Source organism: Zalophus californianus, chromosome 9 (genome assembly GCF_009762305.2).
Source record: "Zalophus californianus isolate mZalCal1 chromosome 9, mZalCal1.pri.v2, whole genome shotgun sequence".
NCBI classification, from domain to species: Eukaryota; Metazoa; Chordata; class Mammalia; order Carnivora; family Otariidae; genus Zalophus; species Zalophus californianus.
Genome location: NC_045603.1, coordinates 29,251,453 through 29,323,541, shown reverse-complemented (window position 1 = coordinate 29,323,541; position 72,089 = coordinate 29,251,453). Strand labels below are relative to the sequence as shown.

At 38.6% G+C, this 72,089-nt stretch overlaps 1 protein-coding gene across 2 annotated transcripts; it reads right to left on the bottom strand.

The window, feature by feature from the left end:
• Nucleotides 1-28,958: 28,958 nt before the first annotated feature.
• CCER1 (coiled-coil glutamate rich protein 1) lies at nucleotides 28,959-67,305 on the bottom strand. Of its 2 annotated transcripts, XR_003520186.2 has the most exons (3): nucleotides 65,507-67,305; nucleotides 64,855-64,995; nucleotides 28,959-29,060 (listed from the first exon to the last, which is right to left on the bottom strand). XR_003520186.2 is itself a non-coding variant. In XM_027595753.2 (1 exon), the coding sequence occupies exon 1, from the start codon at nucleotides 66,862-66,864 to the stop codon at nucleotides 65,596-65,598; it is 1,269 nt and encodes a 422-aa protein (XP_027451554.2). In that variant the 5' UTR covers nucleotides 66,865-67,305; the 3' UTR covers nucleotides 65,440-65,595. The 2 variants fall into 2 exon arrangements, 1 of the variants encoding a protein (XP_027451554.2); XM_027595753.2 differs by lacking the exons at nucleotides 28,959-29,060; nucleotides 64,855-64,995 and having other exon boundaries at nucleotides 65,440-67,305.
• Nucleotides 67,306-72,089: the final 4,784 nt, after the last annotated feature.

Here is a 72,089-nt window from a genome sequence, read left to right as displayed (position 1 = left end):
TCAACATAGTTTATACAGGTCTCAATTCCATTAAAGAAAGCTTCTCATATACTTCTCATATACTTATACTTCTCACCATAGTCTAAAATCTATCTTAATTCATAGACCATTAACAGGATTGATTTTTTAGTTTTATTGTGACATCAACCCTACATTAAAAATATTATGACCAACATAAGAGGAGACTGTGGACTTTCTGTGAACAAGACTTAAAGGTATTCTAAATCTTATCATTTTAACCTTATATTAAATGGTCAAAACTATTTGGCATTATTTCCTTAACTTCTCGAGTTTTTTTTTTTTTTTTCCATTTAATTCTCATAGCCTTATGAGGAAGAGAGAATACACTCAACTATCCCTGGCTGATGATGCAGCCAAGGCAGAGGGAGAAACCTAATGTGTCCTGCCCTTCTAACCAAGTCTGATAATTTCATTTGAGAGAAAGAAAGAATTCTTATACATTGCCATAAAACAGAGTGACAAAGTAATAACTGGTTAGAATCTAAGTGAAAAATTAGTATGAAAAGCTGGTCCAGAAGGCATTTATGGAATCACACCAAAAATGAGAAGTTGCAATCAGTGATAAACTGTGTCTTTCTGGATTTAGTAACCAATATAGTGCAGAAGTTAGGAACACAACAGTCTTCTGTATCAGATTGCTCCTGGGTTTTAATCCCAATATGATTATTTTCAATAGCCACATTTTGTCATATTTTTCTGCCCCACTTTCCCAGAGAATTGAATGGAAAAAATGCTAGTGACCACATGTGGTTATGGTAAAAACGTTCCCAGCTCAATGCAAGTTCTCACGCGGTGGTAGAAGCAGCAAATGTTGGAAGTCATCACTGAACAAGAAGAGTTTTATTAATGGAAAAGGGAAGCGGTTGTCAGTAGGAAGTCTAATTGTGACAGGTGCTTTATATTCAGTCTGTCCCTAACTCTAGACAAGGACATACACCCACCTCAGGTTTACAGTTAGAGAATGGGCATTTTGCCCCATTTTAGCAAGGTATTAAATGAGATAAGGCATGGGTAAAGGGGCTTCCAAGAGCTCCTGACACACAGTACCTATTCAGTAAGTGTTAGCTCCTATTAACATCACTATTACTACGTAGTGAAGAAAAATTAGAACATGTTCTGTGGGACACGAGAGCTCATTATACATCATAAGGTCACTGCAAATTAGCCGTGTTTTTGGATTTAGGTTATAAACCATGTGCTAAGAATAGCAAATACCTATACAGAAGTGGGAGCTCCTGAGTAAAATGTAAGGCCCTTTAAGTTTTCTTTAGTAATCAGGGTGAAGAACAGCAGCAGGAAAGACATGTCTGCCACTCAGCAGAAGCAGCTCTGCTTTGCCATTCCTGGGGCTGGTACAGCCAGTAGGTGATGGATAAATGGTCTGCTCTCCACCTGAGAGGGGACATTTCTAGGTGACTTAAAAACAGGCGTCCTTCCAGAACACGGGGAGGATAAATAGACTATAGCATTAGTCTCAAGTTTACCATCACTGAAAGAAGTCTAATTAATTTTACCTAGTTAGAGGCCATACCATAGGTGGATACAGAGATTCAGAGATTAACAATATACTGTCTGCTCCCTTTAGAAGCTCATGAGACTATAGGAGAAACTAGCAGATGAACAAATAACCTTCTCCAATGTGGCAGTTACACTGAAATAAGATAAAGGATCATGGGGTAATGTTTAACTAATTCTTGCAGAAATCAAAGAAGAAAACTGCAAGGAAAAAAATATATATAGCAGTAGGTATTTCTTTACTCATTTCATTTATTCACTTTAAGCATGCTCACAGGTCAGGCTACTATTACTTTAGTTGACTCAGGTAGTCAGGTGAAAATCAAACCAAGTAGAATTTGATACAACCCAGACAGTAATCTGGGTCTTTTATGTCAGAGTCATGTCTGACATATTAGATATGCTCAAGAAAAAGGAATAATATTTACCAATATTAAAATACTGAGTTTAGGTACAAAGTTTACATTAGAGAATTATTTATCATTCATCTCATCTCTATATAGTATTATTAATAACTATTGGTCCACAAAAGCAGAAATGCCATGCTTATGTTTTTCAAAGTGAGCTCTATTAGAACTAGTATAGTGATAAATGTATGAAGACACTTACTACTGATCACTTTAAGCAGACATTTTACTTGCGATCTGTTTATATTTGTCTGTATAAAGTTTAAATTATTTTCATGTCAAGAGAACTTTGCAGCATTCTCAACTATAAGGTTATGCCATGGAAATTATTGCATCCCTTACATGGAAAAGAATGTGATGCCTTTTCTAAGCACTGTGACATTGAGCAGGTTTTTATATATTTCCTGTTCAACTTCACACATCAAATGTCATTATAACAACTATGTTGTAAAATAATTTAAATAACTATATGGGAAAATTATGGGGCTTGGGATGGAATAGTCTTCCAATGTAATAATTTTATCTCTGATAGAAAAGATTCTAATTTAGACCTGACTCAGTGCTTGAAAAAAAAAATGAACATGATGTTTTGTGGAATTCCAAAACAATAAATAAAATGACAAGGCAAAGAAGTCAAAATATAATTTTAAATAATAAACCCATCCACACTATTGAAAGATAAAGATGCAAAGTAAATTCAAATGCTTGTTCACTGCTCCCCTACCCCCCCCGCATCCCCCCCCACCCCCGCGCACCTCCCCTTCCCCCCCCATTTACCAAATTAAGGTGAGTTCCAATGGCCCTCTAGTGGTGATATATTAGGGTTAGAGATTTTAACACTCAAAGGGTAAAAAAGCTATCTCCTTTCAGAACTACTGAAGTGAAACATGTTCCTGTAAATGCCAAATTCTAGGAATATATTTTTAAATCTCCGTGTGGGATGCGAGTAGAAAATTTTTCCTCAGCCAATGTGGGGTTTCTTCTTGTACCCCTCAATAAAAGATATGTCAAGTGAAGATGACAAATCGGGATACCACATGGTACATCATAATAACGCAGTACTTTTGCCACATTAAATTTTGCAAAAGGTTGCAGATGAGTCACAGTACAAAGTTCTGCAAGAGCCACCACGTATCTCTTTACTGCACCTTAATTTTTTTCAGCGAGCCTCCTCTTACTGGAGCCCTGGCATTTTCTTCAAAAGGACTGTCAATTGTCTTAATGTTCCTAGGACATGCACAAATGACTCTGAGGTTTCAGACTGGAAGGCAAGGGGAGTCACCTCCTGCCCAGCCTTCTTCCTAGTGAAGCTTCCTGACTTTTTCTGGACAAGATCGCTCCTAAGAAAGCCCTCCCAACATTAAATGTCTTATAAAGAATACATTGTATTCCATCCACGGGACACTATTTGGTTCTTGGCCATAACAAACAGCGGTCCTTAAGGGGGAGGATGCCACAGCTCCCTTGCGATAAGGAGCAGCTTGATGAGCTCATTTTTATAAGTTAATGCCCAAATGTCCCAAAATGAATCATCAGCATTTAGAAGCTTTGCCCCCATTTGTCTTAAAGGCCAAACCAAACCAAACCAAACCAACAACTTTGCTATAGCAGAAATAATCTATGGTCTTGTAATAACTGAAAGCAGTATTTAATCAAGTCAGCTTCCAACGAAAAGACCCCGGAGCTCAGGAAGCAGTGTTGTCAAGGACGGGTAGGAAGCTCAACAATTCGCGTGTCCTTGCTTCTTCACTCCACAACGCCCAGCTCCCCAAACGGTGGCAGTTACTGTGGACAGTGTTGGTTCACAACGAATAACTTAGTATTACTGAAAGGCATGAAGGAAGGAAGAGAGGAAGAGAGAGAGGAAGGAGTCAATTTTTCCTGTTTACATGAATGAAAACCCTTTTGAGCACAATAGTCTTTGAAGCAAAGAAAATACAAATCACTTTTCAGTGATTTATTATGAAGTGCTAAGATTTTTACTTTTTTTTCTTTTCTTTTTTAAGGAGAATATCCAGACTGACAATCAGGGTTAAAATACCATGAAATTGTAAAAGCCAAATATAAAACCAGAGGATTCTTTTGCAACCAAAATTTCCTTATTGTGTACACTTAAAAGAGTTTTGATAATTATTCTGCTTCACTATAAATGCAAAAAAAGTATCATCTGACATCTGCAGATAGAGACAAGTTATGTTCACTTTAAATTAATGATGACAACATCTTTCTTTTAATTTCATTTTTTAGAATTTATTTCCTCTATTTTAATGCCTAGGACTGTGGTAAAGAGTATTGACTTTCTAATTTTTTTCTTATGTAATAAGAATTCTTTTCTTTTGTAATATTTCATGCTATTTTGATTAAAAATATTTCTTGGGTGCCTGGGTGGCTCAGTTGGTTAAGCGACTGCCTTCAGCTCAGGTCATGATCCGGGAGTCCTGGGATCGAGTACCGCTTTGGGCTCCCTGCTTGGCAGGGAGTCTGCTTTTCCCTCTCACCCTACCCCCTCTTGTGCTCTCTCTCTCTGTTTCAAATAAATAAAATAAAATCTAAAAAAAATATTTCTCAAAGGAAATATGATACATATGTACATCTGCAATAGATAGTTTCATGAATGTATGTGTACATTATAGGCATGCAATATATGTGTGTGTATACATATGCATACACACACACACACACACACACACACACGTGAATCTTGGCCACATCTGAGATATATGATTTTTTTTCTCAGTATAAATTTTATTATATATTTTGGAAATGTGATGAAATTTAACGTGAGAAGATTGAAAGAAAAAATACACTATCTCCTAAAGATAAGCCAAAGATTTTTTTTGCTATCTAATGAAATATGATTGTGCAATGAGAAATTATTTTAGTACTTAAAAATATTTAACAAAATCACCAATGACATGGATATAATTTGGGCTACAATTAACTATGCTCATAATGATGATGCATCTAAGTGCTTTGGATAGAAAAAACTATGTATTCTTTTAGGCTGTGAAGTTTTAAGTTAGATATTTGATCTAACTTATTTGGTCCTTTGAGTTCTGAGTCTTCAGGGATACCTTATAGGTTGATGGTCAACCCCATGAAAGATGAAACAGACACCCATCCAAGTTAAATCCTAGCTCTGCTATTTAGTACCTTTGTGCCTTTAATTCAGATACTTCAAATCTCTGAAAGTGTTTTCCTAATTGTAAAATACTACCTAACTCCAGTGTTATTCAAAGGATCAGACAAAACAAAACATGTCAAGTGTTTTTGCACAGAAGTTTTTATTACAGTATAAGAGCTTGGTAGATGGCAATGCATTATTATTACACAAGAAGAGTGAGTGTGGCGATGAGATAATTTGGGGCAAGGCCGGAGGCGGGTGGTGAAGGATCAGAGGGCAAGAGGGCAGGTTGATTAATGTCTGTATATTTAGGGGGATTGAATTCATCGAATAATTTCTCCACTCCCCATTTCACTATGCATTTTTGGTCACAGCCTCTGTGATTTTTGTTTTGTTCATGATCTAAGGTTTATTCTCAAAAGACTCTCTATGGTGAGGGAGGTATAAATATAGGTATAGTGACTGATTGGACAGTCAAAAATTGCTTGCAGTCTTATGCACTCAAACAAGAGAACTATGGAATTCAACTTGGAATGTGATGTACTGTATTATTAGTAAATTTAAGTGTTAAGTGTATATACGAGGAATGAATTATAATGATCACTTTTTAGAATGAAGGAAACTTTGGGTTCTAGAAGAATATTCCCCAAATTGATACACAAGATGAAATGCTGTTATCTCCTTGTTACTGCATCCCTTTAGCAATATCACCTTGCTTTTCGGTACACAAGATAAAATTGACTTCTGAAGATTTCTAAATTCCCCTACTTTATAGATCAGAGGCACCCAAAGATGAGCAGTATTGAGAGCTGATTTCATTAAACATAGGGAACCAACTAAACAGAAACTTGAAATCCTGCAACCTCAGGACTGCCCACAATTCTCCTTCCCTGTGTCTGTATTACCATGGCAGTCACCTGAAATTCAGAAATTAAATTAAGATGGAACACTCCAGTCTAAACTGAGTAATAATATATGCAATTAAAATTATGAAATGATTTCCAAGATGATAACACTTTACCCTCAAAGTGTTACATATGTATTGAAGCAAAACCTTGACTTTAGAACTATCAAGTTTGGGACAAAGAAAGAAATGCCATGGCTTGAGTCCACAATGTAAAGATCAAAGACACATGAAGTGGATGCTTGCAACACTGTTTTTCATTGAAATCATCATGCAAAGATTAACCTGATAGTGATTTTCTAAAAGTAAAATTATATTCAAATGTATTATATTAGTAATAGCGTTAATTGATGGCTCACTCAAGTATTCAGAGACTCACTGTGTCACGTGATAGAATTTTGCAAGTGACTATTATTTTTAAGGTTTTAGCAAGCTTTTTTTTTAAAGTTGAATTCCAGTGAAAACGTTCTCTTCTAAGCTATTTATTACCTTTTTTATTTTTACTTTTTAATTTTTTAAAGATTTTATTTATTTATTTATCAGAGAGAGAGAGCATGGCAGGGGGAGCAGAGGGAGAAATAGGCTCCCTGGTGAGCAACGAGCCTGATGTGGGACTCAATCCCAGGACCCTGGGATCCTGACCCAAGCCAAAGGCAGATGCTTAAGGGACTGAGCCACCCAGGTGTCCCTTATTACCTCTTTTTAAACTATAATTTACATTCCTCCAATCTTTTAGTAAATAATGATTTTTTTTTTTGCACAGGTGCCATGAAAGACAATGTCAGAACAAGATAAGCACAGACCATACCATGTATACATAGAAATTTTGTTACATTTGTTTTGTTATCTGCACATGAGCAAACAAAAATTGGGAAGATGAAAATATTTATAGAAAGTTGTGTTAAAATATTTCTCCAATTTTTTATTATAATTGTTTCAGAGTTTTCTTCCTCAAATGTTCCTGAATCCAAAAAAAAAAAAAAAAAAAAGTCAAAGAAAGATAGCATCATGGCTTACTGAGGGATTGGGGCAAAAAGAGAGAACAGGAACAGGCTCAGAAGGAACTCTCAGAGGTAGAAGAGACACAGATAAAATAGGGTAAAAGGAGACCCATGGAAGGCACAGCAAGAGTAATTATTACGTGGCAGGCACTGTTCTAAACATTTAATCATCACAGCAGCCTTGTGAAAGAGGTACAATAGTTATCAGCACCGTACAGGCCAGAGAGACTAAGGTACAGGGAGACTATCATGTCTCCCGTCTCACAGTGAATCAGTGGTGCAGTTGGGATTTGAGACAGAGTTTGTGTATCCATGCACGTAATTACCAGCCAGACAGGGGATGAGGGAGTTTGAGAAAAGGGAGTCAGTTCTTGTAGGTTACATCAAGGAGGGAAGCGCGCTGGTTTTAGCGATAAGGAAGTCATTAATAACTTTTGTCAGAACGCTTTCAGTGGGAAGCAGGCTTTGGTGTTGCCCGCTGAGATCTTCCCCAGCAATCTTTGTGATTTTGGACTCCCGCACTCCTTTTACCCAGGTAGGGTTTTTCCCCAGAATAGGACTCTGAGACCATATTTGGCATGCAAGATGTTTATCAAGGGTCCACAGTGCGAGGAAGAGAGAAGGAGCCCCACAGGGAGAAAAAAGGAAGTCAAACTTCCATGCAGCCCTGAAACAGTTCCAGCCAATCCAACAGAGAGACCTGGAGGGCTTTACTGAACATTAAAATTGTTTTACGGCGCCTGGGGGGACCAGTCCGTTAAGCCTCTGCCTTCAGCTCCGGTCATGATCCTGGAGTCCCAGGTCCGGTTCTACTTCTCCCTCTCTTTTTGTCCCTCCCCACCTCTCGTGTTCTCTCTCAAGCTCTCTCAAATAAACAAATGAAGTCTTAAAAAAAAAAAAAAAGTTGTTTCACACTGCTTTAAAATGCCTCCGCTTTATAAGCACTCTTGGCTCAGTCATCAGACGTGGCTGGTCCAGGCATGGCCTGACCACGGATGGGGGTGGGCTGAGAGGCTCACCACTGACACAATAACCCTTTGCTAACCAAGCTATCTGCAGAAGTCCTTGGAAGGGACTGTCTACCATACCTCCCAAGAGATTTTCCTTGTATTAAATCTCATATTTAGATAATTTTCAAAGTGGCTTTTTCCCACTGACTTGTACATAGACTAAGCAACTTTTGCATTATATTTTAAGTATGTCTTTGATGCTGTTGTTTTGAATAGATCAGTAACATCTTGAGGTCAAGGACCTTATCTTTTCATCTTGTTTTTTTCAAATCTAACAGAGCAGTATGACTCATTATAAAATGTGTTGACAATTGAATAGGTGGGGCATTTGAGATAAGTCTTTAAGGATGACTAAGAGTTTGCCAGTCAGAACACAGAACCAAAGGCTAAACAGCTTGTGTGCTGATTAAACTTGCAGTAATTCTGTTTTCCTTTGTGTTTTTTAAATATATAAATGAATAGTTTACATTCATCCATTGCACTGTAAAAACTTACTCAGTGCCCCAAGCAGAAGTCTTTCCAAAAACAGTTGGGGGAATAAATAAAATGTACTTATTTATTTTCAGATAATTTATTTAAATGCAAATGTTTCAGTATGTAAACCATTTTCAGGAATTTTTTTTAAGTTTAAATCGCATTTGTAAATTTCACAAGTTAAAATTCAACATAAGATGGGAGAACAAAGACAACAATTTCAAAGATGCTTTTCTGAAAATATAAGGCCATTTTCTACTTATGTTATACATTATTTTGTCTAATTTTTTTTACTCTATACTACATATGGTTTCAGTTCCTCTCTTATAAATGGATAATAATTTATAGATTTTTATGAGAATTGAATTAAATAGCATTTAAACTACTTAAGTACCCTAGGTATAACAGATCCTAAAAGGTGCCTTATTTTTTGTACCTTAATTATCTCTTTATTTAGGGAAAGGGCTGCCTCTCATCTCCTTATTTCCGGCACCTAGCACTGTGTTTGATCCAGAGTATGTGCAAGATAAGTTTTCTCAGTCAATAGAAAATTAATGAAAATGGGATCAAAATCATGATAAGAATTTTAAACAATCAGAAATCAAAGGGAAAAACTAGTTTGCAAGTAAATATAAAGCATTTAAGACCATTACACTGCTCTTTCTTCAAACACTAGTTCACAAACGATGTTTCTCTGCCACTCAAACAGATTTTCCTTTACAAATTTGGAACGATGCCTTAGGAAGGGAATTTGAGATTATCTACCTCTCCTTTTCAGATGCCAGCATCAAGGCTGCACAATGAATTTGTGGTGGTCTGAGGATTGGAAAGTCACTTTCCAAGCATATTCAGTAGACTCTCTTCATCCAAGCCCCTCACTGGACGCCAGAAACCAGGGATAGTACCAAACCCTAAATATACTACGCTTTGTCCTAAACATACATCCTTATGATAAAGTTTTATTTATAAACTAGGCACAGAGATTAACAATAATAATGAATACTAAACTAATAGTACAATAGAGCAATTATAACAATATTCTGTAATAACAGTTAAGTGAATGTGGTCTCTGTAAAAATACCTTTCTTGTGATGATGTGAAATGATAAAATGCCTGCATGAGGAGATTAAATGAGGTGAATGATGTAACCATCATTAACCTAGCATTAGGCTGTTACTGACCTTCTGATGCTACATCAGGAGGATCATCTGCTTCAGGACCCCACTGACCCAGGTAACTCAAAGAGCAGAAAGTGAAACCGTGGATAAAATGTGGGCGGGGAGGGACTACTGTAATTCACAATCATTGTTTCTCAGTCAAAAATACTGATTGAAAGGCTACTAAAGTTTCTGTCATCTACTCTTCTAGACTTGTAAAAGACCAAAGTATAAAATAGGTTTCTTTGCATGGGTAAATTATCTACATGTTTTTAATCCGGCAGATATTTATTTGTTGTTAAAGTTATTTGTGTATATAATAAACCCTTGAAAACAGTAAAACTACTTGCATAATAGAGCCATTGATGTAATACAGTATAGTTAGATCCTAAACTGTTTATTTAGTAGTTTATTCAATTAATTGCCTAAAATACTGATTCTTCTTGTCATCTGAAGCATGCCCATCCTTCACTGCCAAGGGAAAATTTTGCTTGATACAAGGTGCCTAGGGTACTGAAAATTGGGATTCCAGTTCTGGCTTCATGTCTAACCAAGCAACATTACAAGCTTGGAGTCTCTTTGTACATAAAGGATTTACATAGATCATTTCTAAGTTCCTCCCCTGCTTTAAAAGTTGTAAGGTACTACAGAGCACTTTGCCTTACTCTACCCTTTCCTTTCTGATTTCCAATGGTGCTTCCTAGCTGCTACCAAATAATATGGTGCTTGGAAAATAATGTATATAGCTTTATGTGACTTTCACTTTGTTTATAATTTGTATGTGTATTTCCTAAAAAATTGCAAATTCTTCAGGGAAAGACAGTACTAAACTCCTTTACTCTCTCTCTCTCACTTATGACTAGTATTACTAAGAACACACTTGATACTTGTTAGTTCATCTAATCAAGCCAATGTTCAAAAACTTAAGCTTGGGAAACAACTGGATGACTATCAGTGTCACTGTATAAAAGGGAGCTATTGCTCTACCAAGGAACTGATATTTGAGAGGTGTAGAGAATTGTCAAAACTTTCCATTTGGCAGACTTTACCGGAGGGACTGCCTACATATACCAATCGCACTTCTCGGCCCCTGCTCTCTTTAAGAACTACATTTACCCACACCCACCCTCAAGGAAATGAATAAATGGAGTTTGGACTACCAACGCCAACCTCTGCCAGAAGAAGAACAAAGAAAGCAGTTGCAGAAAACGGCAATTTGATGACGACGGCTGTGTGAGGGTTCTCTTTTTATGTCCCTTCTTCTTTCCCTACTAATTAATCTGAAACACATCTCCTCATTCTGAATACATCTTTCTCTTCCCTCTCTTCTCCCACTCTCACATAAGGCTCGAGAAGTGATTTTTAATGTGTAGAATGAGTGGCGCTTCAGAGTTTATGGTCTTATTTGATCTTCCTCAGAGCCATGTGAAGTACAGAATTTAGCATCTGAACGGTGCAGAGTGCAGAAACTATGAGGTCAGAATCTCTCCGAGGTGGTATACAAAACCAGAAGCCAAAAAATAGTAGTACATCCCCCTTCCCCACTTGTTGTGCCCTTTCTTTTTTAATTTTTTTTGTCCTTAAATCTCCTTCCCGTTATACTGCGGTGGTTTAAATATAAGATAATAAATGGGACATTAAACATTCTGAAGATAAAAACTGAGACATAGAGCAGTCTTTAAAATAAAATGACGTTCTCCATCTTGGTAATAAAATGAATATACCTAATATATACTGTAATGTGAACAGTACCTTAATAAAGGATATTTGTGAATTCCATTATTACAAGCATTTCTAGGATTGCTAAAATTCAGAGGGAAGGAGCTTATTTTTGAAATGTTGGGCCAATGTTCTCTCTTGCCTCCATTTTGGTAGGTTTTCATGGGGATTATTCCAGAACTGGTACAAGAGGATGGTGAACTCTCATCTCTTCCATATTCCTGGCTTTGGCTTCCCGGAGTATCAGATTTTCTTTTTAAACACTCTGCAATTAATCAAGTATAGCCAATTTAATTTTAAAGAGTATATGCCAAATATTTCCCATGACTTGCGATGTTCTCCTTATACCCAGTTGAACTGTGATCTGTGAACTGATTAACTTTGCCCTTTTCCTCTTCTTGTAAAAGCCTGCAGGTAGGTACTGATCCATTCCAATTAATATCTAATGATGATAAACTAAAGACAAAACTCCAGCTAACAGCTTCCGTCTGTGGTTATGCATAAAATATCTGCTTCTGGCAAGTGACACTTTATGCAAATTTTAAAATTTCAATGCTGCAGGAATTACATAATGAATTCATATATGCCAAAAATAGAGATTCCCCCACTTTTCATCACCTTCCCTTTCGTTAATGCTCAGGAACCCTATAAATACAGTTAGAAATACATTTTAATCTTTATATATTTTTCTTAATATGCTGGTCTTAAATTTTTCTCTTGTAATGGCTGCCAGTACCAATGAATACATTATATTTTGGTCCCCACATCTTAAAAAAATGTAAAATTCGCTCAATTTAGTATTAATCAAAGAAATTGACATTACTTTTGGTATCACTGTAACATTCTTAAGGCTAGTGCCCATGTTGAATTATTACTATGCTCCCCTAGTACCTTATATTTAGATTATACTTGTTTTCTTGAGGCCTCTGTATTTGCTGCCAACAAAACTGTCCAACCATATGATTTACTGTACTCAGGCTTAAAAATGGATGTAAGTAATATATTCCATGTGCCACTATACAGGTTTTTAACTTCTGTTATTTCAGAAAGGAAATTGTCTAATCCCATCCCCCCCCACCCTTTATCTTTCTCTCTCCCTCCCTCTCCAGGAAGCGTCTCCTTGGTTTTAAGTTGTTCCAGCTTTAGTGACCATATATTTATGTATTAGCCTAGCGTTAATTTTGAGAGAGTATCATCCTTAGAGAGCACTGTCTTTACAAGTAGTCAAATTAATAAGTTAATTGACATTAAATGGACGAGTCTTAGTGGTATCCAAGGGCTCAAAAAAATGTTAGCAACCTTTCAGAGCCAACATGTTTTTTATGAATGTATTACTGTGCACTGTGTATCTGCCATCAAGAAACCGAGCATCTGTGCTTTAACAATGCAGGTCTGTTGTCTGTTAGTAAGTATGCTGTCTTACTTGCCTGGGAACTGGATAAACTCTAGAAATTAAAGAAAGGAAAGGTGGTGAAAAGTGAAGAGATCTCTTTTTTTAGGCATATAAGAACACATTATATAACTTCTACAGCACTTGATTCTTTTTTAAGTCAAGTGGGAGATAGGAAGGTAAGTTTCCACTCTTTTGATAGTTGTTTTGTGTTTGTTTCTTTTTGTAAATCATCTTGTGGAAAAGTATATCTGTTCCTCACATTTCAGTAACTCTTAAGAGTATACTTTAACTTGTAAACCACTCAGGTTAATTCTCCTCTCAATTGAGGGATTCAATTACAAAACATTGCCTCTAGTGAGAAAAGTAATTCTAAAGGCATATTTGCATAGGTACTGTGCTGTGTCTGTGTTGACCTTTATTTTATTCTTTTTAGATGCTCACTGAGTTTAGCTGGCTTCTATGAATCTCCAAGGTATTAGAATAACGGCAATTTTATGATCAGTAAATGTTTTGGGAGTAGAAAATGTGAGCTTTGGGAAGCATGGGAAGGCGGGGGAGTTTACCCTTTGGGATAAGGCACACAATGAGGAATCACACTGGGCAATTTTTTAGTTTATGGGAACTCTGAGAGCAACAATTCTCACTCCCAGGTAGGTGTTTGGGAATAGCAATTCAGTGATTATGGAGAGGGTGACCTTGGATATGACTAATCAAGAATGAATGAATTTGTTACAGAAATTAAGTAAAAAGATATTGGTTAAAATAATATGCCAGAGAAATGGTTCAGGCAATAGATCTATTAACCTCCAGAAAGAAGAAATCAGCCAATCATTTTGATTCAGGGAGAAGTGTTATTTTATTGATGAACACAATTCCTTGTTCAATGTCTTATTAAGCTTTATAGCAGACACTTTTGGAAATACTGCCCAGTCACAGCCAACATTTCTTTACAACCTGGTTCCTTCACAGGGATCAGCCTTGGCAGCCATGTTGCTCAGTGCATGCCTTTTGCTTACAGCCTTGGTGGATTCAATCAGAGGCCACTCAGTTCCTGACTGAAAATGTGCACATGGAAGAGATTGCTGTTTTGGGGGGCTGAACCACTAAAGCCCGAGTTCAGGGAGCATAGAATAACCATCTTTTATGAGACATATGAACCAGAGAGACTAGAAAAGAACAGAGATGTGAGAACAAACATCCACATGGCACTGAAGTCCCTCATGTCAGCATTTGCCTGCTTCCTCCCTTGGGTTCCCACAGGACAGCCCTAATCTAAACCACCTCTGCCTTTTCTTCCCCTTAAGCTAGTTTATGTAGGTCACTGCTGGCTAAATCCTAAAGACTGACTCAAGTATTTCTTCTGGTAGGCAGTGAACTGCTCACTTTTTTTTTATATTTCCTAATGAATTATATTTACTTCTATTAATAAGGAGAGTCTGCTGAGGTGGCTAATATCACCTAATTACATTCAAAATGAGAAATCTACTACTTGTTATTAACAAAAAGAGATGAAATGCAGGAAAAAATTATTATTGTGATTGTTGCTATGGCTATTTACCTCCCTTTTATTACTGATTGATTTCGAAGTCAAAGTTAATATAGACTACATTTAATTTTAATGCTTAGTATTAAATATTTAAAATACAAAAAATGCAAAATTATGAGCCTTTTAAGCAATTTTTAATCTTATAAAGGAAGAAAAAACTGCATATAATTAAATTCAGAAATTATTTATTCCATGTGGCTAACAGTTTGATATGTACAAGAAGTGGCTGAGAAGCTTGTTCAGCAAATGTGTGTGGGGGGGTACACGATAACAATTCTGATATTGCTACATATGTTTATTTGAGTTGAACATTTAAATAAGTGGATGGTGGATGGTAGGAGCCAGGTTTCTCATTATTGGGGTGGAAATTTTCAGGTAAGCAAGGTGAAGAGACTAGAATGATACATGTGGTTACGGAATAGAGTTAGAGACAACAGTAAGAACTCATAATTGGCTTAATATATTTAGCTTAATAGTTTTAAATACATATGGTTGCATGTTAAAATACTTATAGATATGTGTATACACACATATGTGTATGTTAATGTAAACATATATTTTCTTGTTCTGTCAGCTGACTGTACCTAAGAGAAATGACACCCCAGAAGCAATGAGCACACCTGGCACAGAGATATTGGTGTCTGACGCTAATCTCCAATAAAAGGAAACATGGCTGCTTCTTCACCTGGGGCAAAAAAGGTGAGCCCAGAGCATCTCATAGTGCCAGAAAGTAAGAAAGTGCTAAAGAAAAGAACAAACAATAAAACCCACTGTGATGAGAATATCAAAGGGACATAGAAGACAAGTGAAAGATCTCCCAATGACCATGCTAAGATACGTTGAGCAAACATAATAAAGGAGCATTAGATTGTAACCCAAAGTATAAAATAAATGTCCACGAGTTTACACTGATATAAATAAATGATTGAATAAAGTATTAAAACAGGAGAGAACAGACAAATCTTCCATGCATAAGAATTCCAAATAACTTATGTAGATATTCTGGCCTAATGGAGATATGTGTTTGAACTGGTGTGAGCATAGTAACTTCCTTCCAATGAATACAGTATGGGAAAGGGGGAAAAGGTAATTTTATGGTGAAGAAACCTGATAAAACTACTTCAGCCAGGTGATCAAGGTCAGCATCAACAGTCATGTCATGTTGACAGTATGTATCCTTGATATGTGATGTAAATTGAAATAACTCTCTTTCATTGTCTTTTCCTAAACCCATAACCTCAGTCTACTTATTTGAACAACATCAGATAAATTTCAAGTGTGTCATTGTCACTGCATTATATATAGTACTTTATATTGTATATAGTTTATAGTACTTTACCAGTGTTCCTCAAAATTGTAAATGTTATTGAAAGAGAAAATATGAGGAACATTCATAGCCAAGAGGAGGCTAAGGAGATGTAAAAATTATGTTTAATACAGGATTCTGGAACAGATAAAAGACTTGAGGAAAAAATCAAAGGAATCTGATAAAGTACGGACTTTAAAGTTAATATAAGGTATCGGCATTGGTTCATCTGTTGTAACATACTGTTTTAATGTAAGATGTTAACAGTAGGGGAAAATATATGAGGGGCATATGATCTTCCCAATTTTTCTGTTAAAAAATAAGGTCTATTTTGAGGGAGAAAAAGAAAAGTAGATTATCGGGTCAGCCCAAAAGATTTTTATGTAAGAGGACTGAAGTGCACTACTGATTCTAATTCTTCTGGTCCATAACCACATTTGGGGGAATATTGCCTTAGTGTGTGAATTTTTTGAGGGTAGTAATTGTTTTGTTCACTGTTCACTGGAATATATTTACTAATGACAAATTACTTATCTGGCCTACCCTCCTTTCTTAACTCTACTTTCCTGGATTATCTTCACCTCCTGGATTTTTAAAAGTTGGTCTTAGCACCTTTTTTCTTTCACTTGTGGTAGATGCTGTCACTTGCTTCCCAAATCCAGCATGATAGCACCCATTCTCCAAGCTGTGAGGGAAGCATGGAGAGCCCTTACGTGTTGGAAAAGACTTCATTTAATGACTGGCCAACACAGGACTACAAAGGCCTGAAACCTTTCCTTACTTTTGGACAATTTTGAAATTATGTTCTGGTTTTAGCATCCCCGTGATGTGACCTGCGGCCTTTTATATTTCATCATAGTCCAGCTTCTCACACTGTTCATTTGGACTCTTTTTCTTTCATATTTTTTGATCCTAAGAGTTCTCTCTAATAAACTGCCTATCAGCTAATTCTCACTATAAAGCCTGTTTCCTAGGAAACTCGAAGTGCAACCTCACTGTATACTTCCTCCAGGAGTGAGTTCATTCACATCAGTGGTTTCCTTTTCCCTCTGTATTGTTATCTTTAATTTCTACCTCTATACCAAATCTCCTCCAAATGCCAGACCATATATCTCACAGATGTCTCAAAATATTCACTTGGATACCTCAATGTCAGCTAAAAATAAATACGCCAAAAATGGAAATCATAATTTCTACTCTGAAACTTTGTCCTCCTTCAGCCCTGCTTAGTGTAGCTGGATATAGTCTAAGAAAATACCTATGGTCTAGATCGTAGTATCATGTACAAGACTGTTAATATGGTCACCACAACACTGTATAGAAGGGTAAAGGCCAGTAGGTCCAATGTAAGGCATTTTCTTAAGCACTTTAAACATATTAGTTCATTTATTTCTCTTAACAACTCCATGAAATAAGTTTCATTATAGTATTTTTAAAACTTTTTATAGAAAACTACCATACAAATAAGTATATAAACTGTCCAAGGTCCTAATGTCAAAACAGGGATTTGTACATCAATAATATGTGTCCTAAAATCCATATGCTAATTATTTTCTTATCCTGCCTCATTCACACAAGTATTGGTTTGATTTTGAATGTATTTGGTTGAGACTGATGGGTAAAAGGAATAGCTGGTCATATATGTTGTGGTTGGTAAGAACCACAATAGGCAGAAACATATTATTTAACTATACCATAATTTTTATATCCTCTTGTACTTGCTGAAGGGAACGTCACCTCCTCATGACCAGAAGAGAAGATTCCTGATCCTAGGATATAGAGTTCACCTAAACAAACTTATACTATGTTCCTTTTGGCTAGCAAGTTTGGATTAATACTACCCAAATTCAAAACCTATCTACCTATGTATCACTGAGATATATATCCTCGTGTATACCAGAGTCAAAGCCCTTATCCATCCATCCATCAGATGAGCAAGCTAGAAGCCAAAACTTGAGTGTTATCATTGAAATCTCCATCTCTCACTCCTCCAATCGATTTTCAAGTCAAATTATATTATAAATGTATCTAAAAGTCACTCACTTCTCAGTATCCAAAGCATGAATCTTATCACTACCCCTATAATTTCACTCAGGACTCCCCTCACCTCCACCCTTGATGCTAGCTCATGGACCCTGCAAAGACTCCCTACCTAGTCTCCCTCTATCTACTTTTGCCTTTCCAATCAATCTTCTTTCAGTACCATAGAGTAGCGTTTTTAAAATAAAAATATGATCACATCTATTTCCTGCTTAAAACCTTTCAGTGACTTCCCCTTGCTCTTAAGAGAAAGACCAAAATGTACATTGTGCCTTACAGGGCTGCATATGCTGATTTTTCTTGCCTGTGTTTTCCTGGTCAATGCTGTTATTATTCCTCTGTCTAACTTCTTTCAGACCAATTAGCATGTACCATGCCCCTTCGCACCTCAGGACTATGTCCATGCTGCTTTTTCTCTACAGAAACTCTCAACCCCATATATGAGTTGACTCATATTTCAGATTTGCATTCAATCAACATTTTCTTGAAAGGGCTTGCAAAACTTCCAGCATTCCTTATTATAAACTCTCATAGCACTATGCCTTCTCCTCTACAGCTAAGTTGTCCAGTGGTTGACCATTAAATTCATTTTAAATTATGGCCAACTACATATAAGAACAACTCAAGAAAACATTCTTAAATATATTTTGGACATTTTGATGTATTATATTCACAAACAACCCTTTTAAAACTTTTCTTGGATTTAATGACCTCCAGTGGTTAAAACATTTTATTTCAAACACTGCATTTGGCTAGGGGCAAAGGCAAAAGCTGGGCATCTCAACCAGTTTATGGAGATACCTCTGGATCAAAACTCTCTTCCCATAAACCCAGCCTTATTAAAAGTAAATAGTAAAGCATGTGAGATAAATAGTTCAGGCTTTAAAAATCTAAGAAAAAAGAGAAAAAAACCAACTCATTTGTTGCCAAGATTCCATTTTTCACAGAATTGTAGGACCTTTGGTTTGTGAAGCATTTCATTTGAAATCAATATACCTCCTCTAACCATGAGGACGGAGAGAGTATTTGTAAAACTGAGGGAAGGGGACAAGGAATTCAGTGCATCTGAGTATAGAAAAGTCACCTGGTCTGATATCTTAGATGAGGAGCACGATTTAAAAGTCAAAGAATCAAAAAGTTAGTGGGACAGGAGTTAAAAAAAAAAATTGGTGAGACTGGCCTTTAAAAAGCTTGAGTCAGGGGGCAACTGGCTGGCTCAGTTGGTAGAGCACGTGACTCTTGATCTCAGGTTCAAATCTCACACTGGGCATGGAACCTACTTAAAAATAAATTAAAAAAAAAAGTAAAATGCTTGAGTCAGGACTTTCATTCTAAAATTGGCTATACCATATCTCCTGCTGGGTGACACAAGAACCAGGTCATGATGCTCATGCACGGGAGTAGGTTATATTTAAAGTCTCAGGCATCTCTTCTCCACCTGTCATTTTCCATGTTGCATTTGCATGGCACATCTTGAGCAAGATTTGGAGTCTTTAAAGTGTGATTGCATAGTGTTCTTCCCTACTTTCTGAATCATTTGTCCCCATTTAAGGATAAAACATTTCTCAAATCCAGGAATGAAAAAAGAAATATTTCTCATTGAACACCTAGAGTATGCCAGGACAACACTGTCACATTTAATCCTTGAGGCTTCCCCAATCCTGGTGATGAAAATTTCCACTTCCTAAGATGGGAACCAGAGAGTACAGAAGAATGAACATTTTTTCTACATTATAAAATTCTAAAGTGGAATCTGTGTCTCTTTCTAATGCCCATTTTTTCCCCATTATACTAAGTTAGTCATCTGTTGTTCTCCAGGTCTCTGTACAATCCCCTCTATCAAAATGTAAGCTTATTTTTCTTTATTTCACACAATACACAAACTAATTCATGCTTTGACAGCAGTTGGTTGCCCACAAAGAAGACATTCATTTTAAGCAGTTCCCTATCTCTTTATGATCTGAAAGGGTTAAAAGATTTCATTAGGGAAGGAATTTCAGACTTCCGATGAGCTGTGGGGGATTGGAGAGCCATGTTAGGATCAGTTGGTTGGCTTTGCAGGTAAAGCTCACTTAACCTTTCTTTAGGGTGACTGCAGCCTGAAAGGAGATTCGCCTTCCCATCAGGCTGAGCCAGTCCTCAGTGGAGATGACCTGAGAGCAGGAGAAGCAGCAGCTGCTCTAACTGCCTATTTCAGGCCACTCCTGGCTGTTGGTTAGTCAAGGGTTCTTTCTTCACTAGCTTCTCCTAAAGGTCCTTTAGGCCCTGTGTAATGTTTCCACAGTGGCGGAGCAAATAGGAATCCCTCAGAAAAAGAATAACAATCCTCAGAATTAGGGTCCAGCTATCTACTTTTTTATCAAGCCCCAGTGGTCCAAAAAAAAATCACACTTTGAGAAAAGCTAATGTGGAGACAGTCCTTTCTGACTATGTGCCTGCTAAGTGTCCATCCTGCAGATTTTATTGCCTCTCTACCTCTTTTTGCTAAACTTCCTTCAACTTTCCTGTCCCCTATTCTGCCAACCCAATGACATTATTTTAGTTAGTAATGTACTATATATTATTTATTTGTTATTTATTATTTGCTGATGTCTTTCCTCTCTATAGACTATACACTTTTTTAAAATCTCTGATACAGTTCTTGACAACAATGTAGTAAATACAAGAGTAGATTTTCTTTAATAAAAGAAGTATTACTCTATTGGCAAAGCATATCCCCATGCTACTAATACTGAAAGATGTTCTAAAGTTTATATCAGCTGTCACATTAGTACGGCAAATTAATATTTTCGATCTGCAAGAAAGAGAAAGCAAGTATGTTGGTGAAAAGAATAGAAAAACTTCTTTTTTTGGCCAGGCTTGACCTTTATCAAGATGATAGATTGAAATGACCCAAAATGTTGACAGAATGCTTTTGCTGAGCTTTTGCTGAGATGACCAGATACCATAGTCACTGGAGTCATTATAGCCCAGAAACAAAGCTGATTGTAGTTAGGCCATTTGCCTAATAAAGATGGAAGAGGGAGGCAAGTTGTTATATTTGTCTTATCTTATATGGATGAGTTTTGGCAGAATGGTTGAATAAGACTTAAATTACAGTTTCTCTCTTTTGTTAGCCAGGTTCCCAAATAACATTACCATATATGGCATTTTAAGGACTACCTCTAAACAGAGTCTCTCAAAGCCTTTGGCTATAAACTTTCTGAGGAACATTATCTAATCTCATCATTTCATGAATCATAATTATAAAATGACTCTCAAATCTCTATCTCAAGTCATTCTTTTCTGGGTTACAGTCCTGAATCCCCAACACAAATTCAGTATGCCCCACAAAAATGTCTTCTCCTTTCTCCTCAGGATAGCTCCTTCCCTGGGCTTAATTTTACTTTTGAAAATGCTATGAGCATTCTCTGAGTAATTAACACAAATCTGAGAGGATCCCTTAAGTTTTCCCATATTAACCACTCAAAACCAATTTTTCACCAAAGTCTTTAAATTTTTGCCTCAAAATGTTTTTCTAATTTCCAGCATCATGACCCTGGACCAAGTCTTAACTCCACTGTAAGCTTCCTTACATGTATCTCCATTTCTTCCTTATTCAGCAAATTCTGTACTCTTCCACCAGCTTAATCTTTCCAAATTGCAGCCCTCATGTTGTCCCTCAAGCTTTCAATAGATTTCCAATGTCTATAAAATTATTAACCTTGTGCCCAGTTATTGGAAGCCACTTCTTACTTTTCTAGCTCGATTCTAAAGCTCCCTGTATATACTTTTAAATTTCTATAAATAGGTGTATTTGGCTGAATGGTAACCCCCTAAAAGATATGCCTACTTAGAATCTGTGAAAGTGATCATATTTGGAAAAGGGGTCTTTGCAGATGTAATTAAGGATCTCAAGATGAGGTCATCCTGGATTACAGTGTCCCTAAATCCAACAACAAGTGTCCTTATAAGAGAGACAGGAAGAAGACATGGGAGAAAGCCATGTGAAGATGGAGGCAGAAATTGGAGTTGTCCAAGCCAGGAAACACTAGGAGCCACCAGAACCTGGAAGAAGGAAGGAAGGATTCTCCCTTAAAACCTTTGGATGGAGTGTGACCCTACTGACACCTTGATATCAGACTTATGGCCTCCAGGACTATGAAAAAATAAGTGTCTCTTGTTATAAGCCACCCCATTTGTCTAATGAGTTGCAGCAGCCCTAGGAAACTAACACAATAGGTCAACTGAGTCTTCCTAGTGGTATCTACTCTTGTGGTTTCTCTTGTTTAAGATGCTCACCATACCTCTCATACCTCTCTCCTCCTGTTAAAATGATAGTCAACATTTTTAAGTACATACAACAAAAGGCACACTGTTCTAAGACTTTCCATATATGAATTTCTTCAAAGCTTTCATCTGCCCTATAAAATAGGTATCATTATGTCTGCAAATAAGTAGGCATACTTTCCAGATGAACTGAATTGAACAGAAAAAGTCTTACTCTAGAATCCATACTCCCAATGCTTTCAAAAACATCAAGGCCAAAGTTCAAAATATACCCCTTCTGTAAAATTTTTCCTGATCATCTAACTGGAAGAGATCTTTATGATTTCCTATAGTTATTTTGGTAAGTACCACTCATAAAACATAGCATAGACTGTTTTACATATACTTTATTTATTCACTCAGCTAGATTTTAAAATGCCTAGAAGAAGTGACTGTGTCATAGAAATATATATCTCTAATTTTCTTCTACAGAGGCTGGCATAGAGTTCCTCTAGGTTCAAAATTAATGTCATTGAGTGAGTACATGTGGTAGAAGACAAATCAAATGATCATGTATAACACAAGTTTAAAAGGGTGAAACCATTTGTCTGAGGTTGTTTAAAAAAAAAAACAAAACAAAAAGAAGCCGACCTTAGGATTTCTGACTCACGAATTCATTAGTCTCTCACCATTGGGTCTTCTCTTACTTTATCTAACAAACTTTTAGAATACAGAAATATGTTTAAAATATTTGGTTTTAGGGCGCCTGGGTGGCTCAGTTGGTTAAGCGACTGCCTTCGGCTCAGGTCATGATCCAGGAGTCCCTGGATCGAGTCCCGCATCAGGCTCCCTGCTGGGCGGAGAGTCTGCCTCTCCCTCTGACCCTCCCCCCTCTCATGTGCTCTCTCTCTCTCATTCTCTCTGTCTCAAATAAATAAATAATGTTTAAAACATTTGGTTTTAGTAACCTTCATTAACAATAATTTCCAAATAGAAGACATATAAAATAATTAAATTTCATAAAACTGGGAAATTTTTCAAATCTTTAAGAAATAATTTAACAGATAAAGTGAATGTTTGTTGATATAATTGGTTATTTGGCTTTATCTTCAAATGTAAATATAAAAAAAAATAAGAAAGTCAATGCTTTGGGAACACCAAATCAAGATGCTAAATTCAGTGACTTATTTATTCTCTGCAGGGATAGAAAGAATGACTCACCTCCTTCTTCCCTTTCTAGACTCAGTCATCTTTCTTGAACAATTTGTGTGAAAGCAGAATTACCTCAAGAGACATGAGAAACCCCATCTAAAGCATACTTTATGAACCCTAGAGAAGGGTTTTCCCAGCTCTGATTTTATAATCCATAAAATTTTGAAAGATGATAATTTGTATGTTTCAATTCTAAGACTTAATCAATGCTACATCTATGAAAAAAATATCTATTGGCCAGAACTGTGTCAAATGGTCACTTCTGTGGAGACCATAGAAGGTAGCAATTGGATCATCCAAACATCCAAAATAGTTTCTGCTACAAAACCACAGTGGAAAGTGACAGTGATAGGTTTCATGGGGAATTTTGTAATCATAACCTGAGGATACTATTTTCTTGAAAGACGGAGCTAAGGTTAAATATGACTCTGCATATTTACATAAGGAATTTGAAAGCAGTTGAAGCTTCCTCAGTGCAATGATAACCTATAACTGCATTCTGTATCATTTACTTTTTCCATTTTGAAATCATTCTTTCTGGAATCATCCACATGACTGAATCCTTTTCAACCTTTAGGTCTGAATTCAAGTGTTACCTCTTTACAGTACTCTGACCATTTTAACTAAGTAACTTCCTTCCCATTCATCACTCTTACATTATTTGTTTATATATTTATTGTCTTTCTTTCTGAGTGGAATAGAAGCTCTGTGGGAATGGGCTTTGTCTTGTTCACAAACACATCCCCTGTACCTTAGAACATCTATCCTATAGTTCAGTATTCAATAAATGTTGATAGAATGCACAAATATATATATATATGTATATATATCTGCATACCATCTATGTCTATATCTAGATTTATCAGTCATCTATATTTAGAGAGTTTTGCTAAAAAGTTAAAACAAGCTATAGAATTTATATCTAATTGTAATAAACTTTCCTGCAACCACCATAATGTATCTGATGATAAAACCAGTATGCTTGTCCAGACAGAGTGACTTTAACATGAAGGTTTATTGGCTATTCCTGTCCCTGGGCCCTGACCATCAAAAGTGGAACATCTGACCTTAACTTTATAGAAATAATAATTTTAAATGTGATTATGATTTAGTTCCTTATAATAATGCATATAACTTCTTACAAATATAATCATTCATACAACTTCTTTCAAACGTATATTTTTCTGATTTCTTCTTGACAACTTACTAATTATAGTAATCAAAACATTTTCTATGAATTAGTTTTTTAAAAATTTTAATTAGAATATATATAGAAATGGGTAATATACACAAGAAACCGTTTTAATGAGTGTGATTTAACTAGAGTAGCTGCCATTTAAAGGTGTCTAGCTTCTCTGTTTAGCTTGGTGAGAGCAAAACACCTTGAAACAGATCTTTGGTTTTGAGAAGAATTCCTTGAATGATTTCTTAATTATGAGGATGTAAAGCAATCAGGCAGCCATTTTTCCTGAAAAAAAAAAAGCGGGGGGAGGAGTGTAATGGGTACTTCACAAGGGTATATACATATTCATAGAAAACCATGAAAGGGGATCCAAACACTTTGGGCCAAAATATCCTTAGACTATCCTTGATGGATTGAGATGGCCCTGACCTACAGGAAATGATGTTTAAGTACAGATGCCCAGACTTACAATGCAGTCTTAATCAGCTAGGCCTGGATTGTCCTGGGTGGAGTGGAATAGTCCTGGAGACATATCTTGGCAGGTGGCTCTGTTCCACTCCTCACAATAGGAAATGGGAATGATAAAGGGCTCTCTGAGGCAATGATAAAAGATAATCTAGTTCTTGGCCAGGTGCCTAGAGTGATGCTATTGGAACAGAGTAGACAAGAGCAATGACCATGATATGGTGACTCATGGAAGCTGACATGGGCTTACACCAAAGTGCACACTTGATGACTAATGTTACCATGGACCTGGAGTGACCAGGATGAAATCTTTAATTATGAACAGCAGTATGTCAGTCCAGAGCAAGAGCAAAAGTCAAAGCATCAGCAAAGGGAATATTTTTTTGGATCATTCATCTTGCAACTTGGCTTATGTTACCTCTAAGTATGATTTTGATATCTGCTAGCCTCAAGATGATGCATCTGACATCTGGGGCTAATGCTGAGGTGGGATAAATTAAGACTAAAGTATGCAAGTTTCAACACTGGACCTGTAATTATCTTAGGAAAATTTCCTGAATGGTAAAAAAAAAAAATCTGACCCATACTACATGCTATTAAAATGTTAAATGAGGGCTGTTTTAATTCTTGATGCAAATGATCTTTAATTCAATCAATAAAACAACAGTTAATACAAAACAAAATGCCCTTTCTGCAATCACTTATTGAAAGTTCAGTAGTTGAGTGACTGTGGTAGGTTCTCGGGACAGGGTGAGGTGCTGAAGATGTGTTCTTTATTTTACTACTGTACTCATCTTGCTCTGGGCATGAAGGTTTCTTGCTATTCCTCAAACTCATGAGGGTACTTCTCTCCTAGGTAGATGGCTCACTGCTTCCACTCATTAAAGTCTTTGCTCCTGTGTCACCTTGCAAATGAGCTGAACCTCCTCCCTGAACCACTTCTATGAACTACCCCTTTTAAAAATTGCAACCCACCCCCCAACATATACCTTGGTATTATATATCCACCCTGCTATTGTGTCATTTTTCCTCAAACTATGTATTCCATGATGTACTATTTAATTAATTAATTTATTTATTTATTTATTGAATGAATATTCTCATCCTCACCAACAAGAATGTAGGCTCTATTAGAGCAGAAATTTTTGTATGTTTATTTACTGATACATGGCTGAAGTCTGGCCATGAATACTCAATAAAAACTGGTGAATGAATAAATGGCTAACTGAATGAATGAAGGTAAGAATGGAGAGAAATAACCGTAGCATGAAGCTTGAATTAATAGGAGCCAGGAAGAAAGTAAGCAAGGAGTTATAAGGTTATTGCAGAGTGATTGTAATGCAGCAGTGAGGGAAAGCATGAAAGGGAAGGAAACTTCTGAGTTGGACCACATGAGAGGAAGTGTTAAGGCTAGTAGAATTTTACATGTGTAGAAGCCAGGAATTGGAGAAATAGCTGAGCAAAAGCAAAGATGAGCAGTTAGCTGGACAGCTGGAGTCTTAAGTATCTGAAGAGTCAGGTGTATGGAATTGTGTTGTAGGGCTAGAAAGGTACCTGCATCAGCCAGATTGCTCTTGGCTATGAGGAATGAAATCATGAATGAAATGATAGCCTTAAGAACACTGGCATAAGCAGTTACACAATTACACACCTCTAGTAGGGATGGATGGCTTCAACAGAGCTAAGTCAGCAGTTCACTGAGATCACTAAGGACCCAAGTTCTTTTTACTTTTCCACATCCTTCAGTCTTTGCATAGGTTTCTTCCCCGGGCTGATTCAAAGGTAGTGAGGCAAGTCTAAGCCTCACATTTTCAATCGCATCCAGAGGAAGAAGAGAGAATCTTTGTCTCTTCCTATGGGTCTATCTTAGGAATGATGAACCCTCCTCAGAAGACGCGTAATATATTTTCCCTCACATGTCATTGACCAATTTGGGCCACTTGCTGAATAGCTTATTTCCTTAACAAATACTTAGGGAACCCATCTAATGTTGCCAAGCACTGTTCTAGGTGGGTTTTTTTGTTTTTGTTTTTTGTTTTTTGTTGTTGTTATTGCTGCAAAATGGTGATTTTATTAAAGCACAGTGATAGGACCTGTGGGCAGAAAGAGCTGCTGCCTTGGGGTTGTGAGGGGTGGCTGATTATATACTATGGGGTTGGGGGAGGTAAGGAAAAAGGGAGGTTTCAAAAGAACTTTCATATGCTAAAGAGGACCTACAAGATACCATAGGCCTTGTCATTATCAAGTTAAGGTTGTTTTTCTCTAGCAAGGTATTAACATTAAGATAGCTGGGAGATCCTTGGAAGAACGTCACACTTGTCCCACCCAGGAGTGGGGGTGGGGGGAGGTTGCAGGGTGTCAGCTTATGCTTGGTCTTCAGCTTGCTTTCTGCTCCCTCATCAGGTTGATCAGAAGCACAGGTACCAGAGGGGGGTGGGGGGAGGGGAGGTGGGGGTGGTGGTGCTTGCGACTGGCCTCTGAAGGGCAGGGGGGTGGGCCCTCATCCTGTGGGATCTGCTACTATCTCTGGGTAGACAGTATCAGAATTGAGTTGGAATCTTTAACACCCTGCTGGTGTCAGAGAATTGCTGGGTATTGTTTGGGGGGAAGCTCCCCGACATTGAAATTGGGTTTGGGAACCCTAAAAGAGGGTGGATTGTTATTCTTCTTATTATTTATTATAAAAGAAGGAAAATAATTTTGCTCCCTATTCCCATAAACAGGAACGTTCTAGGTGTTTTTAAATATTACAGCATTAAACTAAATGAAGCCCTTCTCCTCGCAGGGTTTATATTCCAGTTGGGGAAGCCAAAAGTACACAAATTATCAAAACATATCATGTCGATTATGACAACTTCTATGAACAAAAATACAGTAGAGTCAGAGAGAAGGAAGAATAGGTATATTTTAAAGTAGGAATTTTGTGTTGGGTGGGGAAAGAAGGAATCTCTGAGGACGTGACTTTTAGGCAGACACCTGAGTGAACTGAAGGAGGGAACCATGTGAATATCTGAGGAAATCTGTTTCTATACAGAGAAAGAACAAATCCAAAGCTCTGAGCCAGGAATGAGCTTGGCATGTTCAAGAAACTCCGTGGAAGGCAAAGTGGCTAGAACAGAATAAGAAAAATAGAGTCTATAAGGAACTGAATTAGAAAGTTAACAAGTAAGACAGATCATGAAGTGTCTTATATAGGCTTTGGTAAGGATGCTGGATTTTGTTCTAAGGGAGGCATTGAATGGTTTTGAAGAGAAGAGTGGTGTGATCTGATTTACATTTTGAAGAAAGATCACTCTTTGCAGAGAATCAATTACAGGGGCAAATGCAGAAATAGAGATAAGAGGCTAGGGCAGAAGTACAGATAAAAGAATTGTGGCTGATATTAAATATGTAATATTTAAAAGAACTGAAGTTACTGGATTCAGAATACATTGTGAAGGTAGTGAAAGGGCTGGCCCCTAGTCAGCCCAGGGAACTAGCCCTGATTGCTTAAATTGATCTGGGAGGAATGCATATTGAGGAATAGAGCATACTAGCATCACATTACAAAGGAACTTTAGTTTTGTGCATGTCAACAATGTTGATTGAGTAGATAGAATATATGTAGCAGGTTGGTTTGTCTGGGAGGTAGACACTGAGAGTTTGGGTGCAGGCTGATTATTAGGGCATCCCATGGGCTCTATACACAAGGAAGCTGGAGCTTTAGCAGTGCCTTCCACAGGATTTTCCAGTGCTCTAAGAGGCCCACTCCTACTTTTTTAACCTAAAGTACATCATCCTGTTCTGATTTAATGATATGTGGAAACTTGTGCTAGTTACTTACCAAACAATTTATGAGCTTTAGGCTGAGGCTCTGTAGCCACCATTTACCTAGAGATAATTATTTTTTTATCTACAGTCTTGGAGAGGGGAAATTTCAGAGGATTCTCCTTGGCCTTTCCCGCTATGATAGCTCCTACCCCACAGGACCAGGACTTGATGTGAGAGTCATCTCAATTACCAAGTACATCTATCCCAATTATACATTCAGAGAGTGAGAAAATAACCACCTATGTGTCTATGGACTCAGTGGACCCACTGTGGGTTGGATCTTGGCCAGAACCCCATTTATGTCCTGGCCCCATATGCCCACACTCAACTAGGACCATGACTGGTATGTTCAATAGTCCTCCAAGTGTATGAGCATTGCCCTTTGCCCAGTGCACAGTCACTGGAGTAAATAGCTATAGTTACCTTTGGGAACAGATGGGAAAATCTTTACTGTGTTCATTTGCCAAAATACTGCAAGATGTTTCCTCCTGGGAATCACCTCTTCTTCAGTCAATAGGATCAGGTCTGAAAATTGGTTTGGATACAGAAATTGGGCAAGTGTGAAAAATAGCATGAACCCACCAGGTTCCACACCCTAACTCCTGGAACTTGTGAGTATATTATGTTCAATGGCAAAAGGGACATTACCAATGTAATTAAGTTATGGAGCTGGACTTTCTAATCAGGAGGTTATCTTGGATTATCTGGGCAGCCCCACTGTAATCACACAAGCCCTTTCAAGTAGAGAACATTCTCAGACAGAGTCACAGAGATGTGCATGAAGAAGGAAAGAAAGATGCAGAAAAAGGGGAGTGTAAGACATTCCAAATGGAATAAGGATTCAGTGAACTGCTGCTGTCTCTGAGGTGTAGGATCCCACGTGAAGGAACAAGAGAGTGGCCTTTAGGAGCTAAGAGTGACCCCCAGCTGACAGCGAGCAAACAAATGACAACCTCAGTCCCATAACCACGAAGGACTGGATTTCGCCAACAATCTGAATGAGGTTGGAAACAGATTCATCCCTGGAGCCTCTAGAAAGGAATGCAGCCCTCTCAACCTCTTGATTTGGGTCTTGTGAGACTCCAGCTGAGCCTCGCTGTACCCAGAATTCAGACTTACAGAACTGTGAAATAATGAATTTTTGTTGTTTTAAACTCTTAAGTTTGTGTTAATTCTTTACATCAGCAATAGAAACGTATATAGCAATAGAAACGTATACATGCAATTTTACTGGGACAACAACCCTTCATCGCCTGATTATGCATAAATTGAGTAGTACTACCATCTTTTTCTCCCTTTAGGACTCCATATTCTATTGACCATTTCCACAATTCTCTGTGGGTCAGGCCCTATGTCTGACCCTCTGATCTTGTCACTCATTATAATAATTGCATCTCCTGTGGCTTCTGGTGCCACTAGAAGCCCTACCACCTGGTTTCTGTGTTTGGGGTTTTTTATCATTCCCATTTCTGAAAGTGAGCCTGGCTGTGCATCAGGTTTCCCTACAGTCTTGATAGAACTGCCACTAAACTTCTGTGTCATTCTGGTTCCTTCCTTACTAGATTACTCTGTATGATCATGGTAAAATGTCTATCCTCTGGGCATTGGTAATCATCTGTAGGGTCTTGAAGTTGTGCATAGTATTTCCATTCTTCCATACCCACTTCCCTGAACATTTTAAACCCTTTTTATACCATCTGCTATGGCAATTCTAGTGCTCAACTTCACTCAGTATAGCACTTTTGTCATGTGTCCAGGAGCCATCTCAATAGGGAGATCGCACCATCTCTCTGGGGTTTTCTTCATAGTGTCAAATCCAATATCTTGTGCAAATGTTCCCAAATCATAAACTCTCTCTTATCAGTCTTCATCTTCTAGCTCCAGTGATCAAACACCCCAAAAACCCACTTCCCACGCATACTCTCTAGCTTCTAGGTCTTGAAGCTTCTTTAGGATATACTCTCCTCTTTTCTTGGGTTCAGAAGGTTCCTTTCTGGGCTATTCTGTTACTTAACACTAGTAACAGACTTAGTGGCTAAAAGGGAAGGTGCGGGTACAGCTAGAAGAAGGGGCAAAAGTCTGTTGTAGAAGAGACTGCATTGTCTTCAAGAAAGTGGGGAGATCTAACTTTAGATAGGGAGTGGGGGACCATTTATATTGGCTCCAAGATACTAAATGAATGTAGGGATTCAGTATTTCGTCAGAGCATCAATGCAGATGTCCTTATCCCAATGTTATGATACCATTATTTCCCAATAAGGGCCCTGAACTTCATAGCAGACCTGCCCTGTTTGAGAGTTGAAACTTTCTTTTAGCTCAGTTATTCTAATGATTAAGTCTCTAGTCTGGCTTTCAGTATATTCTCTACATTCCTTCTACAGGAAATGAGAGCTTTTATGCACGCTACCAAAATGGCCCTCTGATTTTCATATTAGCTTTCAGTTGGTGATTAATCACTCTTAGCTTGTTATCATTTTCTAGAGAGTCAATTAAACTTAGAAAGAGCAACTCAGTTTCAGTGACCTTGTAATTAACTGTTTTCTCCATATTTCTCAAACTATTGACAAAATGCACCAGCTAATGCATTTATTCCCTTCTACTACTATACTATATACCGTTCCAATTCACACTGGTGGAAGTTTTAAAAGATGTTAGACTATCACTTTGTGCCAGAGGCTATCTGCACCCAACAAATACCAGAGTTGGGGTTCTATTACTAGCCAGAAGGCAAATGATCCAGTTGTGAAACTCCTAGCTATCTCCTGCTTCCTTGGATCACTCCTGATACCAGTTACAGGTTGAGCTCCTCAGTAAGAAGAGTCTGAGATGAAATGTTTTGTGCAGATCATGAGGCAGTGCCTTGATATCAACACCTGAGAAAAGGAGGGCTAGGAAAAGGGATAAGGTTGAAAGAAAAGTCAAGGAGCATTGCACGTCCAACAACAAGATTGGGCAATTCTACAGGAAGCTCTAAAGCTAGACTGGCCTTTAGAGTTGTCCCACATTGAAGCAAATAGCCAGACCTCTATGCCCTTTATTAAATATTCATTGAATGAGGAACCCTGAAAGGGGCATGATTTTGGCCAAGGTGGCTTTCTAGAGCTGAGTTAATCCCTGGAAGGGCTGACAGCTAAACACACTCTTTTCTCTCTGTCTCCAACACAAGTCCTTCAGTGAAGCATATAATACGCTGAACACAAAACTCTGCTGGGGACACAAAGATAAGAAATTTCAAAATTTCAATTTTGGGGAGGAAGATACACATAGTTTTGCCACATCAAAGTAATAAAACATAGTGTGGAGTCATCCTCAGCTAGGTATTGAGGAATGAAAAGAAATTATCTGAAGAGAAAAGGAAGAATATTCTGGACAAAAGATCATCATGAAAAACAGAGACATGGCCAAACTTCTTTGTTAAGGGACCTTCAGGCAGTTTAGATTGTGAACAGTTATGCATATTGGCCTCAGCTTCACTACTCAGTAGGGTCCTGGCAGTCACTAAAGGGCTAACTTAAGGTGAGGTTTGCAATTTAAAAAGAACTAGTGGACACAATCTAGAGAATGGATGAATCTAGATGCTTAAAATGACCTTGGATGTGTGTGATGGTCTTGCTTAACAATGGAAAAACCCCTGCAAGTTTCTGAAAATGGAACTGACTTGATTGCCTCTCTATTTTGGTAAAAAACAACACATCATGGTGTTAAGTGGACCATGGGACAAGAAGGTGAATGAGAGAAATCAGTTAAAGAGCTATTAAAATAGTACAGGTGGCATTCTTATAAAATAATCTGTTACTAAAAAGGAAATCCCATATAGCAAATTTGCAGATGGTCTAAAGATCATTTGCTTCTCTAAATTGAAATTAATTTATTTCAAAATACTGGCCCCTTCTCAATTGACTCCTGATTTGAAGCTTTGCTTATCATGTAAACTATTCTGTATCTCAATACGAGCTTCCTCATATTTTTACCATGGCACACTCTAGCAATTAGAACCCTATTTTTCATCTCATACCACTGATACTATAGGGTATCAAAATAAAAGGGGCCAAATACACAACATATGGCTCTATCCCAGTGTTCAATGAAAGGAATCTTAAAAGGCAGATATGATGGATACAGTATAATCAGGGCCAAGAAGAATAGAATTGTGTGGTGAATTGCAGTGGTATTTTACTTTAAGATCTCTATTGAGATGTCTATTCATTGAGGAAGATTGACTCTTGTGGGCCAAACTCCTAGGATAAAAGATATGGAGAAGTTATGACATACATCTGGGTACAGACGGTCTATGATTTCTCCTTACTGGAGGTCAAAGTAGTTTGAAGGGCACAAGTGACAAATAAAAAGAATGTCCAGGGGATGATTCCATCCTGAACTTTGCTAGTATATTCAAAGTTAAGGAAGTAGGTATATAGTGTTAATCTTGAACCTGTAGGAACAAGTAAGTTAATCTCTCTTCTTCTGGAAATAAGTGGGGTGAAACAAAAGCCTATAATGCTTGGCCAGTTCAGGGAAGACCTGAGAAGACAGTTTGCTGATGGACTTCTCAGAGAAAGCCAGCCTTAAAGAGAAGACCCCTACACTGTCACTACGATGGCAGCATTATAATATATAAATGCATCAAATCAACGTGTTGTAAACCTTACATTTACACAACGTTATATGTCAAATATATTTCAATTAAAACAATTTCAAAAAAAAAAGAAAAAATGTTGAAGACCATTCCAGGAGTCAGAAGCAAAGAGGAAAAGGAACTAAGAGACTACCAGTAGGGGAATCACCAGTTAAGGGGATCATCTTTGGATAAATCAACCAAATTCTCTACCTCCCTGGTAAAAAGAGTCTTTCAGACTTCTAGAGAAAGACCATTTGGCAAGGGCCATCCATCATCAGAGTGCTGGGGATGTGGTGCTGTTGGCAGCAGTAAAGAAAGGATACTTCAAAAAGTTTTAGCTCTAATTATTGAGGGAAGGGCTTTGGAAGGATAAGGTTGTGAAAACTATGAGGAACAAGAGGAACCTGGTATAGAATGACCCAAAAAAGGCTCAAGTGGCTATTGAAAATATATCAAAAAAGAAGCTGAGTTCTTAAAATCAAAACTGGTTGAGAGTACATGTCTTGTTATGTAAAGATACACATATATGGTAAGTGGATACCTATGGGAAGCTCCAATCACCTATTTCTCCTGTTTTCTCCTCCCTCCCAGGCTGCATCTGCTTCTCGACACCACATCAGCTGCCCTCCTATCATCCGCTTCCTTGGAACTTCAGTTTGTCCATCATAGCTTCCCTGGGCCTTTTCTCTGTCTCATAAGTTTCACCTTAAACTCTGACGAGTAACTGGAAAACATTTCACGTGTTTCTTATTCCAAATTTAAGTTTACAGAAGCAGGAATAGGACAGGCCTGAATAATCTTTTCAAGTCAGGCCACAGAGGTCACTGTCGCCTGGTCAGCCTGGAGTCAAGGGACCCTTTGCTATATCCTTGACAGCTCAGCAAGCCAGGGCTCTCACAGAGAGAAGATGACTGTGGTCAGGGAGGGTGCTCCAGCCAATATCTAAGTAGCACACTGGCTGAAGTTTTCATACAGTGCACTCAGAATCCTTTGATAGCACACTCAGGCCATCCATAGCTTTCTTTGTTCATACACTGGTTGCAGGTAGAAAAGCCCATTGGCTAGATTTCAGGAATTAAGTATTTCTCCAAATAAAATGGAAGTTTATATTGCTTCTGATTCCTACTCCTGAACACCCTCTTCCTCACCCATTTTAAAACCCAAGACATCTGATTAAAGACACCTGAGAGCCCCAGGACTACCCACAGGATACCAAACAATGGTCTTTAGGAAGATTGAGCTTTCACTGCCCTCTAGTGGAGAGGAGGAGGCAGTTTTGTTGTTAATAATAATTGGGGTTCATGTTTGAACAGATAATTGTCCAAAAAGAGACATAGGAGAGAAGAGAGTTTTTATATAAAGGGGTAAATAAGGAGTTTGTATAGGATGCCAAGACAGTCTGGGAAGAAAGGAAGAACATGGAGGAAAGCCTGAATGCTGGGAGCCCTAAGCTCAGAGAAAACACATGAGTAAAGCTGAGGCCCAGAAGTTTCCAAGGAATGAAGCATTGTCTGAATGACAGGAGCTGTGTGGGAGCTAAGTCCTCATGAGAAGACTGCCTACATGGTGCTCACCTGATAGGAACACCATCCACAGCACTCACCCACTGTCAGCACTGTCAGACTTCCAAGCACCAAGTGTGTGTCTGGTATACTGCCAAGCCCATCCCAACTCCAGGTTTTCCCATGGGATGTTTCTTCAGAGCATCCCTTCAGCTCTACAATCAATGCCTGTAACATAATTCAGTGCTCAAAAGCTGGTTTCATGAACTGTGTATCAACAGGGACTTCTATACCCCAAGTTCCCCGTTGAAAGGAACTCTTGCATAAGTTTTTGAATGATGCAATAAAAAACACTGTGACATCCTAGCTAAGACATTGGAAAATGGATTCCTATGTTCTACTTCAATGTTTTTTCTTGGAGAGACTCAACTGAGTATTATTTGTAGCCAAAATAAATGGATATAGATAGACACTGTCCTATAAACCTAATGTAAATATGTGGCTAATGCTTGTCTTTTACAGCAGAAAAGTATACATTGTTGAACTACTTACCTGCATTGTCAGGCTATTAAGCTACTTAGGTGAGTAAGTATGGACTCACTCTTAAAACTAGGGGGTAAATGCATAATGATGCATAACTTCAACTGTTATAACAAAACTAACCCTACCTGAATCAACAAGGCTTGCCTGTCTACCAAGGGGCTTTGTGGTATATTGAGTCTAAGCAGAGTACACTGTATCAATGGACTGGTGTACACTGGTTTTCATGAGTGGTGATCCAACTGGTTGGTACAAAAACATGGCATCTTACATCATCTACTAGGAGATTCTAGCCTGCAAGTCAATCAAATATTTATGAATAATACACTAGAGACATATTGTCAGAAAAAAATGATGAATAGTGCCTTCACAAGGCGTTCCTGAAAATTGCCCAGAGGAGTCACCAAAAATGGCCCTCGATAATTTATTTCACTGTTTTCATGTTTATATTTTACATGGGCAGTGCAAGGACAAACTGGGATCTCCACCCAATAAGAAATCAAACTGTGAAAAGAATCCCCTTGGATTCTTTTCTGACCCCATGGATCAGCCACTGAAGCAGACCATAGCAGTCCCCAGAGGGATAAACCCCTTATACCACAAGCAAGATGCAGGGAAGAACATAGTATTGATGTCAAATCAGAGTGTCGTTGGCAAGCACACAATATCTAAGCCAAGAAATATTTCCCCAATTCTGTTCAAGAGTTGATGATACATTTTGTGTTTGAGAAGAGAATCATATGGAATCGATTGTTAACTCTCTGGTATAAATTTCTGTTTGGTTACTAATTAGTAAAAAATGCAGTCCATTATCACTGAGCGATAAGGAGGCCCTGCAAAAGGGTAAGGTAAGGAGGTAAGGAGGCCCTGCAAAAGAGAGAGACAAAGTCCCTCTGACAGTGGTTTTTAGGTCACTATATATGGGCATCACCTGGAGGACTTGTTAAAACATTGTTGGGGCCCCACCTACCCAGAGTTTCTGATTCAGTTAGTTGGTCTGGGGGTCAGGCCCCAGAATTTGCAGTTTTAAGTGCCCAGGTAAGGGTGATGATGTTAGTCTGGGAAACCATATTTTGTAAACCATTGACCTTGGCATCATGTTGGACTTACTGTTTTTAAAAACTTTGGGAACAAGTATGTGGAAGTGGCATACAGCAGATTAGACATAGGAAAGGAATGCTGATGACTGATCCTTTTTCTACCCATTTCTAATCTTACAGGAAAGAAAAAGACCTACAGTGATGTTTTTCTTATGCTCTGAGTTCTTTACATAATTATTTCATAAGTACAGCATTCTTGAGCAAACAGAATTTGGTAAACTGTATAATACATAAATAATAAAATGTGTAAAGCCCAAGCATCCTATGATAAAAATCTGTCTTTTTATCATTTTCCACTCAAGGAAACATTAGTCTGATGTCTAAGGAAATTGGGGAAAAAAATACAACTCTTCACTAAGTTTTTATTCTGAAAACATCAGGTAAGAAACATAAGGCATACCAAAACTCTTTCCTTCGCCTCTCTCTCTCAATATATTTAGAGGCATGTACACTATACTAAGCTTATTCTTTGAGGCCATGAAAGATTTAGGGCCACAAGAACTCCTGGGGCCAGATGAAAAGAGCTGTGTCAGCTGAATTAACTGAGAACTCAAGGAACTTGGTTGGGATTCTCTTTGGCTCTCAAAATTTGGCTTTGAATGACAGTCCCCAGAAACAAACAAAACAAAAATAGAGAACAGGGTAAGTTCATTTCTCACAGTTTTCAATTCTCATTTATCCCACTCTAGAATCCACTTCAAAGATTGTTATTTTTAAAATTAATACCTATCTCGAAGTGGTGTTAGTGGGATGGATCACTGCCGGGTAAAGACTTGTCAAGTGACTGAAACCTAGCCAATCACAGCACCACATTTTCTTGGCCACAGAGATCAGGCTAGCCTGACTACTTTCCCTCCTGGAACTTTTCACCTGGAAATAAGGGAAAGTTTGTATCTTCCCATCAGGATCATAGGTGGCCATCTTGCTGAAATGAGAGAGCCATCAAGTTCATCAAGCAAAGAGACAAGCAAAGCTGGGAGATGGACAAAAAAGAAGATCCTGACATGAGACAGAAGAAAGCACTGCCTGTATTTGAATTCCAAATTTTCCACATACCTCGGCAAGGTACTTGACTTCTTTGAACCTCTGGTTGTTCATCTTTAAAATAGGTATCTCCCAAGGTTGTTGTGAAGACTGAATAAGTTGATATATAAAATATATATATATATATATATACACACACACACACACACACACACACATGCATACATATACATATATATATATATTAATTTATTTATAAATAAGACACTATCTGAACATGTAGTAAGTGCTGTGTACATGTTGGATATTTTTCACATTCTTTGGTTCCCTGATCTACCCAGTTAAGGAGTAAATACATCAAAATAGCTTATACCTGCTGTTATCATAATTGACATGCACAATAGATGCCCACGTTTCTCAAACTGAACTTTTAGTGCAGCAATTACAGGGTGTATTAAATACCAGATACCTTGAAAAAAAGTATAATATTGATAGAATGGTATTACACTATATATATTTACAGAATTATGCTTTATTTTCTTAAAAATAATGGCTACTGATCCCTATTTAGTAGCTCATATATTGTATACTGATGTTATGAATTGGAAAAATATAAATTAATGAGAAAAAATATTGTTCAGTCAATACTGTATCCTAAACAATAATTAATTTCTCCTTTATAAAATAAGTTTAACCAAGTTATCTCTTATGTAGGTTTTTAGTTATAAAAATTCTCTAGAATTGCAAATCTTTAAAAACATACTTTTAGAATTAAAGAACTTTCTTACAAGAAGACATTTAAGGTTCATTACCCCATGTCTTTTATATCAAAGATATAGGTTGAAATGACTTAGTATGATTTCTTCAAGATTGTCTGCCAATGGCAAATGCTTCACCTAGAAGTTGCCAAGAAAGAGGAAGGAGAGAGTTAAAATGGAAGCACCGTCAAGTAAACAAACAAACAAACAAACAAACAAAAAAGAGACTTCTATTTAATTTTTTTAAAAAGGCAGAGACTAGAGGAAATTGAAGGCAGGAAAAGTCAGGACCCCATAGAGACTGCCAGAAAGAGCACTGTAAGAACAGTGTTCTAGAAGAAAGTAAAAAGGTGTGGTTTATAATCCAGATGGATGTAACCTTTATTTTTCTTAATAAAATACTGTGGGTCTTGCAAATTAAAGACTAGTTGACAGGCTTTTGCAGCCTTAGTTCCTAGAGACACAGGGACATCCTATAATTTTGATCCATTTTTTGCTATTCATGACCTTCCAACAAGCCTCTGTAGTTATGCAGAGGAATTTTGATACTCTAATCCAAGTGAATGGTAACAAGTATTAGAAATCAAACAAAAAGAGGAACTCCTATGAAACCACAGCTATTCTCAGGATAAGAGCTACTCAATGAATCTAAACTGAGACCATCTTTCATCCTACATCAGTAAAATGGCAATATCATACATAGTAAGTTCCCGGTTGTCTTCCACTTAGTAATATGACCTTAAAATACCATATGCATGGATAACTGAAATTATAATGAGTCCATACTGGTGTAAGACACAGCTCTTAAACAGAGAAAATTAAAATATTTTAGGAAATCCTCCATGAACTCTTCAAGATCAAATGCCTTGTCTGAAAAACCAACCAAACAAACAAAACAGTTTTATTTAGAGGAATTTTCTCTTGTGAATCTGAAGAACATTTTTTAAAAAGATACAAATATATGTTGATGCAAAGATATGGGGAGAAGAGGATAAAATAATCTGTGCCAAGATGCTATTTGACTCGATTCTCTTCACTTCTTCATTCTTATTATCATTCCCATTGGCTCCCACCACTGGATTATTTCCATCTTATTGTGGATCTAGTTCACCCTCTGTGTCCTGGGAGTGGTTTAGCTCTAGGGTCCTGACCTCAGAAGACATTATTTGGCATCAAGATCATTCTTGCTTTTGAGCCCTATGTCTCAGGCTATGCTTAATAACGCATTCACTTCCTTTGAAGTTGAGTTCTGAAGCCTAATTTTTCTTGTCCCTATTCTATATTCCCAAGATTATATTTCAGATCCCTTTTCTATGGCTTTCAGATTCTCACCAGGTCCCTCAAGGTGGATCTATTTGACCTTACTGAATCTCCTTCCTCATACTGATGGTCTAGAATACTTCTAGTCCCTTACTCTCAGACTGGAAATTTCTCAAGCTCTTTGCCTTCATGGACTACACTGGTTGTAACCTTTTTTTTTTTAAAGATTTTATTTATTTATTTGACAGAAAGACACATAGCGAGAGAGGAAACACAAGCAGGGGGAGTGGGAGAGGGAGAAGCAGGCTTCCCACGGAGCAGGGAGCCCGATGCAGGGCTCAATCCCAGGACCCTGGGATCATGACCTGAGCCGAAGGCAGACGCTTAACAACTGAGCCACCCAGGCGCCCTTGATTGTAACCTTTTTTGCCCCACTCTCACATGTGTTAGAATCTTCTGGTGTGGATTGTTTTTGGGCCCCAGCCTCCTCTAGTTTCATATAGTGTTAGCATCTCAGGGCTTAGTGTTGATTGCTTATGAAAATAGACTCATCTCTATAACATAAATCTAAATGCCAACTATGCGGATTGAAGGAATCATGAGATAGAGGACTTCCAGTAACCCTTCAGCAGACATAGACTAGGAAGTATAGAAAATTCACTGGGAAATTAATTATACATGAATAATCAGAGCACCAGACAGTGGCAAAGGCCAGCTAAAAATGGAAAGCAAGACTCTGTAATTGTTTATTTCCCCATGGTTCTGTATCCTTTCTCAGGATTACTCCGTGGGCTTGTTAGGGGAACTTAGGCCGTGGTCCGCAGGAAGGAATTCTGATTTGGAATTGACAAGTTTCAGGAAGATGAGGGCTTTGATTGTGCTAGTACTGAAGTAATTGAGCCAAAAGCTTAGTAGTGGAGGAAAAAGTTTACTGCTATAGAGACCTCTGTTATTGTAGGATTCTAAATGCTTTAATTATATGTTTGCTTATTAGGTTGCAGAGCAGCTGAGTGGGAGTATTAAATTGAAAGTAACCTATGGTTGAAGAGAGAAGGTGCAGAGTTAGAGATCTCACAGGAGATATGACTTCTAATGGTTACTTCTAATGGTTACTTCCAGCGTGATGGGCCACGAGACAGTAATTCTGCACGGGTAAGTAGTCTTAAGGAACTTGGGTGCTTCAGCAGATAAAACTGATGCCATGAACAAGCTGACGGAGAAACATGCAAGTGAGGGGAGAGTGCCAAGAGTGATTCTAAAAGAGTGATACAGAAAAATAAGATGGATTTGATCTGATAAGTATATATTGTTTAACATGATATTTTAAATGTCCTTAAAAGTAGCAGTATGAAGCAAAGAGAAAGTTGACCCTGCCATCCCTTCTAGTTTGGCATTAGAGAAAAAATAAAGTCATGGCAGAATAGAAAAATTTCTCTTTTGCAAGACAAATAAAGATGATAAAGGGAAGGGGTTCCAAACGGTTTGGGGAGAAGAGAGATTTCTTTATTTATTTTTATTTCTTTTACCCGTCATGCATTGGGGAGAAAAGGAATAAAGTGGGATGAGTCAGTGCAGAATGGGTTCTTTAAGTGGCAAAGGTATAATTGGAATTGCTTATCTACATAACAGAAATGACAAAAAAATTTAGGTGAACAAATAGTATGAGACAAAAGCAATAGTTTCGATGGGGTTGACTGGAAACACTTTTTTTTTTTTGGTGATATTGGAAATCTATTTGATACTGAAAGGGTTAGTGCCTAATACTATGCCACAGTGCTGAGGTCTTTTTTGTTGTTGTTGTTTTAATTTTATTATGTTATGTTAATCACCATACATTACATCATTAGTTTTTGATGTAGTGTTCCATGATTCATTGTTTGTGCATAACACCCAGTGCTCCATGCAATACGTGCCCTCTTTAATACCCATCACCAGGCTAACCCATCCCCCCCTCCTCTCTAGAACCCTCAGTTTGTTTCTCAGAGTCCATAGTCTCTCATGGTTTGTCTCCCCCTCTGATTCCCCCCCTTCATTTTTCCCTTCCTGCTATCTTCTTCTTCTTCTTCTTTTTTTAACATATAATGTATTATTTTCTACAAAGCAGAGGATGAGAGGGTCTGAAGGAAAGATGAAGTAGAATTTCCGTTAAGGTCTGAAGTTGAGAATTTTTCTAACGCAGAAATAATGCATCTATCAAAATTTCTTCAAGACTCAGCATTATTTTAATTACCTTGCTTTTTGGAAAGTTTATTTCCTCAAACCATCAAATTTATTTAATTTTGCCTAGTTCTATAACAACAAGAACAAAACTATCTTGGAAAAATTCTTGGAAAGTACAAGGTACAAATTGTCCTCAGTAACTCAACTATTTTTAATACATATTTGCATTATATTTTGCCTAGAGCATAGAACTCTTGCTTGGTGGTAAAGCCTGGAAAGTTGTGTTGACTCTGCTATGGAATGGTAGATGCTGGATCTCATAGAAATTTTTAAAAGGACAAAAGTGAGGGGTGCCTGGGTGGCTCAGTCGGTTAAACACCTGCCGTTTGGCTCAGGTCATGATCTCAGGACCCTGGGATCGAGCCCCACATCTGGCTGCCTGCTGAGCAGGGAGCCTGCTTCCCCCTCTCCCTGGGCCCCTCTGCTCATCGTGTTCTCTCTCGCTCTCACATAAGAAAATAAAATCTTAAAAAAAAATTAAAGGGTAAAAGTGAAATGCAGTTTTAATGGCTTGAAGCTCTCAAAGTTTTTCTTGCCTGTGTTGTGTCTTCAGTAAGTAAACCCTTTTATCTGTTTAGAGAACTCAATTGATAGACAGCCAACTGGCTTTAAGATCACACCCACTGAGTAATAATTAAACGTTCAATTTGTGCTTCCGAAACTGCATATTGAGTCATGCCCCAAAGGAATCAAACTAAACACTGTTTTTATTTTATAAATTCATATTCATATAGTTATTATTGAAATTCAAATATAACCTTATGGACAATGTTTATAATCCGGTTGTGTATATGTAATAAAGAAGGACTGATTGAAAGACCACACTTTATCATCTTTTCCACAACAGACATACATTAAAGCAGACCCTTGTCTGCAGCAGATATTTATTGAAGCTGCTGTTCTTCATGATATACTTTATGTCTGCATTCATCTAGGTGGTACGGATGCAAAAAAATGTTAGTTACGATTTGGTAGGTTTCATATACACCCAAGGCAGGTTTCAATTAAATTTACTCTGATATTAACATAGATAGGGGTTTAAATTTACAAGTGTCCTAATATTTTTGCTAAAAGCAAACCAACCAACCAACCAACCTAGAGTTATTCCATGTTTGGTTGCTTAATTTTATGTAATACCTTGAAAGGAATCAGTACTGGCAGGTTCCCAAGAGCACAAAGAGTTAGCTGAAATTATTAATCCAACATTAGTCTGGGCTGGCTACTTGAGCATCATGGGACTGAACATTTGGAAAGCAGAGAAGCATCTGATCTGGAACTTGTAGGCTAAATAAAATTTTGCTAGGAGTCTTTGGGAGGCTTGTAGGCAGAAATAACAACACCAGAAAAGTTTCATGGATCTGAACGCACATTGCTGGGTCTGAATAATGCCAAGTGCCCTAGAGTGAGGTTGGAGCCAAGGGTGGTGGGAATGAGGCCTCAGGGGGCTTTAATGTTGTGATAAGAAAGGGGGGGGGCTGGAGGTATTTAAGCAGAGGAACAAAACATTACAGCTGACATTTTCATGATCTCTCTAGCAGATGAATGGAGCATGATGAACTGAAAAAAAGGCCAGAAAACCAGTGAGAATCCTAGTCTAACAGTGTAGATCAGAAATAAATAATAGGCACCTGAATTTAGGCAAAGCAAAGAAAGAGTCTTTGAAATTTAAGAGTCCTTTCCACTACCCTCCAGCCTCATTTTCTTCCTTTATTCCTTTTTTTTTTTTTGGAGGGGGGTATTTTTTCATAGTTTTTCCTTCCTGATTTCTAGATAAAAGAGTTCTCCCCCCCTTTTTCACCCTGTAACTACTGACCCACAGAATGACACCGAGAATTCAGTGAAACAGCACATGTAAACACGTTTATGTTGTATATTTTATGTACACATTTCTACATTTACAACCTATATTTTGATTGTTTTCACTTTATCCTGAAAGGATTTTCACTTTATAGGACTTAAGATTGTTTTTTAAGCTGATGCCTTTCAAATAATCCCATTCCAATTACTCTCATGACCCATAGCCAGTGTGCTCACTACCCCCTTGTGTATTTGCACTTTTGTATCTGTTGATACTTTTAAACTTTATAAAATGGAATTCAGTTGGTTGCTTCTGAATTTCCTATGATCATGAATGACTCATGCATTCTGCCAGTACAACCCAGTCTGTAAGACTCTGCTTTCTATGTACGCAAGCTCTACAAAACTTGCCATGTCTGCCCCCTTTCCACTTCTCCTGCCGCCACCTTCCCGTGGGCCTCAAAATCTCTCTCAGGAACTGCATCCAGAATGATTGAACTGTTCCTGTGTCTCCGCCAGCTCACTGCCAGAAGATAAAACTTCCTAAAGTGGAGTGCTCCTCATAGAATTCCTCTGCTCAAAAACCTGGATTGACTTTGAGTGCGACCTTGCTTTTCTAGTCACCTCTCCTGTTTCCTACCTTTACGGAGTCTGTACTCCAAAGTAAGTTGGATGCTTTCTTCTTTGAATGCCTTATACTCTCCTGACTTTGGACATGTTCTTTCCAAGGTTAGCTCAAAGCTTCTTTTACATATTCTGTTCCCTGCTACCAGGTATGCTCTTGATCACCATTAAACCTCTGTAATACTTTAATCCCTTCTCTTTATGTCTCTTTAATATAAATTTAAAAAAAAAGATTTTATTTATTTATTTGTCAGAGAGGGAGCACAAGCAGGGGAACCTGCAGGCAGAGGGAGAAGCAGGCCCCCCGCTGAGCAAGGAGCCAGATGTGGGACTCAATCCCAGGACCCCGGGATCATGACGTGAGCTGAAGGCAGCCGCTTAACCGACTGAGCCACCTAGGCATCCCTTTAATATACATTATAGTAAACAATTGTCATACCCTCAAAAATTCACTAGATTGTAAACTTCTTGTGGACAGAGGCTGTGTTGTCCGTAACTGATCCTAGTACAGTGCCATGGGTGAAGAAGCAGTTGGCTAAGCATCAGATTGATTTCATTGTTTCAAACATGACCTCAAGGCATGTATTCTTCCTAGCCTGGGTGCAGCTGCTCCATGGTAGGTGAATGTGCAACATTTGCTCACGCTTTTCATCATCAACAGTGCTGCCATTATATGCAGCATCAATACAAGATTCATCGAATGCCTACAAATTCAGTCCATGCCCGCTTTGGAAGAATTATATGTGGTTGGCACATGTTCACTGCAGATACTTTTTCCTCCAGGACTTCATTGGTGACAAAGCTCAAAGTCAAGCATGGCTTGACACTACTGACAATGCCCTTAAACCATGAAATGAGAGGGCAGAAGTTACCCTTCCTATTGAGGAAATTTAGAAGTTTAGGCAAGGCCGTGATTTTGCTTGGAGATGGAGCTCACTTCTTGTTAGTTTAGCCTTATGAATTGGGAAGCTTATCTAACATCCATATCTTCTCCATAAAACACAGCATACCCTTCTTGCACTTAGGAACACTAGCGACCAATACAGACTACACTCTGGGCCCATTTTATTTATTTATTTAATTTTCTTTTCAAGTTTGTGTTTAAATTCCAGTTAGTTAGCATATATGGTAAAGTTGGTTTCAGGTGTAGAATTTAGTGATTCATCACTTATGTATAATACCCAGTGCTCATCACAAGTGCTCTCCTTAATAATACCCATCACCCATCCAACCCATCCCCCACCCACCTCCCTCCAGCAACCCTCAGTTTCTTCTCTATAATTAAGAGTCTCTTATGGTTTGTTTCTGTCTTTCTCTCTTCTCTTTTTTCCCCCTTCCAATATGTTTGTCTGTTTTGTGTCTTAAATTCCACATGTGAGTAAAATCATATGGTATTTTCCCCCGACTGATTATTTCTCTTAGCATCATACACTTTAGCTCCATCCAGGTCCTCACAAATGGCAAGATTTCATTCTTTTTGATGACTGAGTAATATTTCATTGTTATATATATACCACATCTTTATCCACTCATCAGTTGATGAACATTTGGGCTCTTTCCATAGTTTGGCTATTGTTGATAAAGCTGCTGTAAACATCAGGGCCCATTTTTAAGTAGCAAAATCACCAAAACACAAAATACAAAAGTGCATGGCACTAAGTAGGCCTCAAAAAAGATACTTGCTTAGAGCATGAGAGCTGAGATAAGAAAGCAAAGGAGTCATCTTGTCTGGCCTCAGCTAGGAATGTGCGGGTTGGTTGACTTAACTTTTTCATCATTCTGCACACATTTGCGAATATCCACAAAAGCACCTGGATATTGATTTGGGGGTTACAGGTAAATTTTATCATGTAGGGAAATTCACAAACATGGCCTCTGCAAATAATGAGGATCAATGTTTAGCGTGATTAACCACTAGACCGACAAAGATCATATAATATTTTATTCATTCCTTAGTTTGAAATGATGTTTATTAAATTTCTCACCATTCCTCAGCTTGTATTTTGTACTAGTGATGAGAAGCTATTTATAATCCCCACCTACATTTACTATTTTAAATCTCTAAACTTTTAATTGGATAGTAAATATGCTTTGCCTTGAATGCTGGGCTCCTATCTTCTTCATTACTTAATTCCCATTTAATCATTACAGTTCAAGTTAGTGTTACCTCACCAGGAAGCCACCGAGTGACCTCCCTCTGAATGAATGCATTTCCCTATTTCAGCACCTGGAATTTTCTGTCATCTCTATGTTGAGAACTTCTTAATCAGGTCTGTGTTTAACTGTTTTATGGCCATAATATCTATCTAGCACAATTCCTGTCACATAATAGGTGCCAAATATTAGGTTGAATTGAACTAAGCTAGGAAGAGTATAGGAAGAATTGCCAATTTTTGAAAAAAATGAGAATTTAACTTGAATATGTAGAAAACACAACTGTAAGAAATTACGATTGCATGTAAAAGGGTAAGTGAAAGTACAGTGAGGAACAAAAAACAAATTCAATTGATTTAAGAAAGACTTTGTGTGCTCAAGTACTGAGGGGAAAATGGCTTAAAATTCATCATATAACACGAATCGGATGATTCAGCAGCCTAAAGCAATTATTTAAAAAGCTAACATTATGCTGGAGTATATTAATAGGAGTATGACAAGCTTATCATGAGTAGTAATCTTTCTCCCATATTTGGCAATAATCAAGCCTTTCCTGAAGTATTTATGAGAGTTGTAGAGAAATTGGAGCTCATTCAAAGAAGATCTACAAAAATGAAAATAAGACAATTAGAAAAGATGAAAGGGACTCTGGGCCTCCAAAGAGGTCAGAGAACAGCAATGAGGAACATGAATTAGAACTTGTCATGAAGCCCAGCCTAGTATTTGGCACAAGGCTCAGTGAATAACTCATTGATTAATTAAAGTATTGTATTTGAGGCTCAAAAGACCAGGATCAGTGGTCCAGCATTCGTATAGTAGCCAAAACTGGATGCAATAGATTAAAATTTTTAAAACAGATTAAAAGTTATTTGAAGGAGAATCTGATGGTACCAAGGGAACAAACTTTAGTGAGAGATCTTGAAATATTCCTTCACGCATATCTGTTCGAGTCATTTAGATGACCAAAGGCTTTGTTTGACTGGCTTAACTAAATCCAGTCTAGAAACAGAGACCAGGCTAATTGCCCTTTTAACCAGTTTAACAGAATTATAATATGTACCAGTATATTCCATTATTTTTCCAATCAAGAAACTGTGACTATAGGTTTGTTTAATCTGTTTAACCTGTGTCCACCATGACTATTTTCATATTTCTCACCTTCACTCTCACATATATTTCCTTCAGGATGATGGAGAAAAGTGTCTCCATTTATGTCTTTCTTATTCTCACCCGGTAATAGAATTCAATCAAGCTATAGAAAGAAATAACTCTTGACATAGGAAGTTGACTACATTTCTTGCAGAAATAGTAACAGTAATAATTATTTTTACAGCATCTGTTAAAAACCCAAATGTTCCATGTACTAGGATGGGAGCCTTATACACTTTTTCTCATCTAATCCTAACAAAAAAGTTTCTGAGAAAATAATACATTATATGTTAAAAAAAAAAAAAGAAGAAGAAGAAGAAAAAGAAGAGAGCAGGAGGGGAAGAATGAAGGGGGGGAAATTGGAGGGGGAGATGAACCATGAGAGACAATGAACTCTGAAAAGCAAACTGAGGGTTCTAGAGGGGAGGGGGGTGGGGGGATGGGTTAGCCTGGTGATGGGTATTAAGGAGGGCACATTCTGCATGGAGCACTGGGTGTTATATGCAAACAATGAATCATGGAACACTACATCGAAAACTAATGATGTAATGTATAGTGATTAACATAACATAATAAAAAAAAGTTTCTGAGAAAGGTACTATTATAATCTCTTTCATGGATGAAGAAAATTAATTGTTAAGTAAGTAAGTAAGTCTACGTCACAGGAATTAAGAGGCAGAGTGGGGATTTCAATGCAGATCTTTCTGACTCCAGAATACAGATTCTTAACCATTATCTTAGTTCATTCATTCATTCATTCATTCACCTATTTACTGAAATGATATTTATTGAAGCACCTATTATATGGCATGATTTTTGTTGGTGCTGGGGCATAGATTGTGTTCTCAAGGAAACAAAGTCTGAGATGGAGATTTGCTTGCAAGATGTTTATTGGGGTGTGCTCTCAGGAACATTTTGAAAAAAGTGAAAGCTGCAGCATGGGCAGAGTGACAGGGTGAATTGTAAATACATGGTTCTGCAAAAGGCCTCAGCCTGTCTCCAGAGAGCTCTTGAGCTGGATGGCCCTTGTGCATTGCCCCAGACTGTGGCAAGGGGTCTGGTCCTTCCTACTGTCATTCACTAGTCCCTGAGTGGAGGCTTCCCCAGGGAAGGTACTTAACCTTGGTGAGGCAGAGCTCCTTCATCCAAGAGCAATTACAAGAAAGGAACTCAACTTCAGGACACTGGGAGATGGGATACAAAGGCGAAAACACAGAAGAGTACCTCCCTTCACGATGTTTATCTATTAGTGGAGGAATGGGAGAAGCTGTCAAAATATTTTCCCCCCTGTGGCAGATGGTGGTATGTTGCAAGGAGAAAATAAGGCAAGGGAGAGGAAGCTCCAGGGTGGGGGTTGGGAATGAGGCAATTGAGGTAAGGCTTCATCAAGAAGGTGACATTTGAGCAAATATTTGGAAAAGATGAGGAGGAGACACAAGTAGGCAGCTCGGGACAGCGCATTTTTTGTGGGAGAGAATAGTCCCATGGCAAAGCCCAAGAGGGAGCATTGACTACAGTGTTTGAGGAACAGAGTGAGGTGAGGGAAGTGTGGCTGGTTCACAGCGAGCAAGAACAGAGTCAGAGATCAAAGCCAAAGAAATAATAGGAGGTAGGATCCCAGATAATGCATAGGGGTTTATGACTCATTAAGGACTTTGGCATCTATTCTGAATGAGTTAGGAAGTTCTATGAGGGTTCTGAACAGAGGTGTGAATGATCTGACAAATTTTAAAAGGCTCCCTCTTATGTGTTAAGAACAGATTGTAGGGAGACAAAGGCAAAAATAGAATAAGAAGGAAGCTTTTGCAGTGGTCTAAGCAAGCACGGGTAGGTGGTAGTTCATGCCAGGGTAGTAATAGTGGGGGTGGGGAGAAGTGGCTGCATTCTTGATCCTTGCGGAAGATGCAACCAACGCAATGTGCTAATTGAGGCTCCAAGACTTACTCTTTGGCCTTAAGCAAATTACTTAATTTCTTAGAGCCTTACTATCCTGTCCTTAAAATATTGATTAATATGTCTACCCTACAGAAGAGACTGTGAAGTTTAAATGAAAAAAATATATGTGATGTCTTTGGCCTCGTGCCTGACACAAAATGAATGACCAATAAACACTCTTTCTCCCCTCGCTTGCTCCCCACCTTTATCAATATGTTTTTACTTTTGTTACTCCATTTGGTCTCAAAATATATACTCTAAGGTAACAATGCAAGTGTTATCAACTTTGATTTACAAATGAAGTTGTATAATGCCATTAATTTAAATGATTTATATGAAACTGCACCAAAAATTAATGAAAACATCTCTGGGCTTAATTCTTATTACAGTGTTCCTTCAAGTGTAGAGGAAGGCTTCTGACATGTCGGTGTGGAAATTTCTTAAGATGTCTCATAAATCTCATAAGAAGCAAAACTCACCCTACTTTTTGGGTGGATTTAAAAACTGTGTTCTTCAACTTTTAAATTTTAAAGGTTTCTTTTAAAGAAACATATGCTATCCCAGCTGTCTACATCTAATAAAGCAGCCACTGACAGAAGGGGAAAAAGTGGAATATAACATTTCAGAGGTTCTTCAGATACACTGAATACTATGAATGCAGTTAAATCAGGTTTACGTGCAAGTATAGGAATTATGGGAAGGCAAAACATCTTATAATGCATGTAGAATCCCAGACTTTCAAAGGCAATACTGTTTATAATGTAGAGCTTATTAACAAGCCAGAAAAATCATAGGTTATTAAACAAACAAACAAAGAAAAATGCTGGCTGTTTCTGGTAGTCATGTATTTAAAAATCACATGTTTAATTATAAGATGTTTTTATAACATTTCATGTTAACAAGATTTATAATGTTTTTCCTCTGCCTCACGATCCCTATGTGAATAATTATACAAAGAAGTCAGTACATGTCCCCTTGTGCTTTACTTTCTCATGGTCAGAAGTAGTAATATTGTAATAGTTTATAGATACTGTTTAAGAATTTTCTTAAAAGTCACAGTGGTCAAAATCAATAAAAAAAAAAAAAGGAATCAACACAAAGAGAAAAACCATTTGACTTGCTAACAACTAATGCTGTACATTCAAGTTGAATCAATAACTTAAATAAGACTATTTTTCATATAATTGACTGACAAAGCTGGTATTTTATATGACTCCTTGTATGATTTATGTTTAAAAGTCAATTTGGTTTCAGACACAGATCTTTCTAATTTCACTTTGCTTGCAAGAAAGCAACAATAATAGGGCTGTCAGGGCCCAAAAGGGAAAGGGAGGGCTTCCCAAGGTGCCTTCCCCTTCCAGATAGTCTCTCTTTTTCAGGGGAAGTTCAAATAAAAACCTGCTGAAAGGAAAATTATGGGAGCCCCAACTGAGCCTTACAGAATCATCTGGGAAGCTTGTTAAATATGTGCATTCTTATACCCCACTTGCAAACTCTCCCAAATCGGAATCTCTAGGGTGGGACCCAGAAATCTTATTGAATAAGATCTCTGGATATTTTCACACACTAACATTTGGGAAACACACATCTAACTTCAGAAATAACATGAACAAGTTACTGAGCCTCACCAATTCTCAGTTTCTTTCTTTGTAAATTGGAGATAATTATATTCACCTCATAAGATCATTGTAAAGATTCAATTAGGTAAAACCAAGATGAAACCTAGGAAGCTTGCAACTCTTAGTACTATTTTTAAAATCATTGCTAGTGACCCTGAGTTCCTGGTTTTCTGGGCTGATTCAGTGGAAAAACAAAGGATATGAGGATATTTGTAAGAAAGAAGGTCAAGGAATAGATCATGAAATTTAGACATATTACTGATTAAAACGAAGCCAGAAAGGATTTGGCAGGGTGAAAGAAAAATGAGTGTTGGAGGGTCTGAGAGTCTCAGTGAAATCAAAGAAAACTGTGTAGTGAGCCTCCATGGAAAGTTGGCAGGATGGAGAGTAGAGAAGAAAGTGTGTTTTCTTTCCTCATGTTTCTAGAATGGAAATTGTGTGTGTATGCATCTGTGTGTCCGTGTGTATGTGTATAAAACAGTTGGAAATGTGATAACACAATGAAAAGCGCATGACATCAGCTACAAAATTTGTGAAACGGGAAACACGAAACAATTTGATATGGGACAATTTAAAACCCTTAAGCCAAAAATCAAAACCTCATTTCTACTCCATCCAAAGAATCCCTTCCTCTTCCCTAAAAAGTTGTACTTCTCTTTATGAGAGCAAAGGGTTAGAGAACAAAATAAGAGAAGAAATTTGCCAAAGAACAGGGAGTTAGAATTTAAGATATCACTGGACTTGTGGCTCCCGATTATGGCAAGACTGAGGTATGATGGCAAAATTGACAAGGTGGACGTGAAAGCCATTGGGGTTGAGGCCAAGGGCCCGTGACATGGCTATTATGGCATGGGTTTCCAACAGAGCTAGGGGGATGGCAGGGTTTCTGGGGGAGAGGAAGACTGGGCTCTGGAGGCAATCAAGTGATCACTGAAAGTTGCATAGTGTTCAGGTGCCTGCTAGACGGAGCACAGAAGGGTAGAAGGGCTTCGGTCGCATACATTGCATCATTAGTTTTTGATGTGGTGTTCCACGATTCATTGTTTGCGTATAACACCCAGTGCTCCACGCAGAACGTGCCCGCTTTAATACCCATCACCAGGCTAACCCATCCCCCACCCCCTCCCCTCTAGAACCCTCAGTTTGTTTCTCAGAGTCCATAGTCTCTCGTGGTTCGTCTCCCCCTCCGATTCCCCCCCTTCTTCTTCTTCTTCTTCTTTTTTTTTTTTTTTTTTAAGCCACTGTGACTGGTTTAAAAAAGAGCCTGCAGAAGAAAGGAAAAAGCTTTCCGCCCTGCTTTCTCACATAAGGGGCCCTAAGTTTACATTTTGCCCTGGACCCTACAATTTACGTAGCTGGCCCTGCCTGGAGGTTTCCAGAGGTAACAAAGGAAGACCACAGAAGAAGGGCAATGAGGAGAGGACTAGAGAGAGGGGACATCAGTGGGACTCTAGGGGAGGACAGATGGATGGACAGCAGGGGATGATGGGCATTGCATTTCGAGCAGTGGCCAAGGAGAAGATGGTGAGAGAGATGGAAGTCACCCTGTCGAAGATCCAAATGGAACTCTGGCAGAAGTTTTAGTAAGAATGCACTGAACTCTAGTGCTTACCTTTATTGTTCGTGGCCTCTGCTCAGGGCACCAATTAGAAAGTTGGGAGGTTCTCATAAGTTGGTTCAATAAATCCTTTCCCAGCGGCTACCGACACAAACCACCTCAAATCTGAAACAGCTCCTCTTGCTGAACACCGCAGTACCCTGTGGGGGCAGGTGGAGGCCAAGGGAAGGCAGCAGGGGCAGGATTTGATTCTCATTGGCAAGAGCTGGATGTAGCCAAAAACTATTGAGCTTACAAAGGAAAAACGAACAGTTGCCAATTTTTTATTTACTTATTTTTAAAGATTTTGTTTATTTTTTTGACAGAGACAGCGAGAGAGGGAAAACAAGCAGGGGGGAGTGGGAGAGGGAGAAGCAGGCCCCCCGCTGAGCAGGGAGCCCGATGTGAGGCTCAATCCCAAGACCCCAGGATCATGACCTGAGCCGAAGGCAGACGCTTAATGACTGAGCCACCCAGGCGCCCCACAGTTGCCAATTTTTAAGCCTGATCACAGACCTTAATTTCTCTGAGGTTTATCTATAAAATGGGGTTGGTGATCATTCTTGCTTTTGACTGAGTTTGTTAAAAGTGTCAAAGTGTATAAAAACTGTGAAATTGCCTTGCAAATAGCTATATAAATATTAATTGATACTTTAAGTCTCTCTCTCTCTATTTTTTAGATGGATTATTGGTTCCTCCAAATTACTCTGTGACAGCATTTAGGAGAGAGACACTGGAGTCCTGCTTCATCGTTGCCAGCCCCACATCTCTGGAAGGTTGAAGTCTTAGGGTGGAGCTCTGAAAATTTTAAATGCAAACAAAGCTAAAGCAGAGAGTGAGGTTCCAAAGCAAAGGAAAGCAGAGTCCGTATATACAAACGTCAAGTGTGAATGGATGAATGTCCTAGAAGATATATATTAGATTAAGAAGGTGGGAAGAAAAAGCAAAGGTCTTATCTTTCTGAATTTTAGAATCCTTTTTACTCTCTACCATTTTATCTACATCGAGGGAGTCTCTTTTTCTTTTCAATATATTATGGAAGGGTCTAAAATGTAAGTGGGCTTAGCCCTGCTTACCCACTTTTCTTTATTTATCAGTGGAATATCCACAGAAGAGCAATTTTGGGCAGTGAGGAAAAAAAATTACTAATCTAAAGAGACCAATGAAGCATCGCATTCAATAATAATGGCAGGGTTTTAGAAAAGGAGTTAAAGACGGTCCAGGAATTAAAATTTCTGTAAAATGTTTCAGTCACCTCTTAATAAATGAAAACCTTAGCGTAATTCAAACAAGTGTTTATGAAACATCTTTTCTCAAACATGTATTTAAAATTTTAAAGTAGATAATGTCCATCTCTTCAATTTTGTTAGATTTTGGAGACAGAATTTAAAATCATAAAGTGTCCCAAATTGTTTTTTTTTTTTTTTTCCTCCTGTGGAGATTAACATAGTGAGTAAGGTGTTCCATTCTCTCTGGTGGTGGTGTTGCCATCGCTTCTTTGAAAAGATCGCCACCTGGGGGAAATTAGGAGTCAAAGCAACATCTGCAATGCACCACCCATGCTGCATAATACCTAATGACATATAGAGGAAGAAAACCATCTATTTCAGTGAATGAGGTGGGCCACCTAGGAAACACATATTAAGTCGTGTGCCTTGTATGTGTGTTTTTGCATAATTTATTTAATTTTATTTTTAAGTGCCATTAACACTGCATGTAGCTTTTGTTTATGCATTAGGGCTTGACTTCTAATTTTTTTCCTCCATATCTGGGGATATTTTTAGAAAATAGATATGCTGATATTTGGCTGCAGGGGTAAATTTGCATTTGGGGAAAATTCTTAAATTTAAAAATAATCAGTAATTTAATTAGTACCCTGAAAATGTTTAAAAGCCCAACATACTAAGGAATTCTAGCTCAATTAAGTCTTAGAAATTAACAAAAAACCAATATTCCTTAAACCCCTTTGTTTCTGAGCATGTCTGACTAGGTTTCAAATTATAGCAAGTAGGGCAGGAGATAGTGTAGTTGGTTGGTTCGGATAGAAATGGGCTAATTTTCTTTGCTTCAATTTCTGATGGTTTTCAATCATAGCAATTTCTGAAAGCATATTTAACATGAAATATGATCCAAGCAGTAATCTTGCTGTGCTATGTAACAAATATGGGAACTTGAAAGAAAGCAACAGATCTTTAAGGTAGGTTTAAATGGATGATTTAGCAGCTATGAGAAATGTATATGCTGTTTTGTTTTGTTTTTTTAAAGAGAAGCTGCCAACCTCAAAAGTTAACTCTTAAAAAATCCCTTAAAATGATTTTACATTAAATCATGTTCTGAAGATAACAATTTTTGGTTGATTGGATTCCTCTGGATTATTAATTTTCAATGCATCTAGACCTAGGGAATAGGTAAGAGTACAAATAGGGAAAAGACAACTCGTGGATTATTTGAAGAAGTTTTATTGTCCTGTGTTTACCCTCATTAGCTCTAACTCATCAATCTTCCTCAAGAAATGGTAAGCCTCTTGGAGGCAGAGACTATTTTTTATATATACTATGTATATATAAAATAGTGTCATTTGGTCAGTGTCTGTTCTGATTAAATGATACCCATAGTACCTACCGGGGATTCAATATTTTGAATATAACCCTTAGATGTATCTATAGCACTTAGTCCCAGACATTTTAGGAAGTACACAAAACACAATGGGTGAGTGAATGAATGAATGGCCTCCCAAACTGGACCTACCCTCTGCTTTAAATGTACGTTAATTGAATGTATCACTCTCCCCCACATGCAAATATCCCTTAATTAAGTTAATCTACTGTAGAAGGTATGATTAACATTTGTAAGGCAAAGCCAAACATAAATTATTCTTATCCTTTTTTAGATGATCACTAGCCTAAGCATCTTTATAGGTAATATCAATCAGTAATGGCACACCAAAGGGAACTATTTTGTCATATGAAATTACAAATGTGTATATATGTGTTTATTTATATAAATATATATTTTTATACATGTGCATAGAAATGTAATCTTAGGAATAAGTAGCATAGTTGGTAATGGAATAGAAAAAGTTCTTGTAGCGCCTGGGTGGCTCAGTCAGTTAAGCATCTGACTCGACCTCAGCTCAGGTCTCGATCACACAGTTATGTGTTTGAGTCTCTCATTGGGCTCCACGCTGGGTGTGGAGCCTACTTAAAAAAAACAAAAAAAAAAACTTAGGTGCATTGACATGAATTATAAATCAGTCTACCTGGATAGGTAAACTCGACGTTTGATCATTACCTAGTGAAATGATTTAAATGACCTGACAGTCCATATGTAACATATCTAATATGTGTTCAATTTAGTGAGTACTGATTATCTTCTGTTTGCAAAGTAGCTGTGTTATGAGTCTAAACTTTAGTGTCCTACAGTTTTTGTATAAAAATGGCCAATAACAATGAACAACCTAAATGCTGAAAAATTCTGTGTTCTAAAACACACTTGACCTCAAGGACTTCAGTAAAATCCTTGTGAATCTGTCTGGCGTATGTAATCTAGACCAACCAGCGTTCTCTCTCCAGCCTCTGTCAGCAATGCATCACCACATACAATCCCCCTCAAGTCTTATCCTGTTCCGTTTCCACAGGCCCTCTTTTTCTCTAAGTCAACAGCTTTGCTACACTGGACAAACTAATCCATGCTAATATATTCATTGGGTATTATTCATTGTCAACTCTCTCCTGGTAAGTGCAGAATGTAATAGTTGATTAATAGAGAAAAAAATTGTCTTAAACTTAAGGAGTAGTGAGGTTTAAGGTAGGGTGTTTAAGCTAGACAAAACATAAATATGACATTGACCAATGGAAACTATTTTGAAAAAGGAATTTTAAAGTACACCAAAATTTAAATTCCCCGTCTTTTGCCCTACTTACGGCTGGGTTTGATGGTAATGAGTGTTCAGAGGAGTTGTGACACTTTACATAGTTTTATTCCTAGCTAAATCCTTATTTTCTATGAAGTTTCATACACATTTGCTATTTCAATTCTTGCTTCCTCTAATTCCTGATGCTTTCCTTATGGTGAAACTTTCTCAGCTTTTACACTTGGACTCTTCACTATACCCAAAGCTTTCAACTGACCTCCTGATATTGGCTACGGCTTTTATTTTTTATACCATATTTTATATTTTCCCCTACCAGTGACAGCCCTCGGGTTCTTACCCGTCAGCCGCTGACAATTTTCCATTCCCACCCACTTCCATTAGCGACAGCCGATTCCTCATTTAGAGAATTAAGAATTCTGCAATCAGAATGTGCTTTCTACTTTCACCTTAGAAGAAAAGGGAAAGGGGCCAGGAAACTGCTCTAATGATGTGAATATTCTAGCATGGTTTGGCACTCTGCTGCTTGTCTCTCTTTAAAAACGTCTCATCCCATAAATAATTTATCACAGAACCTTTGGACATCAATTACTGAGACTCAGCATTTTTTCAGGACAGGATTACAATATGCAGTGTGACTGCCCAAGTTTGACTTCTGAGGGATGTCCTTGAATAATCTGAACTGAATTTGAAATTTCATCATACTCACTCCCCCCTCCCCCCGCCCCATTTCACGGAGTAGAGCAATGATACAAGGAGTGCGGGGCTTCCAACTTCAGTCATCTGTTAGCTTTGCACCCTTGACTACAGGAGCCATTCAGTAGCCCTCAACTTCAGCTTCCTCACTGCTAAACTAACCGAGCAGTCCTGGCACAGGATAAGGACTTGGCCCACGCTACTTTAAACGTGGCAAAATAAGTGTTTTTTAAAAATATTTTATTTATTTATTTGAGAGAGAGAGACCGAGATAGTGAGAGAGGGCACGAGCAGGGAGGAGAGGGAGAAGCAGGCAGAGGGAGAAGCAGGGAGCTCGATGCAGGGCTCCGTCCCAGGAGCCTGGGATCATGACCTGAGCCGAAGGCAGACGCTTAACCGACTGAGCCACCCAAGCGTCCCTAAAATAAGTGTTTAAATTTCCAAACCAGGTACTTTAAACTTCAGAATTATGATAAACTTCAAATGTTATTTTCAGGTGCTCTTTAAGAGGAGAATCGTTGCTGTGAGCATTACCAAGTTGGTTCTTATTCATGATTCCGTGGCCTAACAAGCTAGAGCCACGAGCTTCCTTGTTACATTAAAGGACTTTGTTCAGTTCCCATAAGGATCTGCCTGTCCACAAGGACCTGCCCATTGTATGACATAGAGTTTAGGGTGCAAGAGATGTTCTCCAGGCTTCCTGCTGAAAATGGTTTTAGTACACACATCATGAATAAGTCATGCTTCCCTATGAGAACTACCTAATCCTCAGAGATCATTTCATAGATTTTCATTTTATTTTTTCATAATATTAAAAACATGTATTGAGGGCTTCTTATATGCAAGAGTCGGCACTGAAAATAGAAAATCAGTTCTTTGCTCTGGGGGGATTTTCTAGGCAGAAGAGAACTACAGAAAACTAACCATAATTTTAAAAGGATAATGGAATTATCAATGAAGGGAGTGTGAAGGAAGTACAAAGCAGGAGTACCTGCTCTTTCTGGAGGTGCTCGGAGCAACTGATGAACGCATTACCAAGAGAATTGTAAATGTGGAAACGGCTTCTCAGGCTAAGGCAGAGCCAATCCTTAGCACTGATTTATGCTCCCAATAGAAGTGGTTAAGCAGCTGGAAAGAGCTGGAAATGGGATGGTAATAAAAATATTAATTATCCTCTGGATGCCAGACAAACAAATAAGCAGGTTTGTCTCTTTCCCTAGTAAGTTGTACTCTAATTAGTGTCTGTGATCATTAATAAATTAAATGATGCTCAAGTCCCAGGAGGTAATTGACTATCACAAGTCTTTCATTTAAAACTAGGTAAAATAATATAACAAGGTATGTCAACTAACTGAAATTAAAATAAAAACTTAAAATTAAAAAAAATATAAAATAAACTAAAACTAGGCCAATGGACACATACTCTTATTTCTCAGGATTAAGATATTAAGCATTGTTTACTTCAGCAATGTGGATTTAAAATTTAAGCATAAAGATCAATTCCAAATTTGTTGTCTTTTCTGCTGTTGATATTAAAATCAAAACAAGTACTGTCAGTACAGATTGCTGATATTAATTATAAATGCCAAAAGGAATTCAAAATAGATTTATTGCAGTAATACATTTAGATAAAATTTTCTTATCAGTATAAAATTATAAGTATAAAAATAATAATCCATGGAAATCCAAGAGCCTTGTGGGTCTGTTTTCCTTCTTTCTTTTACAAACTTTGGTAGTTTATATTTAAGGCTTAGTTTCATGGTCAAAAAGACCTATTTTGCTATTATTAAACACCAAGATGTTTGGTAACACATTCAAATAAATGATACAAATATCTTAATATGGTGCTTTGTGCCAACATATTTAAAATATTCCTTTTCTATGTATTAATATATGTGTGTCCCTCCAAAATGCATCTGTAAACACAACAGAAACACTGTGATCATTCGTTCACATCTAAAAGTTTTTCCTTTGCCACTAGGTGGCACCTATATATTAATAGTTGAAGAAAACATGTTCTGAAAGAAGGCAAAACTAAGCGTAAATAAAAGAAAGTCAGTTTAACTTTGTTTTGTATTTAAATATTAGTCCTGCTATATACTTCAAGGCGATGGGTTTATTGCAGGATATAGTGTGGAATTCACCAATTTTTTTTTAAGAAAAGGAAAACATGCTTTATTTTTATTTTTTTATTTTTTTTAAGATTTATTTTTACTTATTTTAGAGAGAGAGCATGAGCAGGGGCAGGGGGCATGAGACAGAGAGAGCATGAGAGGGAGAGAGAATCTCAAGCAGACTCCCCAGTGAGTGGAGCCTGATGTGGGGCTTGATCTCATGACCCTGAGATCATGACCTGAGCCGAAATCAAGAGTTGGTTGCCAAACCAACCGAGCCACCCAGGTGCCCCTGATATTTTTTATTTTTAAAGAATAAATAAAAGATGAACATTGACTTTGGAAAATCCACTGGGGGTGAGAGAATGTAGATCCACTTAGTCTTGACCTCAGTTTGTCATTTTATATTACCTCTCAGGGAATGTTACAATTGAAAGAAAGTTACAACAAAAAAATATGATTATATATAGCAGCATTATAATTTCACTTTTGGTAGTGCTATTAATGGTAAATATCATATGAAGTCTAATAGTGATTTTTGTGAGAACTGGTAAGTTAAATTAACACCAGTAAAAAGCCTTGAATTACTAGAACTAAAGTGACATGCTGAAAAATCTAAATCCATTCAGAGAGAATACCCACATATTTCATGATAACAGAAGTATCAACCATTATAAAAAGTTCAAATGCCACATGAAAACAACAGAAGATGCTAATATTAATAGTATAAGGCAGAATCTTCAATAATGTTATAGTATTATGAATGATACCCAGGGATTTTACACCCCTACAAAATTACCTACCATTCTTGTGAATATTTTTCTAACATAAAATTTTGATTGTGGTTTAATTATAGATGAGAAGCAACACAACATCTAAAACTATAAATTATCCCAATCAGGTGTTTTGTTTCCCACCAAATATGTGTATATTGACACATATATATATATATAAAATTATTAATTAACAGTTCCTAAGATTGTCATCATATGACTTACATAAACTATTAAACCACTACTAAGAATGATAATTGAGACAGGAATATTAGTATCTCCTTAGGTGCCATTATTACCAACCCCACACTGAAGAGACTATAATCTTTTCTCCTCTCCTTGGAACTCAGGTCAAGCTTATTAAAGGAAATTTTGTTCTACACAGGCTGTCTTAAATAAGACAACAGGGAGAGATGTTCCAATAATACAGTGGGCCCATAACTTTAAACTCAGAACAGAGGACTTGGGTCCTGAAACAATTACTTCTTTGAATTTCAGGTCCTACATCTGTATTAGGAAAATAAAGCATTAGTTCCCAGTGTGGCTATATGTCTAAATGTGATAATGCATGTTAAGAATCTTGCATATGCTTACACGGTTTTTGAAATATTAAGATCTCTGTTCTGAATAGCTGATGTGTTCCACGTAGGTGGCTTATAGCAGCTATTTAATATTTATTGGAATTTTCACTGTCTTTAGACTTAGCATAAGATAGAAACTTCTTTAAGCATCACATCAAAACACATGTTGAAAAGACACATTGCCTGTATGAAAAAGAATGAGCCTGACTTGAGTGGATAATTCTTAGCACTAGCTATTAAGGAATTAATGTCAGCCATAAGAAGGAAAGAAACATCACTGTCCTGGCGTTAGGGGGAGATGATAAAGAACAGAAAGTTCTAGCTGTAGAGATTTAACTGATTTTCATAGCCCTGCACAATGGTAAGTGCAGCTCAAAGTAATGTATCTAATGAGTTATCCATGGGGAAATGAGACAGATCAATGAATCATTTTATTAATTATCTTGTGAGGTTTTACATTTATAGTTGCTCTGATTACTTAACAAGTGACTTTTAGACACCACATAATATGTCAATGGTCTCATCTGTGCATTTACTGAATGCTTATCTGATAACTAGTAGGTATTGAATATCACTATTCTGAGTGTTTGGTAAGTATTGACCCATTTAGTCTTCAAAATCTCATTTACTCTCATGAGGTAGCTACTATAGAGGAAGAAAATGAGAAGGCAGAATTTCAGTAACATGCCTAAGGTCACACAAGTAGTAAATAATAGAAGTTTCGGAGCCACGGACTGTGATCTTGAACATTAACTTCCCATGACGGCCCTGTGATGGCACAAACCCCTCAACCACAGAACTTCTAGGTCTCTCATGTGCATGCATATCACTTAGAGGTCTTGCTACGAAGCAGATTCCAACTCACAAGGTGTGGGTTAGAGGCTAGGCATCGATAGTTCTAACAAGATCTCAAGTGGTACCAATACTGTGTGGTCCATGGACTACACTTTCAATATCAAGGCACCAGACAGACCACTACATTTGCACACTATTTTACCAGGAGCCCAAACTGAATGTCTAGGGCAAGGTGGTTCATGCTTAATTTAGTGCTAACAACTAAAATATCTAGATATCTTAGTCCAACAGAATTGCCATGAGATGACACTTCCTGGGCCTCGTTAATGAACCTAAAGTGATCTAATGTTCAGAAACTGACATGATTTTGATTATAAGGTGTAGTTTAGCATATAATGATTAACAATGATGTGCAATCTATACTGCACTTATTTTTTAAAATATTTTATTTATTTATTTGTGTGTGTGAGAGAGAAGAGCACAAGCAGGGAGAGCAGCAGGCAGAGGGAGAGGGAGAAGCAGGCTCCGCGCTGAGCAGGGAGCCTGATGCGGGACTCGATTCCAGGACCCTGGGATCATGACCCGAGCCGAAGGCAGACGCTTAACCAACTGAATCACCCAGGCATCCCTATACTGCACTTTTTAAATACTGGGTTATTTGATCTTCGCAGTAGGTCTGAGCGGCAATGGAGTATGACAAATATATTTGAGGAAACAGCCCCAAGGTGAGTGACGACTGCCATGAGTGTCTTTTGCAGCCGTGACCACACACAGATGCCCAAATTTTTCTCTTCCATCAGCTGACCTTGATGTCTGGCTATGTTCCATTAACTGATTAAAAGTAAATAGATGCAAAACGATAGTACTGAAACAGGCAATATGCAGCCACATTCTGATTTTGCTTTAAAAACACAGATAACCAAGGCCGAAGGAATTTGGAAGCATTAAGAGTAATTTTCTATGGTGATTACATTAATATAAACCTATCTAAATACAAACAATAAAGCTGCATATATAATTTTATTATGCTGCTAAAATCAAAATTGAAGATGTTTTCTTAGTCCTATTTACTTCCAGGCCCCGATATCACGTATGAGAAGATACTGGTATCATTTTCTTCCCAGACTCTCTAGGTTTGGTGTGGCTGGCAGGAAACTGGTTATGTCACCTCTTGTGTTTATTTTAATGGAACTAAATATGTTGGAATTACTTTTTTCATATGCAGATGCTAAAAGTTTTATGAAACTATACTCAGAATTCAGAGTTGATCTCTAAATGTCAAATGGATTTACTATCCTTAGAAGACTAATATTTTCACAGAAAAAAAAAAGTCCCTTTGAGTTACTGTGGAGACAAAGTAATGAAGATAAATCAAGAAATGCTGTCAGTCACTAGGAAAGGAAAATTACCAAAGTCTCTATATTTAAAAACACTTGAGAATAGACAGCAAAGATTCTTATCAAGCCTGGGCCTTCTAAACATATTTGTGATTTATAATGTTGTTTTTCCCCTCATTGACAAAGGAAAGAATACCTCCATTCTTGACAGAAATGGCTACGTGGCACCTCTTTATCACTATGTTCACTCGTCAAGCTTGAACTGACTTTAAGAATAATGAGCATACTTTGGAAAATTGTGTTTTCTTCAAGTGTACACTTAACTCTAAAACTAAAGATTGGGTTTATTCTGAGTTCATACCGATACTACTGAATTATCAAGTTGTCCTGAACACGCTGTGCAGAGGTTCTCCATGGGAGTGCTCCAAGCATGCTAAGCAACAATCCCTATGACCCTGTCATTGATGATAGTGGGTGGGGTGGGGAGGTGTCTGGAAAGTGTTAATGATGGGTGTACTCGGATGACCATCCTCCCCCACCCCCAGCATTATTTATTTCATATTAAAGGGACCATCACAATATCTGGCTAATAAAACAAAGAGTTCAGATAGAGAATCATCTGTGACTAATCATTTCCTTCCTTAATTTTTGCTGGTGTCTTTCAGAAGATGTGAGTTGCACAGAAATGAACAGATAATAGAGCTTTTGCCTACCTCTGTCACTTTCATTGGCTGCTCTTTTGGGACACTTGTATTTCTGTCCTCAGTTCCTCAAAGGCACAAAGCTCCTCCCAGCTCCTGGCCTTTAGACTCACGCATGGTTCCCTCTGCCCACAGTTAATATCCCCAGCTTTTCTCTTGGGTTTCCTTGTGATTTATACTTATGATCATAGCGATGCATTTCCTTAGCATTGCTTGCAGTGACTGATTCGTCTACGTCCTCATTTAACGTGTCTTTTCTACTAAACTAAGAAGCAACCTGAGAGTAGGGATTTTATTTTTGCACCATTGTATCTTTATCATGATTCACATTGTTTGGCGCCTAGTAGTGCAGTAACTATTTGTTGGGAAGTAGAGGAAATTCCTGAGGCACTGCTCATGCTTACGTCCTTTACAAGGGCTAGTGAAGAATGCCTTGTGCCTATGGAGGTAATTAATGTGTTAAAATTTTTTTAAGGCAAAAGTAGAATCTTTTGTAATAATAAACTGAGAATTGTCCAGATGTGATTATGAAGAAATGAAATCCTAAATGAAATCCTAAATCCTTAATGAGAACATACTTACGATTTAGTGAATATTTGAATGTCTTGGATAAAGTATTTATGAGCTATGATTTGCAAGGATTCATGGACCAGTCTCAGGGGAAGGACTCTTGGCTTCCCCCTACATATACTTTGGAATAGTAATAGTACTATGGGTAGCTAGTTTTAAACCACTTTTGTAGGTCACTCAGAAATTGCATCTTGTAGAAAGTCATGATCTTTTAGAGTATTATTAAATGTTTGGTTATCCACTGCTGTAGTTTGGAGTGTTCAGCATCGTTTTAAAATTCCTACAGTGTGTTAGCTGTTACCTCTGTTCATCCTGTTGACCACAGAAGTATTGCTGAATAGATTTCTAATATTTCAATAATAAGAAGTGAAAAACAGAGTACTTTCATTTAACCCTTTAATTTTTATTTATTTATTTTTTATTTTCCAAGAGCTTAAGCTTATCACCCCTAAAGCTGTAGTACACTGGGATATAGGAGTAAAAAGCAACATCCAGGTAAGATATCACCATACAGTCTTCTCTTCACCAAATAAATACTGAATTGCGGTTCAAACTATACTTAGAAGTACAGTTTGTCAAAAAATGTAATTTTTGAGAAAGCAGGTTCAAATTTTTCATCTAGGGATAGCCTGGAAATATGCTATGGATGGAACCTTTTACTAAGTTATGAGAATTAAGTGCCCAGGAGGAAATGTATTATTACTTCCTAAAAATGTCTGAATGAAAGCTATTGCTTTGAATAATGTATTCTCCGTAGGTAATTGTTTAGACATTAGAAACTGGCTCCCACAGGCTTGCACTTACGCGTCTTTGTTTTACTCTCCTTTCTAAGGAAGACAAACCGGGAAAGAAATAAGGTATTCCACCCCCCAAAGGCCAACAATCCTTAAAAAAAAAAAAAAAAATCCATTCTGCAAAAACTATTTTTATGGTTCCTGTGAACTTAGGACAAGGAATATATCCAGGAACATGGCTTCAAAACATGGCTTCAAAATCTAAGCTATGTTCCATTGTTTGCAGTTACCTTGGATTTTAACTAGATGTACAAGTTGACTTCTGACCATGGGGCATCCTCTCATGCATGGATTTATGGGCTGTTGAGGCCATGGCAGATAACCAGTTCCACAGAAGCAACTTCATGTTCTTCTGAGGAAGATCCATAGCACTGTGGAACAAGGAATATAAATGAGCGACGCCACAGGAGACTGCGAATGGGGTTATCAAAATACGACCCTCAAAAATGAACTCTGAAGGTGGAGAATCCACAAGGAAAAATATTTTTCAGTGGTGTCACTACTTTGTTAAGAGCACTGATACGCATTCCATAGCCATGGCATGTGCTGCTTAAGCATGTTTAACAGCCAAAATATCTGTGGATTCCAAGCTCATTAAGTAGACGGATGAATAAATTTGTTACCAAAAAAAAAAAAAATAAATTCAGCATTGCCAGAATTAAAAAAAGAAAAAGAAATCTCAAGTGTCTAGAGGGGAAAACGCCAAATGAAACTATTCAAACTGCAGTGATAAAATATTTGGCCTTTAATCATTTCCAATTAAATTATATTTGAAAGCTCCCCTTCCCCCACCCGTAGTCATGAAGAAACACACCAGTTTTTAAACATTTTATAATGGCCCAAGAAGGGGTTTACATAGGTATGTTTATTAATGGAACTCACTTTTTAATTAGGTTTTATTTTTTAATAAGTTGCTAATCCATTTTAGCCTCAAATCAGTTCCATCCCATTCTCCATCCCTCCGCTGAGGTCTAACAGTTAATGTCCTCCACCCTGAGGAGAGCTTCCTGTGGCACTTCGGGAATGATCGGTTCCGGGCTTCCGTAAGTGCAGTTTATAAAGTTCTCTCTCTCTTCCTCAGCCCCCACTAGGAATGATAAAGGCATTTCCAGAGGTAAACGATCCTCTTCCTCGCTCTGCTCCTCTTCCTCCGCCCCCTCCTCTTCCTCTTCTGTGTCCTCCTCTTCCTCTTCCTCTTCGTCCTCCTCCCCCTCCTCCACACAGTCAGCCTCTTCGACCTCCTCTTCATCTCCGGCCTCCTCCTCCTCCTCCTCCTCCTCCTCCTCCTCCTCCTCCTCCTCCTCCTCGCTCTCCTCCTCCTCCTCGCCGTCGCACTCCCCGTCGCACTCCTCGTCACCCTCCTCCTCCTCACACTCCTCCGCCTCCTTTTTCTCCTCGTCGTCGTCCTCCTCCTCCCCGAGCTGTGCGGCGGGAGACTGGTTTTCCTTGTCGGGGTCGGGACTGAAGACCCGAGAGGGATTCCGCAAGAAGCTGTACGAAGTTGCCTGCAGCTCCGCGGCTTCCGCGCCGCCGCTGGGGGGCGCGTCGTTCCCGGAGGAGCCCTCGGGGGAGGCCGCGCCGCGCGCCTGGGCCTGCTGCGCCCGCAGCGCCTCCTGCTGGCGCTCCAGCTTCTCTTGCTGCCGCATGTCCTCGTAGATCTGGTTCATGATGAACTGGGTGGTGTTCCGCGGCGCCCGCATGCCGGGGGCCCGCCACCCGTACAGGTTGACTGGCCGTAGCAGCGTGCTCAGATCCACGGGCGGGCTCCTCGGGAAGGAGCGGCGAGGGTGGCGGCGCAGGCCGCGGCCCCTGCGGCCCCAGCGCTTCTTCCTGCCGGGGGGCCTCGCCCAGCCGGGGTTCCAGGGCCCGCGCCAGCAGGGGCAGCAGCAGAGGCAGAGCGGGTGCAGACCAAACACCCGGATCACTTGCACTCGGCCAGGAGGCTTCCAGAATCCCGCTGGAGGTGGGCGCCAGGGCCCTCCCCAGCGCCCCCAGTTAGAGTACACGGCCCAATAGGGCCGTCGGGGTGGTTGGAACCAAGGGCCCGGACCGTGCTGTTGCTTCGGCTGTTTCCTGGGGGGCTCGTACTCAGACTTGGGACCATAGCGGTGGCGCCGCTTGTATATGGGAGCACCCCTGCGCCTTCGGTGGCAGGTAGACCAGGTACGTAACGGGGCAGAGGACGCCCAGCCGCCGCCCAGGTTGAGAGGGTCCTCCCTTTTGTCGAGGGTCTGGGTCATCGTTCAGGGAGCTCCCGGAGGTGTAAATGGAAGCGTCCTAGAAGCTGTCGTCGGCTGGCCAGACCCGAAGCTCTGCAGAGCCTCGTCAGTCGGCGCAGCCCCACGTGCCTGCCACCGGGATGGCCTTTCTCTCCAGGAGGAGCCCTCTTCTCCGCTTGCTCAATCGCTCTTCCTTCGTAATCTCTTGTCCTTCGCACCCAAGCTGTCTTGCCCAGGTGGGTTGGGCGGGACTGGGGCTGGGTAAGGGTGGTGAGGGAGGAAGGTGTTGGTGGGCGACGCACGGTGAGACCCGCTCCCGGGTCCCACACACACCCGCCTCGGCCGAGGCGCGGGCTGGGAACCGGGGAGGCAGGGGTTGCGCGTTACCTTGCTGCTCCCTCCCAACCCAGGTGCTTCACCGTCGCCGTCCTGGCGGGACTGAGGTGGCGCGGGCAGCGGCAGCCTTTAAATAGCGGCCGGAGCCCCCCGCGTGCCCACCGCGTCCTTGGTTGCCCAGGGCGATAGCCAATTGGGGTCGAGGTCTTTCTCCCTGTGCGAGGAGAGGGGTTCCGGGTGGAAGGAGGTGCCCCGTGAATGTTCGCAGGGGGCTTGTGACGCAGTTCTTGAAAGAGGGAGAGTGGGCCCCAGGCTGGGGTTGTGCTTCCCAACTCAGACGACGTTTGGGGCAGTTAATTTGAAACCTTTGTACCACCTGGAGGTGCGGGGATAAAGATGATGGACCTTTAGCTGAACCCCTTGGAAGGGGGGGAGAACTTGTATGTTGGAAATCGTAAATCCTACACCTTTGGAGGTCGAGAGGACAGAGGAAAAGGCCGTAGAGTCAGACAGAAAACCGGGCCCCGCTCCTTACCTTATGGCCTGTGCACACTCTTCAAACTCCTGGGGGTTGTAGTGCATCATCCGTGAAACACGACCACGAACATTCATCGCGTGTGCTTGCAGCAAGCATGGGCTCATGGCACGTACCTCTGTGAGGTAGGCTTTGTTACGAAGCCTCACAGATCAGGAATTGAGAGGTTAATACACCCAAGGTCGTGGGGACAAGGAACTTTGGGGCTAGTATTTAAACCTAAGCCTCTTTGGCCCCCCGAACCAAATTCTTAACCACGTGGCTGCACTATACTGCCCATCTACCTTAAGTAGGACTCTTGTAACGAGTACACGAAATCCTTTGGGAAAACACTTTGCTAACTGTAACATAGCATGCAAATGTCCGCTGATTAAATAAATAGTACCAGGATGTATACAGGGGGTTTATTCTTGAGAATACAAATATGCCAATTATGTCTTTTGGTAGGTTCCTTTGTCTATCAGACAACACATACACTGGGAGTCTTTATAACATGGTTAAGAATATGGGCTTTGATTTAAATTAGCATGAACCTACTCTGAGTGATACTATAATGGTGGATATATGTCATTATGCATTCATCCAAATCCGTAAAATGTACAATATCAAGCCTGAACCCTAATGTGATCTGTAGACTTTGGGTGATGATGATATGTGAGTGCAGGTTCATCTGTTGAAAGGAAAGTACCATTCTGGGGCGGGGGCGATGTTGGTAACGGGGGAAGCTCTGCATGAGTGGGGAGAAGGCGTACATGGAAAATCTCTCTATATGGGAAACCTACTCCATTTTAGTGTGAACCTAAAACTGCTCACAAAAAATTGAAATCTGTTAATGAAAATGTGCTTCAACTTCAATTCAGCAATGATGAACCTCTGTAAACCTCAGGTTCCTAACCCACATCAAGAGTATAGTTATAATGCCTATTCCATAGGGTTATGTTAAAGGTTAAGTAAGCAGCTAGCGCAGGTACGCCACCACGAGTGCACAGTAGCTGTGAGCTATCGTCACTGTCATACTTAAATACTGCAGGACTTTAAAAGAACTTGGTACAGGGCGCCTGGGTGGCTCAGTTGTTAAGCGTCTGCCTTCGGCTCAGGTCATGATCCCAGACTCCTGGGATCGAATCCCACATCGGGCTCCCTCCTTGGCAGGAAGCCTGCTTCTCCCTCTCCCACTCCCCCTGCTTGTGTTCCTGCTCTTGCTATCTCTGTCTCTGTCAAATAAATAAATAAAATCTTTAAAAAAATTAAAAAAAATAGTATTAAAAAAAAGAAGTTGGTACAGTGTATGTAAAGATAACCAACCCTGTGCGTGATGCCAAAATCAGCATCCCTGCCCTTGTGCCCTTTTCTTTTCCCACTTTATTAGAAACATCAAGGACGAGCTACCAGGCTCGATCCTAGAGAAAACCGTCCCAGAGTATGTCCTTTTATTGCTTTCCTGTGGTGAGTGGAATTGTGGAAAATGGAACATTGCCCACGGGGAACCCGAGTCTGCGCAAGCCTCCTGTACATGACAGAGAAGTAAATGGGGGAAAGCCCCGAAGCCTGCAAAGGTCATTTATGCCTTCCCGGTTGAAAATTGAGAACAGGGTGGGGATCCTGGATCCGGACTCCAACCCTTGCGGTGGGACCTGTAGATGCCACAGGCTTCATTCAATTTTGTTTGCTCTGTGGTTTGCTGGAGACAAGCTTGCTTGACTCAAAGTGCAGAATGCTGACACTTTTAGCCCCCAGTGTCCCTTTCTGGGTGGAGAATCACACATCTGGTGGTTACTCTCCCCTTACTCTGCTTAATTCAAATTGGAATGCTGATACCACAGATTTATTTTTCTGAGGACATATGTGGTATACATACTGGGTTTTAATTGGGAACGTTGGAAATTGACCATGTTGCTGTAGTGGAATTCTCATCAATGTCTTCCTTGTTTTAAAGGGATTAACTCACAGATAATTAAAAACATTGTTTTTCCCATGGTGACATACATTTCATATTAATTGTCCTTATTAAAGAACATTAACAAGGTATCGTTCTTGCTCCATCCTTACTCTTCTTAAGAGAAGCAGAAAATTATGATTTATGATTTTTAGGTTTTTTTTCCAGTAGATTGGCATTGTAATTCAAATTGTTCATGTACTGGCAAATCACCCAAGAAGATTACCACCAGAGCATGTTAAACATAACTTTCAGAAATGCAATTAAGGAATTTTTAAAGACCTCTTTTAATTGGCCCATATTCTTTAAATGCTGCAAAATGAAGTGTTTTAGTATGTAGTATTAGTTTTCTACTGCTGTGTAACAAATTCTCACATACTTACTTAAAATAACATGCATTTATTATTAGAGTTTTCAGGTGTTAGGGGGTCCAGGAATAGCTTAGTCAGGTCTTCTACTCAGGGTCTCACCAGGCTAAGGTCAAGGCACCTGGCTGGCTTGGGTTCTCATCTGGGGTGCTCCATTTGGGAAAATGTTATGGGCTGAATTTATTTCCTCGTGGCTATGTAAGTGAGGGCCCTGCCTTTTAGCTGTCTGTTGGCTGGGGGATGCCTTTAGATTTGGAGGCCACCCATAGGTCCTGGAGGTCAACAGCCATTCTTAGAGACTGTTCTCACTTCCTTGCCATGGGCTTTCTCAGTAGGGCTGCTCATTCCATCAAGTCAGCAAAGCAGATCTCCTTAGTTCTTCGTAGCACAATGAAAATACACACACACACACACACACACACACACACACACACGTGCGTATGTATCATAGTATGGGCTTGACATGGACATTTGTGACATCCACCAACTTTGTCATATTCTTTTGGTTAGAAGCAAGATCCAGGTCTTAGCAGCATTCAAGGGGAGAAGGTTACACAAAGACATGAATACCAAGAAGTAGGAAGTTCACTGGGGGATTACCTTAGAGTCTGTTCACCACACAGACCAACTTGAGTTAAATATGTCCTTCATAGTAACTAGTTATGACTTTATTTGGGAGATTTTAATAGCATGCAGCATTTTGAAATTCCATTAAATGCTGTATGACAGCATAGGTTATGCTATGCTTTATGTTACATAGGACATTAAACTGTTAAGTTGAAAACACACTACTATCTTGGTGTTATTTTTTGTGCATTTGTGTGAATTGAAAAGGATGAATTCTAACACTTGATGGCAGTAGTAACTCATCCAAAATTCAGTCAGCAAGAGCACCCTATACAAAACAAACTATGAGAAGATAGGTACTTCATTTTTATATTTATCAAGAATGGCATATTTAAACTATTCCAGGTTGCCAATGTTAATTACCCTTTATTCTGGTGCAGTGTAATTGGGTATATGTATTAGATTTTAGCGTTTTTCAATTGGCTTTTGGAAAGCAAAGCTCAGCTAATTAAACTTATAAATAAAAGTTTTTAGAGAGAAGTTGGATATACCTGAGAAATTTGATCAGATAAATAAAATTCAACAAATATTTTTTAGATCCATCTTTGTAACCAGTTAAGTTCTATGGGATATGAAAAAATAAATAATGAAACGCATTTTATACACTCTCAAAAACTTGCTTTTTGCAACTCTGAAGAGATCCACGTACAGTCATTTGAAACCAAAAAGGTAGGCGCCATCTGTTGGTCATAGAAGCTAAATACAAGGTATTAAACCTTCCCAGCTTTTCAAAAAGTGAGATGAAATTAACTCATTGCTTTCTCTTGATAATTTGGGAAGTTGTGGGATTAATTGGAAAATGGGTGAGGCGTGTTGTGCATCAAGGAATAACATTGGTACACTTCTCCATTAATGAATTCTCATGTCACTTAAGTAAATTATGAAGAGAAATTTAACTCTGTGAAGAGGTAATCACAAAGACAGTTTCTGCAGATTTAAGGAGGATGGGAATGTTGCACCCGTAATAGTACTATGTGTAGGTATTATTCACTATCACCCTTAGAAAATATTATTAACCTTTTAATTACTCAGGATTTTTAGAGAATTAACCTAACATATTGTAGTCATGACATTTGAAAAACATGTCGTTAGTAATGATTAATTAGGAATTGTTAGCATGGAAATGTTTATTTATAAGTAATTTTAAAGTACACTATATTATGGGCAACAGAATGAAGTGCCTCCCCCCCCATGAAAAATGACCTGTAATATTTGAGAAAAATAAACGTGTACCAGTTGAATAAAGAAAAAAAAAGTTTATTAAAAAGTACAGCATTTAATCAGGGATCAGTTTTAGAATTAAGAGCTTTCAATTAAGAATGTGAGGTGTTGGAAATGGCCCCGGAAATAGGATGCATACAGAAGGAATACTAAAATGTTGTCGTCACATTTTCAGGGCTATGGTAGTACTTTGTCCTTCTAGAAATCATGGTGAATTAAATCT

Excerpts from the sequence above, each read along its gene's own strand:
- CCER1 (XM_027595753.2), bottom strand. The coding sequence starts at position 66,864 with ATGACCCAGACCCTCGACAAAAGGGAGGACCCTCTCAACCTGGGCGGC.